Source organism: Jaculus jaculus, chromosome 22, assembly GCF_020740685.1.
Source record: "Jaculus jaculus isolate mJacJac1 chromosome 22, mJacJac1.mat.Y.cur, whole genome shotgun sequence".
Classification (NCBI taxonomy): Eukaryota; Metazoa; Chordata; class Mammalia; order Rodentia; family Dipodidae; genus Jaculus; species Jaculus jaculus.
In genome coordinates, this window is record NC_059123.1 from 5,155,731 (window position 1) to 5,227,266 (window position 71,536).

The 71,536-nt window shown below is 46.6% G+C and overlaps 1 protein-coding gene across 1 annotated transcript; it reads left to right on the top strand.

Annotated features, from left to right (window-relative positions):
* The first annotated feature begins 9,160 nt into the window (after positions 1–9,160).
* On the top strand, positions 9,161–46,933 carry Etnk1 (ethanolamine kinase 1). The gene is made up of 8 exons (XM_004664424.2): positions 9,161–9,348; positions 19,407–19,666; positions 23,906–24,046; positions 27,602–27,744; positions 36,141–36,224; positions 37,565–37,725; positions 45,878–45,951; positions 46,247–46,933. The coding sequence occupies exons 1-8, from the start codon at positions 9,193–9,195 to the stop codon at positions 46,317–46,319; spliced, it is 1,092 nt and encodes a 363-aa protein (XP_004664481.1). The 5' UTR covers positions 9,161–9,192; the 3' UTR covers positions 46,320–46,933.
* Positions 46,934–71,536: the final 24,603 nt, after the last annotated feature.

The following is a 71,536-nucleotide window of genomic DNA, read 5'->3' on the forward strand; positions in this document are numbered from 1 at the left end:
GGGGAGGAGTGCTTTGTTTCAAAAGCTGACATGAAGTGGCCAGTGAATTCATGACCTTCCAGAAAACTACCTGCATAAGACTTGCACAATATTGGGCTCGTCAGCATTTGTCATGGATAGTGAAAAAGGGAAAACAAAACAAAACAATACAACGCCAGACATTGTTGTAGTCAGTTCCACATTGCTGGGACGAACATCCAAACCAGACAGTTTATAGGAGGAAGGGTTTATTTCAGCTTACAGATCCAAGGGTGTGTTCCATTAGTGGCAGAAACAGCTGGCTCCCATTCATAAGCCGAGAGAGAGAGAGAGAGAGAGAGAGAGAGAGAGAGAGAGAGAGGGAGGGAGGGAGGGAGGGAGGGAGGGAGGGAGGGAGGGAGGGAGGGAGGGAGGGAGGGAGAGGGAGGGAGGGAGGGAGGGAGGGGGAGGGGGAGAGAGGGGGAATATGAGGCGAGACCACCAAGCAGCCAGCACCAGAAGCAAACACACAAGAGTAACAAGCAGTGGGGGTCCCAGGCAGAGCTCAGACACTCTGCACACCTTTGACCTGGAATCCAGATTCACCCCCAGTAACACCTTGGGGCTGTGCCTCAGGATCCACCCTCAGTGACACTGCTTCCAGCCAGGAGGCTGGAAATCCAAGTTCTTAATAAAACACCTGAGTCTTTTGGGGGACATAACATTCAAACTACCACAGACATATGCGGGGCTCCTTCCCGCTCAGGTAGTGCCGAGGGAAGGACCAGGCCTGCTGGTTCCTCCCTAGGGGTTGAGGAGGATGATGAGCGTCGGACGACTCAGAAACCTCTCCTGGCCACCGGAGAAAAACCACACTGCGTTGGGAGTCTTTTCAATGCAGAAACAACTCGCTTTATTACTCTGAGCAGTTGCCTATATCATGTTGTGGATGAAGGCGGGGATTTTAGGATGGGGGAAGAGGTAAGGGCCAATAGTAAACTGTAACTATTGAAATGGTAATTACAATTGCCACACGGAGGTAACAGGCCAGAAGCCATTAGCCATCTTGCTGAGTCATAGCTGGCCAGAGACAGGTCGCCAAACTTTAGCTAGGCTCAGGAAGTTCCACTAGGCCTCACGCCTGGGCCTTTCAGGGCCCAACAGACATCAAAATAGAAGACTGGTTATTTAGAAAGAAGGGGTTCACAATTGCTTAGGCAATAAAACTACAGATTAATCACTGGGACTCATGACATTACAAAGATTTTGCACTGCAAAGGACACAGTGAAAAAAGCAAAGAGGCAACCTACAGAATGGGAAAAAAATCTTCGCCAGCTATGTATCTGATAGAGGATTAATATCTAGGATACACAAAGAACTCAAAAAGTTAAATAATAAGGAATCAAACAAGCCAATCAAAAAATAGGCTATGGAGCTAAATAGAGCATTCTCAAAGGAAGAAATACGAATGGCATATAAGCATCTAAAAAAATGTTCTATGTCACTAGTCATCAGGAAATGCAGATTAAAACTACATTGAGATTCCATCTCACTCCTGTCAGATTGGCCACCATCATGAAAACAAATGATCATAAATGCTGGCGGGATGTGGAAAAAGAGGAACCCTTCTACACTGCTCGTGGGAATGCAATCTGGTCCAGCCATTGTGGAAAACAGTGTGGAGGTTCCTAAAACAGCTAAAGATTGATCTACCATATGACCCAGCTATAGCACTCCTAGGCATATATTCAAAGGACTCATCTCATTTCCTTAGAAGTACGTGCTCAATCATGTTTATTGCTGCTCAATTTATAATAGCTGGGAAATGGAACCAGCCTAGATGTCCCTCAACTGATGAGTGGATAATGAAAATGTGGCACATTTATACAATGGAGTTCTACTCAGTGGTAAAGAAAAATGAAGTTATGAAATTTGCAGAAAAATGGATGGATCTGGAAAGCATTATACTAAGTGAGGTAACCCAGGCCCAGAAAGCCAAGTGCCACATGTTCTCATATGTGGATCCTAGCTACAGATGATTGAGCTTCTGCGTGAGAATGAAAATACTTAGTAGCAGAGGCCAGTAAGTTTAAAAGGGGACATAAAGGGAAGAGAAAGGAAGGGAGGAGGGTACTTAATAGGTTGATATTGTATATATATAAGTACAATGATTGAGATGGGGAGGTAATATGACGGAGAATGGAATTTCAAAGGGGAAAGTGAGGGGGGTGGGGGAGGGAGGGAATTACCATGGGATATTTTTTTATAATCATGGAAAATGCTAATAGAAATTAAAAAAAAAGAAAGAAGGGGTTCAGTTGGAAGGGACAAAAGAAGGTAATGGGGGCTGAAGGTATGGCTTAGAGGTTAAGGCACTTACCTGCAAAGCCAAAGGACCCAAGTTCAATTTCCCAGGACCCACATAAGCCAGATGCACAAGGTGGCCACATGCGCTTGGAGTTCGAGTGGCTGCAGGCCGTAGCATACCCACTCTCTCTCTTTTCCTCTCTGCAATTTTCTCTCTGTTAAATAAATAGATAAATAAATAAAAATTTAAAAAGAAGATAATGGGAGGAGATTATGATCAGAATACATTATATACACGTATGAAAATTGTCAATAAAATGTTTAAAAGCGAATTAGGAGAGCTTCTCCCTGTGCCTATTTTATTTGATGAAAATTAGGGACAGCTCATTTCTCTTTGTTCAGTAAAACCAACAAGTCTTATTTAGAATATGCAAGGCACCACTTCCGTGTTATGGAGGCTATAAACCACTCCAAGAAGGGGACCTAGTGGAATGTTATAGTCTGGCTGTAGGACTGTGAAAAGAAGACAAGCGAGAACCTGTATCATCAGACATGCTGTGCAGCTCGACTTTTATTAGCTCTTAAAGTTGAGCACAGTAGTAGTTTCCTGGTCTTTCTTGATGGTTGCCAGCCAGCCAGTCCCCTTAGGCTATGTAAAGCTGTAGAGAGCAGAGCAGGTGCAGCCTTGCCTAGACCTGACATCTCTGCCATGTAAGGAGTCAGGACTTCCTGTCTGCTCTCCCCCTTCTCTGGGTTGGTGGGGGAGGGACAGAGCACGCTTGTCCTTGCGTGTTTGGTATTACAGATGCTTTGAATTCCTGAATGTTTCAGTTCACTCTACATATTATTAACCAGCTCTGATGTTAACACATAGGAGTACGTTTCAAACATGTTTTCTTTTAGATTTTCTTATATGAGTTAAAGTTAGTATGCAGGGCTGGAGAGATGGCTTAGTAGTAAAGGCACTTGCCTACAAAGCCAAGGAACCCAGGTTCAACTCCTCAGGACCCACATAAGCCAGATGCACAAGGGGGCACAATCATCTGGAGTGTGTTTGCAGTGGCTGGAGGCCTTAGCATGCCCATTCTCTCTTTCTACCTGTGTATTTCTATATCTCTCTATTTCAAATAAATAAATAAAAATGAAATAAAATATAGTTAGTATACAAAGTAGTAAATTCGATTATGAAATTTAAAATATATATGTTTATTTTTATATTTTTATTTGCAACTAGAGAGACAGACACACAGAGAGAGAGAGAGAGAGACAGACAGAGAGAATTGGCATGCCAGGGTGTCTAGCCACTGCCAACAAACTCCAGATGCATGCACTACTTTGTGCATCTGGCTTTACCTGAGTACTGGGGAATTGAACCCAGGTCATTAGGCTTTGTGGGCAAGTGACTTGCTTGCTGAGCTATCTCTCCAACCGCTGATTATGGAAGTTTTATACATATGTGTTGTTATACTTCGTTCTAATTCCTCTCCCTCAGAACCCTCCCGTGTGTCCTCTCCTGTCCGCCTCTGGCCATCCTGCAGGTGGTATCTCCTTGTGCTTTCATGTCATGAGAATTCATATTCTATTTCTTACCTGCTCTTTCCTCCCACCTTTAAGAGCTCTTCTTCTCCTTCCTCTCATGATCCTATTTTTAGTTTCATAACCTACACATACGTAACACACACACACGCACACACACACATACACACATTTTAAATCTGAAGTTCAGATATAAGAGAAAACATGAAGTGTTTGTCCTTCTGAGTCTGACTTATTTTGCTTAATATGATTATCTCAGGTTCCATCCATTTTCCTGTAAATGTCATGATTTCATTCTTCATTATGGTTGTTGCATAAAATTCCACTATGTCTATATACCACATTTTCTTCATCCATTCATTTGTTGATGGGCATCTAGGCTGGCTCCATTCCCTGGCTATTGTGAACAGTATAGCAATAAGCAAGTATTTGCAAGTATCTCTGTGGAAGGGCGACTTGGAGTCCTTTGAGTATGTTCCCAATTAATCACGTTTTCAGTAGGGTATGTGATCTGCCTTTACACATTTGCACATAATCTGATGTCACCCAATATTTTCTTGGGCAGATTCTTTATGTTGGTACTCTAGAAGCTTCATCTAACTCCACTATAATGAAACCTCTGTCAGTAGGTCCTGTGGGCCTCCAGTTGGCAATCCGTTCACTCCCTTGTGCAAGATGCTCATTATGTAACGTGTTATAAATAGTGCCTCTGGTCTTTTAGATGTGGCATGATTATTATGACTTAAATGCACAATGTGGGTGTTGCAGAATTTTTTTTTAGATGTTTTAAGAGATGCAAAAAAAAAAAAAGTGACAAGAGAGCTTGGATTGTAGCTCAGTAATAAAGTGTTCGCCTAGTATGCACCCTGAACTTGCTCCTCTCCTCCTCTCCCCCTGAAGAAAGGAAAGAAAAGGAGAAGGGAGATGTGCATTTTCCTCAGGAATATCCGTGTAAGCTCAATGCCAAATATGGCTGCGGTATACCCGTCTGAAGGATGGACGTAGAATGGGACCACTCCATATCCCGAGGATTCCACTGCCATGCTCAGTGCAGGAAAAGGACTGAAATGAGCAGATATTTCGCAATCATGCTACATCTTCATGACTATGTCATGGAGGCATCTTGTTAAAAGGCATTAGACAATTTTACTTGCACCCCCATGCTAAGATTAGACAAAGATAACTAATGATCTGGCCAGCAGCTAGGGAAATGGCCAGCTGGGAGAACTCTCCCAGCTGTACCCTTGGTGGTGGCCTCACAGGAGCCCTGGCAGAGGGCTATTCTTAGTGGAGACACTGGCAGAGCTTCAGAACTTAATCAGGTTGGCTTACTCACAGATTTCTCCAGGATCTTTTACATCATGGGCCTCTATTCTAGGTCCTGGAAGTATGGCAAGATAAAATGTGGCTCTTCCTTCCTGGGGCTAACTTTCTACTACAAGGATGAACACTGAAAGGTAAACACTGTGATTTCAAGATAATTTACAACATGCTAAGTGATGTTTACAGTTAAAACAAAAGCAAAACAAGTCAGGTTTGGTGTCTCACACCTGTAATTCCTGCCCCCCCCCATACTTGGGAGGGTGACTGCTACAAGTTCAAGGCCACCACAGTGTACTAGTGAGTTCCAGGTCATCCTGGGTTACATGATGTGATCCTGTTTCAAAAGTAAAACAAAACAAACCACAAACATATTTAAACTTTTTTTTTAAAACAGATTTTTAAAAAGTTATTTTTTATTTATTTTAAATTTATTTATTAGGGAGAGAGAAAAAAGCAAGAGAGAGAGAGAGAGAATGAATGGGCACGCCAGAGCCTCCAGCCACTTCAAACAAATTCCAGATGCATGCGCCACCTTGCGCCTCTGGCCTATGTGGGTCCTGGGGAATCAAACTTGGGTTCTTTGGCTTTGCAGGTAAGTGCCTTAACCACTGAGCTATCCCTCCAGCCCTTAATTGGCCTTTATTGAGTCTAACTTTCAGCTCCAGTGATGTATCACTTGCTAATCTTCATTTCATGGACTGTGCTTTTGATTAATTGCATCTAAAAAGCCATTGCAAATCCCAAAGATACTTATATTTTCTACCATCTTCTACAGCGTTTACCTTGTAGGAGTCATCTAGTGACATACTTACATATGTTACTATTTAACACTGCTATAGGATGTATATGAAACATATATTTTCTCTCCTCATCTCTGTAGCTAACTATCATCCATTACCGTGACAGGGATCAAACCCAGAGCCTCATATATACTAGGCAAGCAGTCTGTCATGACTGCTTTATAATCTTGAAGTTGTATACTGTCATGTGACTTTTAATTTCAATACTTTTGGCTGTTTGTGGTCTTCTTTTGTCTTTACATGTGAGCTTTATAGTTTGTTTCCTGAAATTCATACAATAACCTGTTGGGATTTTGGTTGGAATTAATTTGGATCTGTAGATGAAGTCAATAAGAACTGACTTTCTGTGCATTTCTGAAGTTTTGCCCTAAACTTTAGATTTTTTTTTTTTTTTGGTTTTGTTTTTTTGAAGTAGGGTTTTGCTCTAGCCCAGGCTGACCTGGAATTCACTATGTAGTCTCAGGCTGGCCTTGAACTCACGGTGATCCTCATACCTCTGCCTCCCAAGTGCTGGAGTTCATTTGTAGTGGCTGAAGGCCCTGGTGTGCCCATTCTCTCTCTCTCTGCCTCTTCTTTTCCCCCCTCTCTCAAATAAATAAAAAAGAAAGAAAGAGCTTACTATAATTTATAAAAAAATTACAAGAAATATTGTTTGAAATGTCAAAGTACTGGTAATCATGTTTATTTTAGGCCAAGTTGAAAGGAATGCAGTGTAATCTGGTGTTTCTTGTAGTATATGACTTTTAAGTTTCCATTTATGCAGGGGACTGAGTGAGCCCAGGCATCACTTACATAGCTGTGATTGTAAAAGACATGCTGAGTATGGAAAGCATTGAGTCAACTTTCTAAATGTGTTGCAAACCTCAGTTTCCCCCTCTTTCTAAGTTTGGGACAGTTTTATTTATTAAGCGTGTGGTTTATGATTTACAAAGGTAAGTAGACTCATTCCCAACAATCAGAATATAAATGTGTGCTAATGGAAATAGTTCAGTACCAAGCATGTGGTCGTGGCATCCTCAGTGCTCGCTCCAGAAAACTAGGCTGTGGGTGAAATCCGGGGCCATTTTCTCTATCATAAATGTAGCAAGTCCAGATAAATTTTCCATAGACTGGGGGGTAAGGAGATGACTTGGTGGATACAGCACCTGCTGTGCATGCATGAGGATCTGGGTTCGGATCCCCAGCAGGGCAACGACCTGTAATCCCTGTGCTACACAGGCAGAGGGATAGGGGATTCCCCAGACACCCTGACACACTGGCCAGCCAGACTAGCCAAACAGAGGGGACCCTGGGGTCAAGTGAGAGACCTTGCCTTTGTAAATAAAGTGAAGTCATCAAGGAAGACACCTGACTTCATTATGTTAACACACATGCATACACACACCAGACACACATAGACAGGTAAAAAGAAATAATGCATCGCCTGCACGTGACCCAGTTTTCAACATTCCCTTAGCAGGGAAGGAAGAGCTGTCCTAAGACTGTGTCTCTGAAAGTTTCAAGGTAGCCTTTGTGAGTCTCCAGAGCTACCCTGATACAATCATCCAGTCACTGCATTGCTGAGCCTTTATAATGGCTTTTCTTTCCTATCCTTTAATCCCAACTTCTTCCAGGCTTTGAGTAACTCTCAGCCTGGGCAAATCAGTGTAGTTAGCGCGTCGTGGTGGCGCACGCCTTTAATCCCAGCATTTGGGAGGCAGAGGTAGGACTGCCATGAGTTCGAGACCACCCTGAGACTACATAGTGAATTCCAGGTCAGCTTGGGCTAGAGTGAGCCCCTACCTCGAAAAATAAATAAAGTCAGTGTAGTTGTCTTATCGAACTAATGAACTGACACCAGGCCAGGGTCTTGGTAAGTAGTCCTGGCTGGCCCTTGGGGAGTCGTAGCAAACCTCCTGCCTCAGCCTCCCGAGCGTTGGGTTTACAGGTCTGCACCATCACACCCGGTTTGCCCAACGATTTCAAAGTGTTCCGAATACTGTGACCTCCATTTGCTTCCAAAGGGAGTGCAGTTGCCAATTCAACTATGTGTGTTCTCTCTCCCTTGTACACAGCAGGTCCGGGAACAAGACGCTCAAATTAATCCACTTTAGCTAGACTCAGGCCAAGTTCACGGCCAGATCCAAGGGTTATTTCAGGACATATTCTTTGCTTCCTCTTCAAACCTCAGAGTCCTGTGACCCTGCTGACCGGGTCAGCCGAAGCCATGTTTGCCCAGTAAAGACCGCCACGGGGCTCGGTAGAGCTCCACTGGGCTGTGACAGGGTCCAGCACGGCTTCGGCAGCCTCCGGAGGCGCTCGACTGGCCTGTATGAGGGCTCGGCAGAGCTCGGCACGGTTTCGGCATAGTTCGGTAGAGCTCGACTGCGGTTGGACGAGGGCTCGGCAGAGCTCGGCACGGCTTCGGCAGAATTCGGTAGCGCTCGACTGGGCTGTATGAGGGCTCGGCAGAGCTCGGCACGGCTTCGGCAGAATTCGGTAGCGCTCGACTGGGGTTGGACGAGGGCTCGGCAGAGCTCGGCACGGCTTCGGCAGAATTCGGTAGAGCTCGACTGGGGTTGGACGAGGGCTCGGCAGAGCTCGGCACGGCTTCGGCAGAATTCGGTAGAGCTCGACTGGGGTTGGACGAGGGCTCGGCAGAGCTCGGCACGGCTTCGGCAGAATTCGGTAGAGCTCGACTGGGGTTGGACGAGGGCTCGGCAGAGCTCGGCACGGCTTCGGCGGAGTTCGGTAGAGCTCGACCGCGGCCTGTATGAGAGCTCGTGAGGGCTCGGGCTCCTTCGGGTGGTCCCACAGTGGCCCGCAGCGCTCATGGATGGCCCTGTGGCCTCGGGAGCCGGCGAGAGCAGCGCGGCCCGCCCACGGTGCGGTGGCGGTGGCGGCGGCGGTGGTGGTGGTGGGGGGATAAGCACCCCGGCGCGCGCGTGACGCCCGTCCTCCCGCCCCGCCTCCGCGAGGCCCCGCCCCCTCCCCGGCGTGACGCCAGCGTCAGGCCAGTCCCGGCATGCTCTGCGGCCGTCGGCGGTCGAGCGCAGAGAGGATTGTCGTCGGCCGCCCCCGGTCCCCGTCCGCGTCCCCTGCGGCTTGTCGCTGCGCTCGGCGACCGTGCCGTCCGCCCGTCCGTCCGTCCGTCCGTTCACCCCCGAGCCCTCGTGGTCGACGGGCGTCCCCGGCACGGAAGGCTCCAGCAGCCTGTCGGCGCCCGCCGCGCTCGTGGTCGCCGTCGCCGTCGCCGTCGCCGTGGTGGTGTCCGCCGTCGCCTGGGCCATGGCTCACTACATCCACGTCCCGCCCGGCTCGCCCGACGTGCCCAAGCTGGACGTGACGGTGCAGGACCACGAGGAGCAGCGGTGCCGAGACGGGGCCCTGAGTCTCCTGCAGCACCTGCGGCCGCACTGGGACCCCCAGGAGGTTACCCTGCAGGTACAGCGACTCCCCCACGCCATCCCTGTCCACCCCACCCCATCGCATCCCCACCCAGCCCATCCCATGCCACCCCATCCCTTCTCTTCTCCACCTCATCCCGTTGCCATCCCATGCCACCCCATGCCACCCCCATCCACCTGCCACCTCCCGGCACCTACCGGCTTTCTGCCGCCCCCTGCCCGGTGGCTTTCGAGGACTGCCCTCCTCCACCTTCCCGAAGACACATTTTGATTATTTTTCCTCTTTCTAGTTGCACCCGCGGCTCCCGGGGACACATTGCTGTGGTCAGTGGCCTGGGTTCGTTTCGAGATGCTTCCAGAACCTCACTCCGGTCCCCTGGCTAGCTTGGGGTCTTTGCTCTTGTCATCTCCTCCTCCTCCTCCTCCTCTGCCCTGGGCGGTTCACTCTCTTGGATGCCCCTTAAATCTTTACTTTCCATCTATCTTCCCCAACCCTCCGCATCCTTGACCTGAGATGCAGTGGACCACATGCACCACACTTCCAAAAGTAAGGAAGGGGTGGCCCCAGGGTGTGTTGAGGCGTCTGTTGGCTAACTTGGCTTTACTTAATGTGTCCTCTGAAGTTTTGTTTTGATTTTTAAAGTTGCATGGGCAGTGACCTGATGGTACTTCTGTGAGCCCCACTGTATTCAGACACACACACACACACACATACACACACAGCCAAAAAAACACTAGGGGGAGAATAATCTCTTAAGAATGTAGAATTTTTTTTTTTAAATAACTTTGGAAGTTGTCATTTCCTCTACCTGTTGACTTGGAATGATTTGGCTTTGGTTTTTGAATATTTAGCTTAGAAATTACATACAAAGAGAGACTTCCTTTTCTCCTTTTTCCTTGGAAGCATGAAAAGCCAAGCAAGTACTTTTAAAGGCTGGGATATATTAGGGTTTGCCCTTAGATTATGCGCAGAAATGTCAGAACGTTTATTTGAATTATTCACATCCTCTGCCTTGCTTTGATGACTCCTAGTAAATTGTGGACTTTATTCAGCAAGGTTTATTGGCTTAATTCTTCCGCTAAGTTGTTTGCATATTATGACGAAAACATGAGCAGAAACTGTGTTCCTAGGACAGTTACTGACACTGGGCTGTAGCTGAGTTTTAGTTTCAGTTCTCACTAGAATAGTTATGAGCACATTGAAGGGACCCATGTGTTTGGGGAAGAAAAAAAAGCAAACGTGTTAGACAAAAGATTTTGCAATTTTGAGGCATTTATTGGCCGGGTATATAGGGGATGGTGGAATCTAAATGATTTCCATGGGTAATTAAAAATGATTATGCTTCCCTCAAGGAAGTTCTTTCCAAGTGGAAGTGTGTGTATTTATTTTGGCAGTGTTGGTGGTGAACAGAGGCTATTGTGGATCCTGGGCAAGTGTTTCACCCGCAGCCCTCACACTTGCTTGTCGTTTATTATGTGATATATTAACTCACTTGTAGCTTATTTGGGGCTGTAAAACTTAATAAACTCGTTTATTTTCTGTCAGATGGTTGTTCACTGGAGGCTGTGGTTTCCTGGTGAGCCCAGTGCTGGCTGCCCAGGTTACTTGTATCCCGTGACTTTAAACTTGAAGCCTTGGAGATTGGAATTTCCTTTGATGTTTTGTCCGTAGAATAGCAATAATAGTTATGGGTGGAGTGCTGTGCCAGAATGATGGGTATATAGTTTTAATCATCAGTTGCCTCAGCAGCCATATTAGGTAGGTGCCATCTCTTTTAGCTAAAGCTCAGAGTGAGATAAAGCCAGGTATAGGCGAGAGGACATAAAACTATTTTTTTGATTGTTGGAAAGGAAATAATTGTGATTGCATCATAGTTTGTAGTGATTTTTTTCATAGTGCAGGGTCTTTCTCCTTTCTTCTTCCTCCCTTTCACCCCTTTCCCTCTTCTCTGTCTCTCCTTCCGTCCCTCCTTCTTGTGACAAGAGGAGTGGCTGGTTGCTCTGCTGGCAGTCCTCCCTCAGACCCCTCAGTGGTGGCCCTGTGACGTGCTACCGCTCCTGACGTGTAGCAACTTCTCGCTGTGACCTTTGGGCTTCATAATCGCTCATATGCTTGTTTGTGAGTAATGGTAAACACCGTCTCTTCCTTGGCCCTGAGGTTGATATCAGAAATGCATTCCCTCCTTGTGCAAACTAAACATTTGGTCCAGAAGTTGAGACCACACTGTAAGTTGAATTGATGCTCATTTTCCTCTTGGCTCAGTAGACTGGACTTGACCCATGTGAGGTTGATAAGCCCACCTGATCGGACTTGACCCACGTGAGGTCCAGCCCACAAGCCCAGTAGATTGGACTGGACACTTGGTAGGTCTACAAGGTCAATAGATCCTTACACATGGTAGCTCCACAAGCTCTCCAGCATCTTTCTAATCCTGCTTCAGAACTTTTCCTTTCAATACTTTGTTTCAGACAGTGAGAGGCAGGTAGAGAGATAATGGGTGTGTCAGGGTCTGTAGCCACTGCAAGCAGACTCCAGATACTTGTGCCACCTGTGTATCTGGCTTTACATTGGCACTGGATAATTGAACCTTGGTTCTTAGGCATTGCAGGCAAGAGCCTTAGCTCCTAAGCCATGTTTCTAGTTTTTTATTTTTATTTTTTTTAAGGTAGGGTCTCACTCTGGTCCAGACTGACCTGGAATTAACTCTGTCATCTCTGCGTGGCCTCGAACTCACGGCAGTCCTCCTACCTCTGCCTCCCGAGTGCTGGGATTAAAGGCGTGCGCCACCAGACGTGGCTGAAGGGGAATATTTTTTCGACACTACTTTTCCTTCCGCTGTGAAGATGAGTGAGATAGTTCATGTTCCATAAGGAGACCTGTGTCATGTGGTCAGTGGATTTCAGTGTCATCTCGGGACGGGGGCTGTCAGTGTACTTCCGTCCTGGGTGTGTGTGTGCGCGTGCGTTTCAGGCTGGTCTGGGGCTGGAGCCCAGAGCCTAGTCAAGCTGTCTACCCTGAATTCAGCCCGCTTCCCTCACTTGGGGTTTTACAGAAGCAGCTCTTCTTTGGCCAGATGTGTTGGTGACTACAGCACTTAGGAAGAGGAAGGGCCTGGGATTTGAAGGACATACTTCACTACAGAATGAGGTCAGGGCAGCCTGGGTCTTAGGAAAGAGGCCTTGTCACTTCCACACACATTCTCCCTGCCGTCCTGGGTGACATAGACACGTCACTTCCATGCATGTCCTCCCTACTCTCCTAAATGACATAGACAGGTCACTTCCACACGCATTCTCCCACCTGTGCATAGACAAGCATCCCAGAGTTGCCATTTACAGAGCACATAGCAGTGACACTGTGTGCCTTGGTAGTACTTGCATATGGCTTTTCAAGATGGGGGCTCTCTTGCTCAGGCTGACTTGGAATTCACTATGTAGTGTGGCCTCAAACCCACAGTGATCCTCCTACCTCTGCTTCCTGACTGCTGTGATTAAGCACGTGCGCCACCACACTGGGGGCGCATTGTTATTTTCCTCAATAAATTTGCTGTGTAGATTCTTCCTCAGCTTAGGATCAGAGTACGTAATTGACGAAGCCTGGTCAGGGTCGTAAGACCACTGTTGATAGCTAACCTCACGGAAGGAGCTGGCGCCTCACCTGCTGTGTGGATAGTGGCATCAAGAGCACAGGGTTTGAACCCAGTGCTGACTTGATTCCATATTTAGAAGCTTGCTATCTTGGCCAAGTTTCTTTTTTATGAACCAAGTTCTTACTCTGTGGCACAAGCTGGACTGGGCATTGCAAGCAATCCTCCTGCCTCAGCTCCTAAATGCCAAGATGACAGGTATGAGGTACAACGTGTTTTCTGGTCAGCTTCTCTGAGTTTTACTGCAGCTGTTCGGTAGTTCCAGTCAATGGCTCCTGTCCCTTGGGGTGGCCAGTCGTGGAGCCAGCACAGGCACCTGAAGGCTTCTGTGGCTGACACAGCACATTGGGCACCTGAGTCAAAACGCAAGCTCTTTGACACTTACGATAATAGGAACATAAGATGCATTTTGGCAATGACTTCCAGTTTTGTCACATACGAAAATTACACAAGAACATTTAAAAACAAGGTGCACTTCTATAATAAAAGTGTGTTTGTTTGTTTTTTCCCTTCTCTAGTGCTGTGTAGTAGAAGGGCTGTGCTGTGAGGACCGAGTCCACCCTGTGTGCTAGACAGGGGCTGTGCTGTGTGCTAGGCAGCAGTAGCAACGACAGCCTAAGACCAGCAAGCACCAAAAGTGAAGGTTGACTACCTAACTTGGAAAGCAGTTGAAAAAGTACATGCCATCCCAGAAATTGTCAATAGCATATTTATGTGTTATTCCTCCATCTCTCATCTCTTGTCACCCTCCTCACTGGAAATAAGAAAACTGAGGTGGAGAATTGAGCTGACAGGTAGGTTCAAGGGCTCGGACGTGGCTCGGGTCTAGTGCTTGCCTCCCATGTATTCAGAAGGAACTGTAGGTTCCTACAATTCACTGATGTACATTTTTATACTAGAAATGCTTTTCGGTGGATTCCTTTGTGTTGTTAACCGTAGCACAAAGTAGGCCTAAGAAAGTGAGGGAAGAAGGCTTCAGAGAGATGGGAGAACTGATCTAGGTGTGTGTGTTATTGGGGCTTTGAACCTGTCACCTTGTGCATGCCAGGCAAGCACCGTGCTATTGAGTCCATCCCTCCCCAAGCCCCGTTAAGGAAGGGTGCCGTTCAATGAAACGGGCTTGCTTTGGGCAAGGAAAACCTTGACAAGCTGTGAAAGATGTTGACCCCTTAGCAGTGGGGCAGAGTAGTGTGAACAGGAAAAGAAGTGGCGTGGTTTCTGGGAGGCTGTGCTCAGATAAGGAGGTTTGTGCCTCGTTACAGAGTTGGTATTTATTTATTGATGACATGCAGTGGAAAGCCAATGAATGTTTTTAAGCAGGTGGTAAAAGAGAAGTGTCAGGTTTCTCTAAGCATAGCTTGAAAGAAAACCTAATTTATATTTTTCAAGTTAAATATCAGGTAGAAGTGTGACGATGGGTGATGTCCCCAGCATCCCACAGTTGGTACACACCCACCAAATAAAATACCAATCACCAGACTCGGAAGTTATTCACTTGAGAGCCTCATCGTGTCCCAAATACCGTGTGTGCATGAGCACGTGCGTGTTCCTCCTTCCTCTTTTCAGAGGCACTGCCATCCTTCTCCATACCTTCTCTCGCTTCCACTCGCTTCTGGAGGTGCGCACACTGATCCCAAAGCCGGACTGTGAGGCACTCGTTGCTGTTGGGACTGGCTGGCCTTGTGGCGCTGCATCTTAGCCCCCAGGACACTGGGAGCTGTTCCCAGCTAAGTGCTGTTGGGAAGTTGCTGCGGGCCATGGGCTCTGTAGGAGAGATGCAAACTGGGGAATAAGTGACTCCCCAGGACATAGATTGGGAAACCTGTGGTCAGCACACGTTAGTAGGATGCCCAGTCTGTACTGTGGGCTGAGATTGCTGCAGCGGATGAGTCAGGAGTGAGGCTTGGCTCGGCAGAAAGCTGGCAGAGTGTTGAGGTTTTATTTGTGAAGCTTGTTTTAGATTTATACATGTGAATACTATGTTTGTTGGCAGTAGGTTTCTTTTTGAATATTTGATTTTAAAAGTGCTGCTGTCGGGCATGGTGGCGCACGCCTTTAATCCCAGCACTGGGAGGCAGGGGTAGGAGGATCGCCGTGACTTCAAGGCCACCCTGAAACTCCATAGTGAATTCCAGGTCAGCCTGGGCTAGAGTGAGACCCTACCTTGAAACTCCCCTCCCCCCCCAAAAAATGCTGAATATGGTGGCATGCCAGCTACTCAGAAGGTTGAGGCAGGAGGATTGCTTGAGTTCAGGAGTCCAAGACCACCTTGGCCAGCATAATGAGACCACCTCTGTTTGAGAACAATTCATGAAAGGTAAACTGTAACCCTAAACCTTGACAACGAAATTCTGGGAATTCAGTTCAGACACTCAACTTCGGTTCTGGGTTCTGGTCTTAAGTTCTCCCGCCCTCTGGTGGTAGCCGCAGTAGCAGTGGCTGCCAGTCCAGCCTCGGGGGAGAAGAACCACAGTGAAGGAAGTTCATGAGCGTAACGGCTGTGCTGGACTGGGTCCAGAAGATGGTGTTCCTCAACAGTCCTTCCCATCCTCCAGCTCTTACAGTTCTTTCTGCCCGCCTGCATTGCTCACCAAGCCTTGGAGGGTGATGGATAGAGATGTCCCTTTCAGGGCTGAGCACTCAGGAGTCACCCACTCTCAGCACTGCAGCTGGGTGTATGTCTCAGCAGTCCCTCTGCCCAGCTTAAAGCTGCCTGACTGAGGCTGAGAGCAGAGCCCATGTGTGGCTGTCAGGTGTGAATAGAGGACAGTGTGGTACCATGTCCATTTAGCAGAGCAACCTTAGTAGCTTCTCCCTGGTGCCCGTGACCTCCTCACCCATGGGCTGCCCACCAGGGTTACAGTGCCAGGCATGAGTCTCCCAAACACGTGCCGCTGTTGCAGTGCCTTGCTCTCTGTGTAGCTGGAAGGGTCCACTGCTGGTTAAGACTGGGATGACCTTTCTCCTTCAGCTGCATAGCACCTTTTGGCACTAGCCATCAGGGAGGAAGCTTCCAGCTCAGTTCCAGCTTGGTTATCCTATTTAGAAACATTCTGATCTACAAAATCAATGATTGCTCCATTTTGTTTTACTTTTACGCAGTCTTCCTCTGTAGCCCAGGCTGGCCTGAGACTCATCGCAGCCCTCTGCCCCCGCCTTGGCTTCAGGCGCAGGCCAGCACGGCCTGTAAAGGCCACGTTGCTGGAGGGCAGCTCTGTCCTCCTGTTGCTCTCACTGGCTTTGGTGCCAGCGGAGTCTTCCGCATCAGCTGACCGACGGGGAGGTGTCTGTTGCAGGGCAGTTTCTCTTTGTGATGTTTCTGAGGTTAGCAGGCCCAGGTGGGATGGGATCAGCTGTCAGCATGCATTCTGACAGGGCACTGCTTGTTTATTTTCCTGCCCTTTCTGTATTTTGTCCCTTTCTGTGGGCATGGTGACCGGAATTGCAGAGGTGGCTCTCTCAGAAAGAGCCTTATCCATTGCCCCTATGTCAGCCACCCAGAGGTCAAGGAATTAGCATTTTTCTGTCCCTTCTTCTTTCCCCCAGGCAATGTTTTAGCCACCTTATGAATCTGGAATTGTGCTGCCACCATACAATGGTTTAGTCATTGCACCAGGTTTCAAACTGAGCCTGTTACTCTGTGACTTTGGGTAAATAGGATCACTTAATCATAATGTTTTCTTTTCTTACGAATTGATAATGTCCAGGGTTGACATTCAAGCCACAGACCATTGAAATATTTAGGATTATTTTTTCTCCTTAAGAACAGACTTTTACCCTTTTGACAGAGAGATTGTTACTGTTGAGAAACCATGTGATGAAGTATTTTTGTTTAATCACATATATATATGTGTACAGCTGTCCTTTGGTATCTAGGGGGATTGGTTCCACAACATCTTGAAGATGTCCAAATCCTCAGAAACTAAGTCCTGTATATAAAATGCCAAGGTAATTGTACACTGCCGGTCTATGCACATCCACCTGTACACGTAAATTTATCTAGAGTATTAATTTAGTATTGTGAAAATGCATTTAAATATTATACTCAATTGTATCGGGAATAAGGACCTAAAATGTCTAGTATGTTTAGTTCAGATGTGGTTTTCTTTTCCTCAAATGTTTTTTAAATTTATTTTCTTTGGGGGGAGAGAGAGAGAGAGAGGAAGGGAGGGAGGGGGAGGGAGGGAGGGCGGGAAGGCGGGAAGGAGGGAGGGAATATGACTATGAGAATGCACATGGGCACACTAGGGCCTCTTGACACTACAAACTCCAGAGGCATGCACTGCTCTGTATCTGGCTTTACATGGGCATTGAGGAATCAAACCCCAGTCTTTAGGCTTTGCAGGCAAGTGTCTTAACCACTGAGCCATCTCTCCAGCGCCAGCTCTCATGTTTTGACACATGTTCTGAAAGGCAGTGTCTTGTGCAGTCTCTTGTGTGTGTGAGATTCGCACGTGCTTGTGCCCATGTGGTACCCCATCCACTTGTCTCTGGCCGGAGGCATTCACCTCTGGTGAAAGTGAGGTGTCTGGCTCTTGCTCCATTGATCTTCTACCTGTTCTTGTTTTGAGCTGGAATCTCTATATCCCCATGTATTCACCAGTTCTGTGATTCTCAGGTCTGCTCCCCTGTGGGACTGTTACAGACACGTGTGGCCACACTGAGCTCTTTGTATGGATTTGGTGCATTGGATTGTGTCATGTGTCAGCCTTTGTCTGGTCCTCGTGTGGCAGGAGGTGCTCTCAGCTGCTCAGCACCGGCAGCCCTGCGGGGGGTCTTTGCCCTCGTGCTCCGCACGGGGACTTGGCTGTGAGCCTGATGCGCGTCTTCACCAGAGACAGAGGCCTCAGCGTCTGCCGAGCTTGTCACTCTACGTAGCAGCGTCTTCCCATCTTAGACTCACAATGTGTTCTCCTTTGTCCTGCTTAAGTACAGATGTCACATGTCACCTGCCAAATGCACCTGTGGGGAGGTGAGTGGTCCTTCTGCAGAAGTCCAGGAGCATGTGCCGACCATGGGGGCCGATGGCACCGTCAGGCTCTCCCTGCGCCATCTCTGCTGCGGGAAGCATTGCTTCCCACAGTGCGCTCAGCTGCTCACAGGGACTCCGGCGCTGACGCACCCTGGACTGAAGGCTCATGGGGGCAGATGTCCCTGGCTTGACGTTTTCTAATTCCCATCGTTTGTATTTCTTCCTTCTCTGATTGTTTAGATGAATTTGTGACTTAAAAAAAGTTAAAAGTTGGTGGTTTGAGATTGTCTGCCAGACACCTTCACAATAGGGTGTATTTGAGTCTTTGGGCTGGAGAGATGGCTTAGTAGTTACAGGCACTTGCTTGCAAAGACTGCTGGTCCAGGTTCCGCTCCCCACACGCACTTGGTGCCACACACACAGTGGTGCAGCGTCTGGAGTCCTGGGCAGCTGCAAGACGCCCTGTCCTGCTCATACTCGCTCTCTTCGCTCTCGAGTTAATAAGCAATTGTTAAATGTTGCAGAATTTAACAGAATATATGATTAACCATTTTTACTTGGATGTGTGAGTATTGTTGTGTAGCGCATATCCAACTGTAATTAAGAAAGTACTCTAGGTTTTTAAACTTTCAGTGTTGATAATCAAGCCTGTAGTCAGTTGTGGTAGTGTTTCGTGTAGCTTTGGAAAGAAGGCATTTCTACTGCTGGATATGCGGATCTGTCTGTCCACGAAGCCCCGGGGTCGCTGCTTTCTTTGGTCAGTGGAGTGACGGCACGGTGCTTGCCCCTGTGGAGTGAATTTGGAGTATGCCTGACTCAGCTTCCTCGGTGCTGGAGTTCCAGGCATGAACCACCATACCCAGCTTTATTCTTTTTGCTTTTTTTTTCTTCCTGTTCTGTGAAGTAGGGTCTTGCTCTAGCCCAGGCTGGCCTTGAATTCACAACAATCTTCCTCCCTTGGCCTCTTGTGCTGGGATTAAAGGCATGTGCCACCACGCCCGGCCTATACTTCTTTTAATTAAAGTTTTCAAAAACTTGTAACCACTTCGTCTTTTCTTTCTCCTTTGTCATCCTGATATCTATATCTATATATGCATATAGACTTATTTATTTATCATGTATGTCTTCATGAGTCCACTTGACATTTTCTCATCTCCCTAATATATCCCCCCCCCCCCCACTGTCTAACTCCTTCCGTCTTGTGCTAGGCATCAAATTGGCAGGCCATGCCAAGGAAGCACTCTACCACTGTGCTGTTCTAAGGCCTGTCAATGGTCTTTGATGTTAAGAGCAGGGTGTCCTGTTTCTTTTCTTCTTTCTGGGTTTTGGAGATGGAGCCCGGGGTCTTACACATGGTAAGCATGTACTCTGCCCCAAATCTGTCCCTGCCATCCTGTGTTGAATTTCAGTTTTTATCTCCTATCCCGTTCCTCAAAAAAGTACGATGATGTTTCCCCCAATTCTGTGTCTTGGCAGCTCTTCACAGATGGGATCACAAATAAGCTCATCGCGTGCCATGTGGGCGAGAGCATGGAGGACGTGGTCCTGGTGAGGATCTACGGCAACAAGACGGAGCTGCTGGTGGACCGCGACGAGGAGGTGAAGAGCTTCCGCGTGCTGCAGGCGCACGGCTGCGCCCCGCAGCTCTACTGCACCTTCAACAACGGGCTGTGCTACGAGTTCATCCAGGGCGAGGCCCTGGACCCGCAGCACGTCTGCCAGCCTGCCATCTTCAGGTGCGCTTGCCCGGGGAGCGTGGGCGCACTCGGGCGGGGCTGCGGGCTGCCTGGCCTTTCCTGAGGCGGCGGTGCTTTCAGTTGAAACGCCCTTTAGCTAGAGCTCTGCTTTTCCCAAAGGAAAATAGGTTCTTGACTTTGTTATTCTTACTGTTGGCTCCATGGGAAAGAAAAGACTGCAAGTGCTTTGGAGTGATCAGTTGTTCTAGAGGGTCAAGTCCTCCTCTTAAAGCTTTTGGTGGTTATGTTTGTTACCTATTTTTTCTTGAGACAGACTCTTATCGCCCAGGCTGGCCTTGAAATGGCTATGTAGTCAAGGTGGGCTTTGAACTCCTCAGCTTCTGGCATTTTACCCTCTGAGTGCTGGGTGCCTGGCCCCCTTAATTTTTTTTTTTTTTTTAATAAGGTGTGTTTGCATGCAACCGTGCTCACTGGAGGCCAGAGGACAGCTTTGGGTGTCTGATCTTGCTTGAGCTGAGGCATAGATCTTCTGTGTGTGGTGCTGAGAGTCCAGACTGCGGGGGACTCCTGACTAAGTGTCTCAGCGCTGCAGTGTGTTTGTGATTAGAAATGCATTTGTTACTTTGTGTCCAGCTGTATGTGGGTACTGGAGGATTTTATTTTCTCCATATTTTCAAAAATAATGTTTGTTGTTTATTATTTCAGTATTATTTTCTATGAAGGATGTCATTTGTGGTTGATGGTTTTTCTAAAGTTGTTGTGCACTTGATTAAAAAATATTATTTATTTATTTGAGATCTGGCGGGGGGAGAAGGAGGGAGGCAGGTAGAGATAGAGAATGAGTGCGCCGGGGCCTCTAGCCACTGCAGACAAACTCCAAATGCATGTGCCACATTGTACATCTGGCTTGTGTGGGTCCTGGGGAATTAGTGCTGGGCTCCTAGGCATCACAGGCAAGCACCCTAACTACTCAACTATCTCTCCAGCCCAGTCCTCCGCTTCTAACACTTGTCTCTGGAATTTGAGAACTCTTAGGAAATTGGGATTGACTTGAAAGCAGCAGACTGAGTTCTCAGTGAGCTCTGGTTTTGACATTGGATTCATATCTTTTCAGTGTTTACTGCTAGAAGTTAAAAGAGTATTTAGTGAATCTGGTGTCAGCCACTAGGATGATGGCCTTCCTTTAGTGTGAGTTAGACTGTGCTGCACCTGATGAGAGAAAATGAGAAAGGTAGAGCACGGACTGTTGACCCTGTGGGCCTCCTGAAAGGACCTCGGGCCACCATGTGAGAACTGCCCTGGTGAGCACTGTGGAAATGGAGTGGAGCACTCTCCTTGACCTGTCGCTGAAATTCTGTCAAATAATACATTAAAGCATTTTGGCATAGAAATCTATGTAGACTAGATTTTAGCTCTTACCTGTTTCTCTCTCTGTGTGTGTCCCTTCTCACCAGCCCACATGAACATAGTTTTACCTACTAGATACACATGAGAGTATTTAAAACTTCACTTTGCCTTTTATATAAAGAAACATTTAAACAGACTGGAGAGATAGCTCAGTGGTTATAGGTTGCTTGCTTGCAAAGCCTGATGGCCCCAGTACCCACATAAAGCCAGATGCACCAAGCGGTATATGCATCTGGAGTTCATTTGCAGTGGCAGCAGACTCTGGCATGCTGATGCTCATTTCTGTTTGCCTTTTTCTCTCTGTCTCTTAAATAAGTAAATGAAATATTTAAACAGTAACAATAATGCACTTAATAGGGCAGACAATTTGTTTAAACAAGTTATTAAGTGTTAACTCTTAAGCTTTGATATTTACTTCTGAAAGTATTAATTGTCCTACAATTAATGGTGGTTAATAGCTTAGTTTCTATTACAATGGAAATGGAAAATGTTTTTTAAGGGCTGGCACCTGCCTGCAAAGCCTAAGGACCCAGGTTTGAGTCTCCAATACCCATGTAAGCCAGATATACAAGGTGGTACAGGCATCTGGAGTTTGCAGTTGCTAGAGGCACACTCATTCTTTCTTACCTGCCCCTCTCAAATAAATACTAAAAAAGAAAATGTTTTAAGATTTTATATTTTTATATACCCTAGAATTCCATTTATAATTTTAGAAATTTATTTGTAAGAGTAAGTATATTCAATATGTCAGTCATTTGAAAAAAATTGTGATTTCATAGCTATGGTTACTTTATTGTAATTGATGTGAAATAGGAAGTTAATTTGCAAAATCTTGGGTTTACAAATAGAACTGAAGTTTCTGTTGCCACTGAACATAAAAGTTTTGATAAATTTTCCTGGCATTCATGACATCACATCTGAAGGTGACTCAGAACCGTGGAGTGGGCACCTAAGAACCAGAGGAAATGAATGACTGCAGGTACAGCAGCCCAAGCAGCAGAACCCCGCCCCCGCCGTTGTGCAGGGTCCTGGGCCTGCTCTGTGGTGGAACGGGCTTGCCTTTTGATCTGTCAGTTCTAGTTTGCCAACTTCTTCCACAAAAAGCAACTTTCTTTCAGGAGCAGCCATTTGTGTTTAATGGCTATAAGCACCCGTTGGAGTGGTGGCCATACGATTTTGCTTATTTTTGAAGTACTTATCATAGGGTTGACTTTTTAGCCATTCTGTCAGAGTAAGTGAACTTCTCCTAAGATAGCATTTTGTGATTTGCAAAACCAGCTCCTACTAAGTTTAAATGGCCGGGTGCCGATCAGTTTGCTGTGCGCATGACGCCCACGTTCGATCCAGCACGCCGTCAGAGCAGGGTAGGCAGTGCTCCCCCGAACTCCCCGCACCCGCGAGCTTGCAGGCAGGAGGGCCAGACAAGGAACAGGAGGCGTGTACAGGCGCCTGTGTGCCTGTGTGCCTGTGTAACTACCTCCCCTTCTGTTGTGAGAGTGCCACCGCCTGACTTTTCTTGAGCTTGGTTACCTGGTGTTTCCTAGTTATTTTGGGCATAACGTTGTTTGCATGGATGAGGGACTGCACAGACACAGAGGTGGTCTTCGCATTGGCATGACTGTATGCGCTCATGGAGGGCCAGCCAGTCATTCTGTAGCTCAGGTCAGTACATCTCGAGAGGCATGACCTGGAGGATCGCACGTGGAGAGGTGCAGGCTTCGGTTTGGTAACATGTCAGTCAGGTTGAAGGCGACACCAGTACTGTTGACCAGGGTTGACGAGTGACAGACTCACCTGGCCGAGGCGTAACTGAGAGTACTGGTCAGTGTGGCAAGTGCTGGGTCACACCGTGTCATCAGTACCCGGCTTCTTTCCTGTAGTCACTGCTTCCCGTGAGCTTTCCGTTGGATGAGCTGCTTCAGGAGCACAGGCCTCTCAGCCCGCTCTGCTCCTGGGAGCTGCGGCGAAAGGCAGCAGCTTCAGCTGGTTAGGACCAGGGCTCCCTGGCGTAGCTTGGGTCATAGGCGCTGAACAGTAACTGTGGCCTGAAACAAGGAATGCTCTGGACATGATCAGGTCATGTGTGTGCTCTTAAATTTAGTAGCACAAGTGGGATATAGTTAGGGTTGAGATCCGCTTTGTATGCACCACATGAAAGAAACAGGAGACTCACACTCTTGTTCAGGTGTGAGGTAGAGGAAACAAGACCCTTCATGGCAGGAGGCTTGAGGTGGAACCTGTCTGTAGAGTGCTTGCCTAGCGTGCATGCACGGGCCTGGGTTGGTTACCAGTGCACAGGAGGCAGAGGCAGGAAGATCAGATGTTGAAGGTCATCTTTGACTACTTAGGGAGCTGGAAACCAGTCCAGGATGTATGAGAGACCCTGTCTTAAAACATGCGTGTGCGCACGCACATACGCGAAAAGAAATGATGATGTATGAATATCTAGTAAAAGTGCCCCTTCCCCAATACAGCGTGTGCCACCGAGAATTCATAGCTGAAGAGCCAGGATGTGACATTGGTGGCTCAAGTTCCTGAGTGGTTGTGCCAGGAGTAGGGGATTCTGGGTCACAAGTTCCTGAGAGAGTGTACCAGGGGCAGGGGATTCTGGGTAACGAGGCCTAATGGGAATCTTGCTAAAGATAGTCCAGTGTGAGGAACACAGTCATGGGAGTGATTAGATTCTTAGGATGGTATATTTTTGCTAAACCAACTTAAAATCCAGAAGTAAAAGTAGACTTTACGAGGGAATGCACAGAAATGCATGGGAGATGGCTGAGGGCCTGGCAAAGTAAGGTCAAGTCTTTCCCAGTAAACTTAGAACTTCATGATGCTCCATTGTTTCTTCTTCTGCTGTTTTGTCTTAAACAGGCTCATAGCTCGTCAGCTTGCTAAAATCCATGCTATACATGCGCACAATGGCTGGATTCCCAGATCTAACCTGTGGCTAAAGATGGGAAAATACTTTTCTCTCATTCCCACAGGATTCGCTGATGAAGACATTAACAAAAGGTAAAATTACCTTTATATTTAGAACTTTCTTTGCTCTATCATTTTGTTTATGTTTGGATTGTAATTAACAAAAACAACTGATTTTTTTTTTTTTTGGCCTGCTTTTAGGTCCCACAACAGAAAAGATAAGCTTCCCCATGCCCTTGAGCCAAGAGAAAATAAGAAGTGGAGGGTGGAGACAAGAAACAGGTGTAGGATGTGTAGTTAGGAATAATTGAGACGTGGCTAGGAAGGGCACGGTGCTGCTGAGAGAGAGTCGGCCCTAGAGACCCTCGCGTTGTTTTCTTTCTGCTCACTGCTGTTTTGAAAACGCCTGTAGCTATACACTGGGACAGAATAGACGCTAAGGGTGTACAGAAGTTTGGCTCATCTAATTCACTATGACAAACTACAATAATGAGGCTGAAAATTCACTTCCTGGACTCTTAGCTTTCTTGTCAGGGCTACACAGGTGCTGCAGCGGAACAGCCACCATCGCATTGCCTCAGGTATTCGATGTAAAGCAGACATTTCCAGCACAGGAAGGACATGTTGGGTTCCCATGCCGTGTCTGTAGGAGACAGGCCGCCTGGATTTGGGCACCAGCAGTCCTTCTAGGTAGAGGGTGACTGTGTGTTTGTATGTGTCAGTGGCTTATGGAAACTTTGAATCCCACAAGCTAGAATAGGCAAACTTCTGGAACTATATCTAGTGTGCTGAATATCTAGGAAGTTAAATTCACAGAAATGCTGAAAGTACTGTGTCCAGGTGGTAAGTCAGGAAATGCAGGTACACTCCTAGTTAAGTTAACTACGGAACTGTCCACCTGCTTCAAAGTTGTGAGGGCAGTGAGCGGGCCTCTGTGGTGAGACCGGCGGTAAGTCACGGCTTCTTGTCCTGCATTCTTCCCTGCTGCCTGCCGTGTTTACGGGGATTTGATAGAAAATGAAATGATCCATAGTAAGCCCCTACCACTAGCTCCTCAGGGACACTGATGCAGGATATGGGGGTTCAGGAGAAGGCCCCCAAATATATGAACCCCAAGTTTGGTTTCTGTCAGTTTTCACAAAGACTTGATAAACATGAACTCAAGAAGGACAAGTTAGAATTATTAAGTTTGTTTAGGGAGAAATCACAAATTGTGGGTTTTATTTAGAGGAGATTGGGATCTAGGAAGAAGGCTAGAGTGGAGTCATAAACACGTGGGGTGTTGGAAACATGCTGTCATGTGGAAAACACTGCATAGTTCATCACTTAAGAAAAAAATGAGGTTTTAGGGCAAGACTGGCGTAGAGCCACATGCATATGGAGGACAGGATTTCGGAGCTTGTGTAGGGAGATTTGGAAGGAACACCCGTAGCATCCACCCTGAGACTTCCATGGAAGAAAGTGAAAAGAGCAAATGGTGATGACTTAAGGAAGAAGAGCAGAGAAAAAATGTCAAAGTAGAGACCTAGAAATCCAGATGCGGGCTGGAGAGATGGCTTAGCAGTTAAGGCATCTGCTGCAAAGCCAAAGGACCTTCTCCAGGTCCCACGTAAGCCAGATGCACAAAGGGGCGCATGTATCTGGAGTTCTTTTGCAGTGGCTGGAGGCCCTGGTGCACCCATTCTCTCTCTCTCAGTCTCTTTTCCCCTCTCAAATAAATAAAAATAAAATATTAATAAAGAAGAAATCCAGATGAGAGATCTGAAGGAGGGAAGAGAGTTATACCCAGAGTTATCCTGGGTTTGGAGACACTGGTACAGACCTAGAGGTAATGAAAGCCTGGAGTGTGAGGGGACTATGCATGGGTTACATTCATAGACCATGGGAAACGTATACATGTCATTACGGTGGGAAGTTACGTCAGGCTATGAAACGGGCAGGCAGAGAATAGCTCAGACCATAAACTATATTATGCCTGCCCCAGCCAGCTGGGTGAGGGGAGCCCCTCGTGTGTGTCCCAGCAGAGATGCGAGGGGACCCAGAGAGTGACAGGAAGAAGGCTGCAGCCTTTATAGCTGACTGAAATGCGTTCTTTCTCCTCAGATTTGGCTGTGCAAGGGGAGGACCCACATGTTTGGTAGATTTGAAGGGTCCACCCTGGGGCCAGCCCGCCTGGGCCATTTATTGAGGTAGCACACTAGACTGTGGCATGGGGTGCTGTAGACCAGTCTCAATTAGACATGAGCTCCGTTTCTGCCAAGAGTTCCGTTCTTGTGCCAGGGCGAGGAGGTACCTCCTGGTTTTCTCTGGGCCTCCATTTCTAACTGAAGCTGCCTAAAAGAAGCTAGTTTTCTCCTGCCCTCCTCCAGCGCCACCAGCTGACCACATATGTGCTCACTCGCTCTTTGCCTTCTTGCCTCAGCAGCCGTGGAGTGCTCTCAGTCTGTCCGTACTGTCGTCTTACCCCTTGCGGGTTTCCTCTGTCCGCGCGGAGTCGCGCTTAGTATTTGCCCTACTGATCTGCCTGTTCAGACGGCGTCTGCCCGTGTCTTTCTCACGACTGCGTGCTCTCTCACGCCTCATGTCCTCTTCTGAGGTGGTGTGCAGCAAGGTCGGTCTAGTATTGTGAAGGGTTGTGAGTGTGGCAGTTGTCATGCACACACAGGGCTGCGTTTGTCCTGGTACATTCTGACCTCCGTTTTCCTCCTGTTGATCTAGCACAGTACGCCTCTGGCTTTCCAACTCTCAGTAACATAGATCTAAAGCATGCTCTACAGAGCCAGGAACCATAACAAGAGTCAAAACCGTCTTTGAACAATGGTGACATTTGTTTTGACACTTATGTGGCCAGGCACAGTTGAAAGCACATTACCTAGACTAGCTTAGTTAATCCTCATAAACTCCCTGAAGGGCTAATTGATGTCTCTCTTTTACGTTCTTTGTTCTGAGGAAGGATCTCACTGTTCTCCCAGGCTGGTCTTGAACCTTTGGTCCTCCTGTGTCAGCTTCCTGAGTGCTGTGTTTACAGGACTGCTCCACTACAGCAGGCTAAAAAGTAACTCATTAGTTCCACGTTACAGGTGACATAAGTAGGTCATTTCGCCCAAGGTTACATACCAGACACGTTAGCGGGCAGAGCTGGCATATGATTTTAGCCTGGTGCTCCAGACCAGTAAAATATTCTACTGCCTCTCAGCTCTGCATTATCTTAAAGAATTAACGAAGTCTTTTAAAAAGCTGGGCATGTGCCTTCGTGGTAGAGCACTTGGGGCCATGTACCAGAGGGGAAAAGTGAGAAAGGAAAAGAAAATCTTGCTTCGCCATCACCGTCAGCCACCGGCGAGCTCGCTGTCTGTGAGCGCTGCACAGCCGGTGGTGTTTCTGCTGTGGCGTCAGAGCTCCCCTAGCGCTGGTGGTGGGACTAGAGTTGCCGTTTCCCACCCGCGCTCTCAACCGCTCCTCGCCTTCTCTTGATGATGCGTAAGTTAACACAAGGGCTTTCCTCATCTCAATTTTTGGGATGCATTGGTTTATTGCTTAAATTTGGAGTAGGTATAACTACAAGGAAATGATTTAGAGTTGATTTTACTGCAAAGCTGATGTTGAAATAATGTCATGAAGACCCTGGTTTCCCTGCTTCACCCCCAGGTTCCTGAGCGAGGTCCCGGGCCCCCGGGTGCTGCGGGAAGAGATGAGGTGGATGAAGGCGGCGCTGTCCAGCCTGGGCTCGCCTGTGGTGCTGTGCCACAACGACCTGCTGTGCAAGAACATCATCTACAACCAGAAGCACGGTAGGCCTCAGCCTCACGGAGGGCGCTGCTTTACTCCCCATGCGCTCTGATCTGTGCACTCACCAAGATAAGTGTGACTGAGACGGGAGGGCTGAAACTCTGCAGACGTTCTCCTCAGGCTGTGCTGTGGTGTCATGATAACTGATAATTGGGAATGGACACTATATCTGGGGTTAAATTGAGTTTTTAGGAACTGGGTTGATAGAAACAGCTTGTGGCTCTTGTTGGACTTTTAAGCATAGAATGAAAAGCTGAGTTTGTATATGTCATCAAGCCTTTCTGGTTGAGCACAATATGAAAGTACATGCTTGTAATGGGAATTTGGGGAACTCAACACATTGACATTGCACTGCTTTATTTCAGTGTAAGTTTTCTCAAAGTTGTGAAAGTTAACAGTATTAAAAATAAATGTGTCTCCAGATTCCTCATTACCTGTTTATTATGTTAAATTGTTAGATATTGGGATGTTAGGGAGAAACACAGAGTTAGATGATTATTGTTTGGTTCAAATTTATATCTAACAAAGTAATATTTTTAAAAGCCTTCTTAAATAGTTTTATAATTTTTTGAGGTAGAAGTTGATACTTTCTGGTATAATTTTTGTGACTGTTTATATCTTACTGTACAAATTCTCTGTTCCTTTCTAAGCATGACTTGGTTGTATTATATCAATAGGCAAAGTGGCTTGAGGTTTGGTTACATTCAGATAGGAAGTTGGCATTTATCAATAGAAGGTTAAAGGATTGGCATTTGAAAAGTATGCTTGAAACTGTGAAGCTGTTGCTTCTCAAGGGAAGCCTGCTTTTGAAGAGTCACTGTAGCTGGAAGACCAGATTTTGGATTAAAAATGTGCCTTTGCAAATACACTACAGGCACGTCTCTGTCATAACATGGTCACACTTACACTAAATGTCCCAGCTGTGACCCTACGGTGTTGTGACTAGCATGTCCTAATTACTAATGCACTAGCTGTGACCCTTGTTGAGTTGTGCACTGGGCGGTTCTAACACAGGCTTGCTGACCATTAACTTGAACTCAGAGTCCTGCTAAAGGATCACTGTCAAGGACAGTGGACTTAAGTCACAAATACCATGTCAGAGTATCTTTTATATTTGATATTATAATGTGGATTAGAGAGAGATTTGACAAAGTGCTGAGCCAATGTCTTTATTTTGAACCTTGTTGAGATTTTTTTTATATGTCAACATTTCTTTAAATATTTTAAATCTTAGGTATACTCTAAAACATTGTCTTTGACAGTTTCCTTCAATTAATTATTATCCATTATTAAATATGATTATTATATGTGCTCTGAATTTTAGTAACCAAATCTCAATGCCATTTGTTTTACAGAAGCATCAGCCATGCCTAAAGCAAGGTGTTAGCTTTTAGGTTCAGCACAGACCTGATAGATAACACGTTTGATGTGACGGAATCCAGTGAGGGGCTTCATCTGACATTTGAAGTGGACACTCAGCTTTATTTTTAACTGCAAATTAAAGGGAGTTTCTTACTTCCTTTGAAATATAATTTTGATTTGTCATTTTTATTTTGTTTCTTTTGCACATTCATTTCATAGAATAAATTTATTCATAAAACCAAAAACAAGGGACCAAAAAAATCACATTACTTTCTCATAGCTGTTTCCACTTTTTATTTAAACAATTAAATCATCGATCAGCTGCATGAAAAGTGCCTGCATATTAAAATTAAACATTTAGGCTTTAATTTGGCCGTAGAGGTCAAGGTTGTCCACCCTTTTGCCTATTGCTCAGAGAAGAATACCCAAATCATACTTTCTCCCCCATTCACAAAAGAACATCTACAACCCCTCAAATTTAACTATTGTGCTGTATACCAAATGTATACGCAAGGTGTCTCTGTGTGTATACGTATTTAGTGTTGCTCCTTTCTCTGTACAGGTGCATTGTGCTGTTTGTTTTTCCTGTAGTTGTGTGTATGTGTGTTGTCCCCTTACTGATTGCTAGTTTTTAGTGTCTTATTAGGAAAGCTAATATAGACCTTGTGGAATCCCTTTGAAATATAGTGATTGTGGTATAATTGACTGATAAGCAAGCATTAAGAAAATAGGGATATACTTTTCAGATAAAAATTTAAAACTCAAGAACATCTGGAGAGAAGAGTAGGGAACCTATTCTTTGCCATTAGGTTTCCTATTGGGACCTGATAGCTTTGGGGTGGCATAACCCCCTGACCTGTTCAGTCTTTCATTTTAAGTAGAAGACGCCATGACTCATATTTCAAAAGTTGAATAAGCTCAGTGCACCAAAGACTTCATATTTGGGGCTGCAGTGTTGCATTTGCCCTGGTTGGTGTGACCTCAGAGGACAGTGTGGTCCACAGTGCTGCCGCTGCGGGGGCGGAAGCCAGATTGACTTCTTTGGAGTTGAGGTAATTGTCACATAGAATAGCGAATTGAGGTTTTTTATTTTATTTATTTTTCCCAAGGTAGGGTCTTACTGTAGCTCAGACTGGCCTGGAATTCACTATGTAGTTACAGGGTGCCCTCGAACTCATGGCGATCCTACCTCTGCGTCCCGAGTGCTGGGATGAAAGGCGTGCGCCACCACGCCTGACGATGAACTGAGTTTTGTGTTCTAGTCTCCGACATGTCTGATTCGTTGTCCTGCCTTAAGTCAGTCTTGTGACCTAACTCTGGGCCTCACTATTTTGTATTCATCTTATGAGAAACAAAGTAAAAATAATGGGACTGACCTTGACATTGTCATGCTTAGTATTTGTTGCATGTTTCATGTTTTTAATCTCTCAGAAGTGCGAGTTTGTGGCAAACTTCATAAACTAGAACAGGATCATTCTGAAGTCTGCATTTTAAAAAGCATAGTAACTATTGAACATGCCATAGTCTGGTTGTTGTGTTTATAGCACACATCTTATACAGTGACTTATTGTCAAAAAGTGAAAGGTGGTGACTGTGCTCTGGACACTGATGTGCAGACGTGGCGGCCCGGCTGCGTCTGAGCGCACTGGCCTTGCACACACTGCGCGATGTCTCTCTCTCGTCATGCAGCTGTTACAGGGACTCAGGCACCACAGCAAGCACAGGCCTTCACCAGTCCCTCCGATGTTCTTTGACAGGTATTCAGAGCGAGCTGTGTTCACCAATGACCTCCACTGGGCAGCTTGTGTATCCTCAGCTGGAGCTCAGGATCGCTGTGGTCTTAAGTGTGCTGAGCTGTGTGTGCTGGTGTGCACGTGTGATCCCAGAGCTCCTTGGGGAGACTAAGGTAGACGGTTTTCAGGAACCCAGGAGTTCAAGGCCAGTCTACAGTGAAAACCTTTCTCATTTTTTAACAAAATGATAAAAGTTTTAAACATACCATTCAGTGAATTTTGACATGTTTGTACCCTTGTAACACAAACACTCAGAGATACTGACTTTTATCACAGAAAGTTCCTTATCTTCTCATGATGAGTAATCTTAACCTCAAGTTGATTTCTGCTGAAGTAAAAATGTCCTAAACCAGGCCATCACACACAAATTATAACTGGGCATCGTGGCTCAAATTGTAATCCCAGCACTAAGGCAGGAGAATTGCCGTAAGTTTGAGTCCAGCCAGGGATGTGTAGCTAGACCCTGTACTCTGTCAGAAAGCAGCAAAGAGTAACTCCAAAGTCTGAACTCTAAAGGAAGAGGAAGGTTAAAGCGGCAGCGGGCCAGACCTCTCAGCAGCTAGGTGCGGACGAAGGCTGCGGGTGGAGAAGGTCGTAGCCGCAGTGAGGAGCGGAGGGCAGGACTCCCAGGAAGAACTCTGCACCCATCCTTCTCTGTGCGGGGTGGACGGCTTCTGCACCCGCCACTGTGAGGGCGGTGCTTTCTGCCTCACACACACACACACACACACACACACTCACTCCCTCCCTCCCTCCCTCCCTCCCTCCCTCCCTCCCTCTCTCTCTCTCTCTCTCTCTCTCTCTCTCTCTCTCTCTCGTGTGTGTAACCTAGCAGAGCATCCCTGATTTCATTTTTCATGTTTATGTCTAGCCTTAAGAGAATAAAGAAATCCAGACAATATGTCATGTGATAATTAGGTAACACTCCTGTGGTTTTAAAGTATTTTTCAACAACAAAAAGACTATTGTTGTGTACTGAGATTTGAACAGCTCATCTCAGTGTGGACTCTTGTCTACATTGATGAAGGCATGCAAGAAATGCAGTAAAAAAAATAGGACTTTTGAAAATTAGAATCCATTAATCCTGGGCTTTACTCAGTGTCTGTCACTGAAGTAATCATTCAAAGACAGGCAACAATCTGCTAGTCCTTGGGCTGGTCCTTTACTTTTTAGAAGTCAAGGATAGCTTAAGAGTCTGGAAAATAAGAGAATTCCTCCCTTGGAAAATAAATATACACAAAAATGTATAAAATTTTTGGGAGTATTCTCATCCTCATTCTACCCTTGAAACTTCAATTAAAAATTCATGTCTTAAAATTCTTTTTTTCAAAAGCATATGTTAAAGAATTAAAGTTAATTTTGTTAGTAGTGATTTGAACATCATGTAATAGGAAATTTTAGAAATCAAACATTAAATATACAGGCTTAAAAAGTAAAACATGATTTCTATGGATAGGAAAACATTTTCCAGCCCTGTAATTTGATTTTTCTGGTGCCCTCAATAACATAATTGGCCTCTGTGATTTAACTTTGTTGCAGAATCTTAAATTTAAGGTTGAGTTCCACTTTTTAAAAATTTGAAAAAGAGTAGTTAATGCAGTTTTTTTTTAATTTCTTTCCTTTAACGTTTTGTGTCTTGTACAATGTGAGTTTGCCCAATTCTCTTCATCTGCTACAGATTAGGTTTGCCATTGCTGCTGCCATGTGGCGGCGCACCCGTGCTTCTTAAACGCACTGACTGGAGGTTTGTCGCGTCACTTGTTCACATGCGTGGAGCCTGGTAACAGCCTCGTCTGCATCTTGTTAGCTTCATTTTCTTATGTTTAAATTTCATTATTTAAAATGCAACGTAGCGTTTAAAAATAAAGGCTAGTCATAATGCTAATACAAAAAGTCATAGCTAAATTTTCATACTAAAACAGATTTTAACTTTTGTTAAGATGCTCTGTGTTTAATTAAATTTTGCTTATAAGCGGGGCCTATTTTTACCTGCTGTTTAAGTTATTTGTCAAATCCTAAGTGTGATCTTGAAAATTGAAATGGAAGCTTTTGCTTATGTGGCAGAAGTAAACTTCAGGACTGGGCTGTGTGTTTTCTGGCATGTAGCAGTTGACAGGAGCTCTACAAGCACTCGGGTTTAAGGCTTACGGTGGTCAACAGCGGCTGGGACAAAATGACCTGTTCCCACCGTTTGCTTGGCTTGGTTGTGATCTTGATAAAACTCGGATCCTGTTTTCTGAAGGTGCATGGGCAGGTATCTTTTCAATCACTATGTTGAGCCTTACTAACAGTTTCTAGAGAGAATTCCTTTGAAAAATGACGTTTTTCTTTTAAGAAAAAGCAACTTTAAAAAATTAGAAAAATTAAAGGGAAAGTCATGTGTCTTTCACCTGTATGAAAGCCAGCTTAAACCTTGTTTTGGCTTATTTCTATTTATTTTTTTCCCCCATATACACATTTCCCCCCTATAGGCATACCTTTTTAAAATAAGATTTAAAAAATTTGCAGCTAGTTTTGAAAATGAGTGTTTTTTGTGGCTTTATTTGATTTGATTTTTATTATGATGGTCATTTTGAGTCTCTTATTCCTGTGATTCCTAGAAAAGAAATGACAGAACTTCCCATTCTGCTCTTCAGGAAACTAGTGTTTCCATTAACTGTAAGTTTTGGGGATAGTTTTCTAGGAATAAGATGTATGATGCTTGGGGCTGAATTTCAGTGGTCATTTATTCTCACATACACTTCAGAATTGTAACATTTGTTATATAGAATACATATTACATATGTTATGTATTCACCCAGCTTTGAAAACTTGGATATACTTAATTCCTTCTCACTTACTGCAACACATATCTCCCCCATGCTTAGGGTCAACGCGGAAGACTCTCTGTGCCAGACAAGTGCTCAACCACTGTGCCTGGCTGCAAGCCCTCACTATTTTTATACTTCCTAGAATCGTATTAATACAAACCTGTAAAAATAGTCATCTATATCTATTTATGAGAGACAGATGGGGGGGAGGGAGGGAGGGAGGAAGGGAGTGAGGGAGGGAGGGAGGGAGGCCTGCCGGCCAGATAGAGACAGAGACAGAGACAGAGACAAGAAGAGCATGGGTGTACTAGGGCCTCCAGCCACTGCATGCTCCACTTTTTGCATCTGGCTTTCTGTGGTTATTGGGGAATTGGACCTGGGCCATCACGCTTTGCAAGCAAGCACCACTAGCCACTGAGCCACCTCTCCAGCCCTTAAAAATATTTTATATACTTATATAAAACCCTCCATCGCCTTGAGTTTTTTGGTGTGTGTGTGTTAAATTTCTATTTTTTTTAATGTGTGAATGTGATCAATATACTTAGTAGATTAACTACAAATCTCTATTAAGACATTATAGGGGCTTGGAGAGATGGCTCAGTGGGTAAAGGCACTTGGTTTCAAAGCCGGAAGGCCCCGGTTCAATCCTCCAACCACTCATGCAAAGCCACCAAAAGTGGTGCAAGCATCTGGCATTTGTTTGCAGCAGAAGAGACCTAGAATGCCTAAGCATAGGCATGCGTGCGTGAGTGCGCACATACACAAATTGGGGGGGAAATCCAAAACATTGTAGTCCAGCGTGGTTTTTTTTTAGGAAATGCCAGTGTGTATAGATGGGTGCTTTGTTGCCTTAGGTTCTTGGTTTACAAGAGAGGATAACTGTGTAGTGGTAGACATTTTCTTAGTCTGAGCAGCTGAGAAAGTCTTCTTACAGCATCTCTGCTCGTGTGTCCATTTCAGCTCCAAGGCTTGTAGTCTTGGTGTCAATACTGACTCATGTGAACGTAATTGTTTTCAAATATCTATCCTTGGTGTAGACACTGACTCACACTGGTAGGGTTTTTTTTTTTTCAAACATTTCTCTTAATTTTTGCTTCTATTGTCTATATACAGCTGGATGATTTCCATTTAATCCCTTCATAATAAGTACTCGAGAAAGCAAAAGCTCTAAGTAGGAATATTTATTATACTTGCAAATGGAGAACATGATTATCTTTGGGAAGTCACAACAGTATGTAATATATGTGGCAAAATTGAGAATGGGAATCTTTATTTAGCTCATGTAAAATTTACTCAAATTTGTGAACACTAGAAAGAAACTAAGCGCTGGGGAGATGTATTAGTTTGTACACTGCATGAGAACCTGAGTTTGATCCCCAGGCCCCGTGTGGCATGCTGGCACATCCTTGTCTGTCTTTTGCCCCGGCACTGGGGAGGTGAGACAGGAGGCGTCCTGGGGCTCGCTGAGCAGCTAGTCTAGCACAGCGTACTAGGGACGCCCAGGCCAACGAGCGGTTCTTGCTCCACGGCCGGCGGACGACGGCTTTTCTGAAGGTGATACCTCACGTCGTCCTTTCCCTCTGTGTGCTCACACATGCATAGACACATATTTAAAAATCTGCTCAAATGAAACTGGTTTTGCTTGTATAAAAATGAAATTACTAAGGCTGGGAGGATGGGTCAGAATTAAAGGCCCTAGTCTAGGTTCAATTCCTAAGCTACCCAAGTAAGCTGGATACCAAAATTGATGCAAATATTTGGCTTTTGTGTGCAGCAGCAAGAGACCCTGGTGCACCCACACTGCACACACACAAATAAATGAATAAAATCAAAATTAAATTAAAATGCTTTAGTGCCTCTAAGATATGGAAAACTCAGTTATCCAGTATTCCAGATAAATACAAGATGGTGGTGAAAGCTGGCTTGTAAAGCATTGATGACAACACTGGTCAGCAGGTGTTAGTGGTACAGGCGTATGTTGTACTGCAAGAGGAACAGAGCTCAGCTCCATAATGGAGGTAACCTTGCTGGCTGAGTGCTAGAGCATCACAGATTAAGTTTTTGCTAAGATGGCATAGGTTAGTAACAATATGCAGTGATAGTTTTTCTAATTACACTTGAATCTTTAAGTTGCTAATGCCCCCATGTGGTGAAAATATATCTTGCTTTTCTTAGAATATGGACAATGATTGTATTTTCATTTTCTTTTAATAACGTGGACGTTGTGTTCATGAACAGCTGTTGATGTAGAGGGAATTTGGATTTTGTAGAGCTCATTGCCATAAAATGCACAGCCGTCTCTGCACGGTCTCGAAGTGCCTGTAACCAAGCACGTCACTGAGACACGGTCTGGGAGCCATGTGATGCAAATAGCATGGGGCGTCTCGTGTCGTGTGTGATTCCTTACTGTCTTGGTCTTTGTGTCTCACATAGGTGATGTACAGTTCATTGATTATGAGTATTCCGGATACAACTACCTGGCATACGATATTGGAAATCATTTCAATGAATTTGCAGGTAAAGTCCAGGGCCTGGCCTTTGAGTGGCGCTTTGAGGGTACGTTCTTTTTTAAAGCACGCCCGCTGGGAGTGGGGCAGCAGCAGTCTCTGTTTTGTCTCCTGCTTCTGTGTCAGGAACGGGAAAACCATGATTCTGCCTCCTGACTGCGAGGGCATGGGGCACGTCGAGGGCATGGCGCGGCGTCACCAGTGCCTGTGCTGCCCGCTGCTCGCCAGTGCGCGCACAGGGAGGTCGCTTGCTGCGGGCGGCACAGACTGCCGCACGACACGCAGACGGCTCCACTTCCAGCCTGCGCAGGCCTTTGAGGGCTGGGTTGCAGCTCCGTGGTAGAGGGGCAAGTGCAAGGTCCTGGGTTCCCTCCACCAACAAACCAGAGCTAAACATAATGTGACTCGGGAAGTGCTTTGTAAGAAAAAGCTCAAAAGACTCCCCTCTTCCCTTAAAGTAGGGTCTCACTCTAGCCCAGTCTCACCTGGAATTCACTATGTGTCTCAGGGTGTTCTCGAACTCAATGCAATCCTCCTGCCTCTGTCTCCTGAGCGCTGGCACTAAAGGCATATGCCACTACACTTGGCTGTCTTTTTTCTTCTCTTCTCTTCTTTAAGCAAAGAATGAAAAAGACTAGATATAAAAAAACGGGACTGAAGAGATAGAACAGCCATTAAGGGTGCGCGCTTGCTTGCAAAGGCTGCCATCCTGAGGTCAGTTTCCCAGAACCTCCTTAAAGCCAGGTCACAACGTGGCGCACGTGCCTGGAGTCCATTTAAGGGGCCGGAGGCTCTCGTTCGCCCCTACTCACTTTCTCTGCCTGCCTCTTTTTCCATCTCTACCCACCTGTTCTTTTTCTCTCTCAAATAAATTAAATGTTTAAAAAAAGAAATACAAAATAGTGGATGATATAGAGTAAATACTGTTTTCTAAAACTTGGTAATAGTTAAGTATGTGTGTAAGGTTTCAGTAATAAAAATATTTCTTATTACCAGCTGTGGGCAGAATCTTTCGCAGCCACAGTTTGAGGTAGTGCTGCAGTTACTAGTGCGACCAGAAGTATCTTGGGGGGCTTAGATGCAGCTAAGGGTACCCGCAAAGCTGGACGCACGCAGTGGTGCCTGTTTCAGTTACAGCCTCACCCTGACGGAGAAACGGAAGCCGAGATAACTGACGCGGCCGGGGCGTGGGCGTGGGCGTGCCCTAGGGGTTAAGCCGAGGCTTGAAACGACAGGCGCAGTACTCCAGTGATAATCCGCTGGTGCAGGCCGGAAGGGACGAATTGGTGATGGGAGCTGTTAGGGTGTGTGCAAAGCGTTTTCACCTTGCGTCTGTGCTCCCTCCTCCAGGTGTGAGCGATGTAGACTACCGTCTCTACCCAGACAGGGCGCTGCAGTGGCAGTGGCTGCGCGCCTACCTTGAAGCCTACAAGGAGTGCAAGGGCCTCGGCCCCGGGGTCGCTGACAGGGAAGTAGAGACACTCTTCATTCAAGTGAATCAGTTTGCATTGGTGAGTTTAACTGCCGTCCGCTAATGAAAGATTGTCAGTTTTCATCATCGTGTAAAACAGTCTCCTGTTTTCAGTGCTATAAATTCTCATTCTGAATAATGAAGCCAGTCCTTAAACCTCACTCTCAACACATTGATTTTGAGGACAGATTTTTTAACTTTCTCACTTCTGTTCTCTCCAGCTCTTAGACCAGCGCGTGATATGGTGGATAAAGTGTTTTTTTTTTTTTTTTTTTGTGGATGGGTTAATGTGTAGAGAAGGTTTTTTATTTATTTATTTATTTTATTTTATTTTTAAAATTTTTATTAGCATTTTCCATGATTTAAAAAAAATACCCCATGGTAATTCCCTCCCCCCCCCACACTTTCCCCTTTGAAATTCAATTCTCCATCATATTACCTCTCCATCTCAATCATTGTACTTACATATACACAATATCAACCTATTCAGTACCCTCCTCCCTTCTTTTCTCTTCCCTGTATGTCTCCTTTTTAACTTACTGGCCTCTGCTACTAAGTATTTTCCTTAGAGAAGGTTTTAAAATGACTATTCTCTTTGTGACATAAAAAACATAATCAAGAGCTGGAGAGTTGGCTCGGCAGTTAAGGCGTTTGCTTGTAAAGCCTACCAACCCCGGTTCATTTCCTTAGTACCCGTGTAAAGCCACATAGAGGCTGACAGTGGCGCATGCACCTGGAGTTGGTTTGCAGTGGCTGGAGGCCCTAGTGCACCCGTTCTCTTCCTCTGTCTTCCTCTTTCTGTTTCTCTATCTCTCTCTGCTTGCAAGCAAATAAAATACTTAAAAAACCCAAAATTTGATGAAAATTTCCACGCTATGCTTAATCTCAATAGTATCTTGATAAAATATTGTTCTGGGAATAATCAGTGTGTTAGCATAGCCTGTGGCTGGGATGTTATGATGCTATTAAATACCATGTCAAAGTTAACTGTAGCCACTGCTTTATAATTATTGACATAATGGTGTGAAGCTGACACGGAGAAAATTTGTTCTACGGCATTATGAATATGTTGTAGTGGTGGGCCACGCGTGCGTTCCTCCGTGTGCTTTAGAGTAGACACACTTCCCACAGGCACCCAGCCTGTGATCCCAGCTCTCGAGGGCAGAGGGTCAAGAAGCACAAGGCCAGCCTGCACCACATGAGACTGTCTCACAAAACCAACACAAGACAGACTACACCAGTACAGACCAAACACCCTTCCTGGGTCATCCATCAGCTAGATGCTTTCATTTGGCATATGTGTGCTTTCGTATTTTAAGGCAACATCTCGCTGTGTAGCCTAGGCTGGTCTTGATCCCTAGTTCTTCCTCCCTCAATTACCTCCTGGTGGGACCAAGCCTGACTAACAAATGCAGTTGTAAAATGTCATTCATTTAGTACAGGATCTGATAAGAACATAAAACAGAAACTGGTGAAGGCATAAAACTTCAAAATAATTTTAATACTATTCCTCCTTTAGTGTGTTTGCTGAATTTTCATATCATTTTAAATCATGTATAGTAAATTTATTATATTGTGAGATTCTGATATGAACTTCCAGTTCTGTATTTGGTCTAATTCCTCTTTTGCCAAAATACTATTGACCCTGTTTGTCAGATGTGGTGGTTTGGATCAGGTGTGCCCCATAAACTCATGCTCTTGGAATGCTGGTGGCAGTTTGGGTGGTGGAGTCTCGCTTCAGAAGGTGTTGCTGGTGGTGGACCTCGGGGTCCACTAACCTCACTTTGTCTGTGTTTGTTTGCGTACTCTCCTGCTCCACTTTTCCACCTGGGGTGGCAGAAGTGAATCCCACCCTCTGCTCATGCCATGTTTCCCCCGCCACCATGATGCTTCCCCAAGACTATAAGTCAAAGCAATAACTTCCCTTTCATCAGCTGCTTTATTCCAGCAGTGAGGGGGTAACTAGAACAACAAACTTGTGAAAACAAGACAAACAACATTGTCTTTGAGCTGCCTTGCAAGGTGGAAACTCCAGGCAGAGAATCATTTAGCCAGAGAGGTGTTTTTTGAGAAAGCACATCTGTTTATTTTCAAGGTTATAAATGAAAAGTTCAAGTAGCAGGAGCTTAAAGAAAGTACTTGGGCTTGCCCTATCTAAAGAGAAGACAGAGAGGAATTGGAAAAGAATTTTGCCTGCACTGCATGCAGAGGTAGCAGAGAAAACTACAGCCAACATGTTAGTTTTTTAAGAAAAGAACAGCACAGCAGAGAATGTATGAAGACAGCATGTTTGAGATGAATAAAATGTCTGTTGTTGGGAATTAGCACTGTGCCAGCTACATAAGTGTGGAATGGGTTAAAATTTCAACTTGGAATCCCAGCACCTATTGAATTATTGGCTCTTTTTGAGAAATGTTATATTGATACATAAGGACCTTCCCCCCCCTTTTTGTTAAGTTCCTACATGAATGGATTTTTAAAACTTATTATTTAAAAAACTTTATTAGGGTTGAAGAGATGACTTAGCGGTTAAGCGCTTGCCTATGAAGCCTAAGGACCCTGGTTCGAGGCTCGGTTCCCCAGGACCCACGTTAGCCAGATGCACAAGGGGGCGCACGTGTCTGGAGTTCGTTCGCAGTGGCTGGAAGCCCTGGCGCACCCATTCTCTCTCTTTCTCTCTGTCACACTCAAATAAATAAATAAAAAATGAACAAAAAATTAAAAAAACTTTATTAAAAATGTGCATAGTCTCCTCCCACCCTTCCTCTGCTGCCCTGTTTGCACTCTCTTGCTACTCACTCTCTCCAGCTCTTCCTCTCTGTCCTTTTGTTCTTATTTTCTTTGTCCTCCTCCATCCTTCACGAGAGCGCGTTGATAGACTAATGCTATACAGGTCTTGTGTAGGTGGTGACAGCCTCTGTGAGATCAGGAATGCAACAGCCACCCTGGGAGAAAGCATTCCAAAGCGCCTCCCTTCTGTGGCACCTGCATTCTTTGTGCCACCTTTTCCCAGTGGTCCTGAGCCTTGATGGGTGTGGTGGAGATCATTTAGTGCTGACCCTTCTACTGTCACCTCTTTTGTCCACTTTAAGTTTTGAGTCACCGTAGTGGCCACCATCATCTGAAAAGAGAGGCTTCTCAATACACGAGATACTTCTGAGGTAGGAAGAAGCCCACTTTTGAAACCCTGACAGTCGTGAGCATTCTGTTGAACATTTGCTGCATGCCAGGTCGGGTTCTAGTTCTGCCTGTGCTTTTCAGGTGAGGAGACAAAGGTATGGAGAAGGGAATTCAGCTGCTCAGAGCTGCATCCAAGACCATCTTTGTAAAAACCATTATGTTGTGTGTGTGCGATGTTAGTTATTAGCAGTTAACGTGTCGCTTATTATTTAGTATATCCTCTTAGTGATATTTTTAGAAATAGAAAAAAGCAAAGAAAATAAATACCTTTACGTTGAAAGTTTTTATTGTTGTTTATAAACAAGGAGTCTAGTTTTATTTTCTCAGTGTACTTGCAAAACACCTAATACCAACATTAACAAGCAGGAGATGGGAGGGAGCCAGCCACTCTGCTTGGTCCAAGAAATGGAGGATCTAAGAGGAAGGAAAGCTGTCAGCTGACCAACTAAGGGACAAGGCCCTGAAGTGGGCCAGAGGGCCGGAGAGGGCTCCTGCTGGCATCCGCAGGGAGGGTTGTAAAGGGGCCAGGGTGTCTGTGAGGGCATCATCTGAGGGGCCCACAGTGCCATGTGGAGGCATGAGACCTGCATAACCCATGGCATATCAGAGTTAGCACGAGACCTGCGTAACCCATGGCGTATCAGAGTTAGCACGAGACCTGCATAACCCATGGCGTATCAGAGTTAGCACGAGACCTGCGTAACCCATGGCGTATTAGAGTTAGCACGAGACCTGCGTAACCCATGGCGTATCAGAGTTAGCACGAGACCTGCGTAACCCATGGCGTATCAGAGTTAGCACGAGACCTGCGTAACCCATGGCGTATCAGAGTTAGCACGAGACCTGCGTAACCCATGGCGTATCAGAGTTAGCACGAGACCTGCGTAACCCATGGCGTATCAGAGTTAGCACGAGACCTGCGTAACCCATGGCGTATCAGAGTTAGCACGAGACCTGCGTAACCCATGGCGTATCAGAGTTAGCACGAGACCTGCGTAACCCATGGCGTATCAGAGTTAGCACGAGACCTGCGTAACCCATGGCGTATCAGAGTTAGCACGAGACCTGCGTAACCCATGGCGTATCAGAGTTAGCACGAGACCTGCGTAACCCATGGCGTATCAGAGTTAGCACGAGACCTGCGTAACCCATGGCGTATCAGAGTTAGCACGAGACCTGCATAACCCATGGCGTATCAGAGTTAGCAGGAGACCTGCATAACCCATGGCGTATCAGAGTTAGCACGAGACCTGCATAACCCATGGCGTATCAGAGTTAGCACGAGACCTGCATAACCCATGGCGTATCAGAGTTAGCACGAGACCTGCGTAACCCATGGCGTATCAGAGTTAGCACGAGACCTGCATAACCCATGGCGTATCAGAGTTAGGGCCCTTGTGACGCTTGTGGGTGGGGAGGCTCAGGGCAAGGTATTCTGGGATGTAGTTGGTGTGAGGCCATCTCCCAGAGCCTGGAGGCCCAGCATGGGGTTGTCCTGAGCCACAAGGCCACATGTGAGACAGTCCTGCGTGGGACGTGACACCTGGTGGGAAGCGCGCACATTGTGAATTTCTTGTCTGGGATTTCCGGTCCCTGGTGATCTTGCGTGTTCGAGGCCCAGGCCCGAGTCACGGGTGGTGATGCATGGCTGAGCCTGTCCCACGTGGGGCAGCTTCAAGAAGTGGCTGCAGAGGTGGAAGGAGCCAGGGGATGGTGTGCCCATGAGAGCCCAGAGCCCATGCCGATGCCACAGGGTCGGAGGCAGAATGTGCACAGGGGCACCCGGCAGCCTGGCGGGTGGGTTCTTGGCTGCCGGGTTGTTGGGATGGCAAGCAGTGGTGCTAACCCGAGCAGCCCCGGCAGGCCTGACCTCAGTTGGGGCGGCGGAGGTGCTACTGCCCAGGATGCCTTGCCTGCGCGTCCACAGCGCCAGATCACGCAGAACGAACCCGTGCCCGCCTTGCTGTGCTGTCAGGCCCCCAGCCTCAGCGCCCGCACAGCCAGGGCCTTGTCAGAGGGCCTTGGAGACACTGATGGCATTGTGGAGAAACAGCGTCTTGTCCCTGTTGGGCTCAGGCTCCTCATGGTGACGCCCTCCATCCAGCTTTAGTTGGGAGGAGATGCCGCGCTCGCCGACATTGGCCTCTCAGTGAGTTTGCTCATGTTAGTAATCTGAATGGCACAGCCTGCATCTTCCTCACTTGAGTGCAACAAAGTCCCCGCCTTGGTGCTGGCCGCTGACTGTCCTTTGTCATGTGGGTGACCACTGGCCTGCCTGGAGAGTCTCCCCCTGCCCCGTAGTAGTGGCTCATTGCTCTTCTCCACACCTAGGCCTCCTGGCTTGGTTTGGAATTCCTCAGCCAAGCTGAAAACGCTCCCCCTTTTTGTCTTCAACTTGAAAATGAAATCCTATATAGGAGCTGAGTGAGCCGTGCCATTGCAGGTTGAAAGTAGTACTGAAGGTGAAGATGGCCAGCGCGCTCAGGTTAGGAAGGGAGTCAGTGCTGGAGCAAGGAGTTGACTGTACACACACCATGCCCCGCTGCTTTTTAAATACAAAAGAAACTGTTGAACAATCTGTCCTTTACAGACCTTTACTGCTTTTTGTAAAACAAAACAGTTTATTTGCAAGGAGAGCCAGACAGAGAATGAGAGAATGTGAATGCATGTGAATGAGAATGAAAATGAGTACGGGCGCGCACGCCAGGGCCTCTTGCCACTGCCAACTCCCAAGTGCCACTTTATGCATCTGGCTTTTTCTGGGTACTGGGGAATCAAACCCAGGCCTTCGGCTATGCAGCCTAGCATTTTTACTGCTGAATCATTTCTTCAGCCTCTGTTTTTGCTGTACTGAGTTTAGTTGAAGTAAAAACTTTAATACTTTTTCCCCCTAGAGTATCTCTTGTGAAGTAGTGTATCAGAATTTAAGTATGTTTTCGGTTGGGGAGATGTCTTAGAGGCTGAGAGACATTGCCCCTTGGGCTGGAGGCCCTTTCAGGTCAGAGACCACCAAGTTGGACTCCCCAGAGCCCTCGTAAAAGCTGGGTGTGAAATGTGAGTCCCCAGAAACATGACTGGCGAATGCTGGGGGCTCAGTGATAGAAAGCGACTAACCCCATGTTAAGGAAATACACACGTGTGATAACCGCACACCCCAGTGCGTGCTCACGCACACACATGCAGGAGTGTGCAAATGTACGCACACTGCACAGCCTCTGTACACCTGCATGTGCAAACAAAACAAAAAATGGCAAGCTGTATGGTGATGCACACCTTTAATCCCAGCTTTTGGGAGGCTGAGGTAGGAGGAGTGCTGTGAGTTTAAGGCCTGCTTGGGCTACAGAGTGAATTCCAGGCCAGTCTAGGCTAGAGTGAGACACTGCCACAAAACAGAACAAAAGTGGATTGCAAAGCATGCACACACTTATTTGTTTGTTTATTTATTTTACAATTGTTGACCACAGTTCTTTCTTCTTGAAGGCCCAGGACTCATTTCTCAGCGGCACATGTCCTCATGATGATGTGGTTTGCTCTGCATAATGGAGCAAGTGGAATTGTCCATGTTTGTCACTTCTGCACTTTGCACGATTTAATCTGATTATAATTTCTGAGGTTTACGCTTGCATTTTTGCTTTTCTCTCCTCCCCTCCCCTCCCCTCCCACTTCCTCTCCCCCCTCCCCTCCCCTCCCCTCCCCTCCCCTCCCCCCCCTCCTGCCCTGCCCCACCCTTGCCCAACACACTGACCTTTAGCAAAAGTGAGAGCGAGGGAAGGGGAGCGAGAGGGAAAGGGAACTGATGTGCCAGGCCTCAGCCTCTGCAGTCAGACTTCAGGCGTGTGTGCCCCTTGTGCACACGTGCGACCTTGCACGCTTGTGTCACTTTGTGCGTCTGGCTTACTTGGGACCTGGAGAGTCGAACATGAGTCCTTAGGCTTTGCAGGCAAGCGCCTTAACCACTAAGCCATCTCTCCAGCCCCCATTTTTGCTTATATATTCATGTCAAGAAGCAAAGGCTTCTGGACCTGGTGTTGCTGGCATGTAATTCCTGTACTCAGTAGTTGAGGCCAGGTTAGACTCCATAGTGATATCCTGTCTTGCAAACCCCCTCCCCAGAAAACAAACAAACAAACAAACACGAAAACCAAATCAGGAACTGGGCTCAACTTCCAAGGAATTCTGGTGCTGTAACCTCTTCCAGCATGGACAGGAGCAGTTGCTGGGACACTAGAAGGCATTGGGACTGAGAGGTGTAGCTCGCTGAAGGCTGTGGCTCAACACGTCCCCTGCCCGTCGCTGATGAAGATCATAGATTTTGCAGTTACGTGTACATATCTATATCCCGTGCCCGTCGCTGATGAAGATCATAGATTTTGCAGTTACGTGTACATATCTTTATCCCGTGCCCGTCGCTGATGAAGATCATAGATTTTGCAGTTACGTGTACATATCTTTATCCCCTGCCCGTCGCTGATGAAGATCATAGATTTTGCAGTTACGTGTACATATCTATATCCCCTGCCCGTCACTGATGAAGATCATAGATTTTGCAGTTACGTGTACATATCTTTATCCCCTGCCCGTCGCTGATGAAGATCATAGATTTTGCAGTTACGTGTACATATCTATATCCCGTGCCCGTCGCTGATGAAGATCATAGATTTTGCAGTTACGTGTACATATCTATATCCCGTGCCCGTCGCTGATGAAGATCATAGATTTTGCAGTTACGTGTACATATCTTTATCCCCTGCCCGTCGCTGATGAAGATAATAGATTTTGCAGTTACGTGTACATATCTATATCCCGTGCCCGTCGCTGATGAAGATCATAGATTTTGCAGTTACGTGTACATATCTTTATCCCGTGCCCGTCGCTGATGAAGATAATAGATTTTGCAGTTACGTGTACATATCTATATCTGCATGTATATATGCATATATACACACACATACATACACACTTAATAGAAAACATTCTCCTAATTCTTGCTATTTTTTTCCTCTCCTTTTAAGGCTTCTCATTTCTTTTGGGGACTCTGGGCTTTGATTCAAGCCAAATACTCCACTATTGAGTTTGATTTCCTTGGGTAAGTTTATCTTCACGGTACATATTATGTTTACCTCTACTTTTGTTTGAATTAGCATTTAAAACTCTCAGGGAATATTGCAGTTATTGCTTTCAGTCAGATTTTATGAAAGCTGTGTATATTTAATAATTGGCCTGTAAAGAAATCTGCTATAAACTGTTAAGTGCTCTCCATAGTAGGTGGTGCAGTAAGTTAAACATACGTCCTTTGGGAATCCTAACACACTGCTTGGACAGGGGAAGTGGATGAAGGGTGTGGGTGTGGATTCATCCTGCTGCTGTTTTCTTCTCCCCAGGTATGCCATTGTCCGTTTCAAGCAGTACTTTAAGATGAAGCCCGAGGTCACTGCGCTAAAAATGCCCGAGTAAAGCTCGACGTCCCGACTCTCAAGTGGCCTAGGAATGCTTGCAGATGGTTTTCCTTGAGAAATTCCAAAAAGTCAATATCTGTTCAAACTCTTTAATTTGTTTATCTTGCTTTACAAATTATGCCTCTAAATAACCAATCTATTTTTAAATTGAATGATGTCAAGAAATACATGTACTACTGTCGGTGTGGCGGATTTGAAGTCCAAGTCCGCAGAAGGTGTAGAGACGTCAGCTTCAGCCTCTGATCATTGAGTCTGTTACGTGTGGATTATTTATTGCAGATTTGACAGGACTCCGACTGCTCTCGTCTGCCTCATGTTTGTTGAGTGTGTGCAAGGAGAATGTTGTAGAGAATTATTTTAGGTTTTGTTAATAAGGTTAATTTAGAAAAACATTCTAGTTGTTCAGTGTTAAACCTGATTCACTGTAAGTAAAATGCATCATTTACTCTTGGAATGTCAGTTACTGACTCCTGTGGGTAGCTTATGATATTCCCATAAAATATGCCGGGGAGGGAGAAAGGCATCATTCCCTGTCTGCTGCTGGTTCAGTTTTTGAATTGGTTATTGGAAATAATTTCTTTGTGGGGAAATAAAAGTTAGGATTGAATTGTCTTTTTATGTAGCCTGGCAATATAAGTGTATTTACTATATAATCCTGGAAGAAATACCAAGACTTGTTAACCAAATCTGTAAGAAGTAATGTTTCCAAATGCTGAGTATGATCATTTAAGGTACTAGTTCAGGTTTTTAGGATTTTACCTTATCAAATTGTTTCTAACCAAAAATCTTATTTTACTTGAGATGCTCTCTGCTGTTTATTAAGTAATAGCCAGTAGTGTTGATATGTGAAATACATATGCAGGTTCGCCACACTTGGAAGTAAGAACCTTTGTTTCGCATACTCATTCCCTCCAGTTTAGAGTCACGGCAGGTGACCATATGCAACCTTGCAGCAGGTGGAGAGTCGCAAAGAGACACTTAGTACAGCGGCCTGTGCCCTGGGCACCTGACAAGGAAGAGAGAGTGGGTTCAGCAGAAACAATAGTGGCAGGAGGCTTCTGTTTGGATCTGTTTCATTTCTGCCAGTCCAGCTCTCCGTGTGTCTAGGGGTCAGAGGGAGGCAGTGCGCACCTGGAAGACACAGCTGCCCGCTTCTCATTCAGAGAATAGTCTGTCGGCTTTTGCGCTGTGGTCACGTAAATGCTCATGTCCCCAGCTGGCCCCATGGGTCTTTGCACGGAAATGCCCTACTGCAGGCCTGGCCTCTGAGCACTGGTGTGGAGCAAGACTGTTCCTGCACACGGCTTACGTTCTCAGACCAGTGCTTTAAGTGCTGGGACCGCTCAAGTTGTTTAAAGCTAATAAAATGAATAGAAACACTTAAAGGCCATTTTAAATGATAAATTCTAGTTACATAAATAGACTCTTAAAATATGTTTGTATCTTTAACAGTGTTAGACCAACATTTGGTTTCTACCTCCCCAATGTTATAAATGTTCTCTTTTGTTTCTATAAACCATATTACTGTTAAGATCAGTAAAATGTCTAGTTGATTAACTGGATGGAACCAATTAAGTAATAGCTTTTTATAATGTTAAAGTGAACTTACAACAGTTCTTTTTGGTAGACTTTTCATGTGTAGTTGGAACATGATCATAGAGTGATGGAATCCCAGAGTGTGTGCAGCAGTCTGCACGGAGAGAAGACCGCCCCCTAGCGCAGGAGCTCCTGTTCTTGTGACTGCCGGGCATGCCGAGAGGGAAGGTCGCCTTCCGCCCTGGCGGCTGGCGCCATGTCACCACCTTAGCCCAGAAGTGTTCAGTGGATCTTGGGAACAAGTTAAGCTATGTAGACTATTGCTCCTTTTTTTTTGGCGGGGGGCTGGATTTTGGGTATTGAGATGTTTCTACTTCCCAAATAGACTTCTAGGAGCATGGTGCGACCCAGCAGTAGGCCTGAATTGTTTCCCATTGTGCTGTTACTTAAGGCTGATCTCCTAGTGTTGAAAGCCAGCCTTCTGAAGTGTGCCCTGTGGCTTGCTGAAAGAGCATTGCCTTTTTCTGTTAAGCTAAGGAACTTGAATGCCTTACCTGATATCTCGGCCGGCAATCGCTCCTTGTGTAAATACGCCCGTGCTGTGAGCCGTGGGCCATTGCTGTCGACCGTTGTTCCTCTGTAGACTATCGTGGCCTGGATGCTTTAACAAGCAGAAGTTCCCATTTCTGCCCCTCTCCCCCTCCCACCGGTCCAGTCCAACCCGTGAATTTGGTCTGATTCTCCCTCCCGGCCCCTGTTACCACCTGGTTCTAGAAATCAGAGACGTAGCAAGGCAGAGGCGGCTCAAGCCTCGTCCACTCGGCCTGCCTGCAGTGCACAGACGGTGTGCCCACGGAAGCACTGGTGAATTAGGTGAGTTGTAGTTGCGTCTGAGACGGTGCGTCCTGCGTTCTCTTCCGTACCGTCTTTGTCAGGAAATGTCCTCCTGGCTTCTCAACGCGCGGCTGCCGGAGGGGACAGGACCTGGCAGGGCGGGCGCTCGGCGTCACTTATGCACTCAGCCTTCGGTGCCTAACGAGACTGCTCCGCCGTGCTAAACCCTGGCTGTTACTTTTGTGAGTTAGGTCACTGCAAGCAGTGGATTTACGGAGCTCTGTTCTTCACGTCACAATTTGAAGCTAAAGGAACTAAAAATCACTCCAGTGAGGAGCTGAACTGTTCCCCCTTGACAACTGATTGTGAGTCTAAGTCCATCCGTACAAGATGACAGGAATGGCATCGTTTTGTTTCGCTCAGGTGACTTCTCTAAATCTAAAGTTGTTCATTATAGGATTGTAAAAGACACAGGCAATGTTTTAAATGATGATTTCCATTGTTTTTGCTAAAAATATTGATCAATGTATTCTTAAAGCTTCTTCACTTAAAAAGTCTCCCGAACCCTCTATATTAAAGTGAAAACCCTCCACGTATAATATTGTCAGGCAGTTGTTCTTTGTCTTATCACAGAGAAGCCTTCTGTACATTGTCTTAAGTTCCAAGTTAATAATTAAACACACTCAGATTGGTTTTCTAAGTTGCTTTTAGTCATTTTATACCACATTCCAAAGTAAGGCCGACTTGAGCTTTTTGTCTGGGTCAGTCCCTCAGCTGGTAGGCAGTCGGTGCGCTCTCCCGGGAGAGCCTGCGCACTGGCGCCCTGCCCTGCACAGGCGGAAAGCGAGCCGCTGTGTGGTGCCGCGGCCTCGGCTTGCCTCGGGGCTGGTTTACTCGGGCCCGTGTCCTCCGGTCCGTCAGATCTCACCACGTCCCTTACTGTGAAGGTTAGTTACGTATTAAGGCTCTCTGTCTGGCTTCTGCTTGTGAGAAGCGTGACGAGGCTGCGCTGGCCCTCCTCCCCGCAGGCGCCCGCCACGTGACCGCGCTGCGTCTCCGCTTCGCCTCGCTGTCTTCGAGCAGAAGCAGGTCTGTGCTTTCAAGTGAAACGTCTCCATTTCTGCAACTCAAGTCTGTGTTTCTTTATAAGAAAATTACTTTGAATACTTGAAAATGGAAACCAATAAAATACATTGCAGAGTGAGTTAGATTTTGTTGAACAGTTTTCACACTGAGAATTTTCATTTCTGGATCACAGTTTGCTCTAGGAAGGAAATCTGAACTGTTTGAACTAGAAGCAAGTAGTGATGGTTCAAAGCACTTTACGCTCTCCTTTCTTGGGGCATCCAGACCTCACGTATTCCAGTAGGCTCAGTGGCTTCTTCCCGAAGTTCTCTCCTCTGTGTGCCCCTGCTGCCCTGACCCGACCCCTGGCAGTGTGAAGCGGCAGGGCTCAGTGGCTCTCTGTGCTCGTGTGTGTCCTTAGGGCTTTTCTACGTGTGAAAAACTTGCTCTGTAAAATAGTCTTTAATCTCTTTTTTTTTTTTTGGTTATTGTACCCACTAGTGGTATTTTCAAACCTTAATAAATGTTAAGGAAGTACTAGATATTTATAAAATTTGAAAACATTATGTATTTCAATTAGTGAAAAGTTATTTTAAAAGTACCTGATTGGAACAACAGGCTTTCTATTAGATAAATTTCCAGGCTTCTGAGAAGGAGCTTGCAGAGCTAGGTTGAAGCCCAGTGGATCCGCATAGACACGCCCCTGTGCGCGGAGGCAACCTGGGGCACAGCCGAGAGGCCGGGCCTTGGCTCCGGCGGGGGCGCTGGCCGTACGTTCCACGTTCTGTATTTATCTGTACTAAAGTAACTGTAAACTAACAATCAGCAAAGAGACTTTTTGTCTGTTGTGTACAGCTCGGTCGACTCTCCTGTATTTCGAAGGAAGGACTAAGACTTGTCACTGCATCAGCCGTGTGTTGAGCGGGGACGCTGTGGCATGAAGCCCAGAGCCGTGTTTCTCGGATGGGACTTGGGCGGTGGAGGCTGCTTGGCATGGTCCTGCCCTCCCCGCTTCGTGACCGCCCGTCGGATGTACTCGCTCGGACGCGTCTCAGAAAGTGTCTGAGTGCTGAGTATTTGTGAATCTTTCTGCTAGTGGAGATACTTCCTGTTTTGTTTGTTTTTTTGTTATATATTTTCATGTTTGAAATTTAATTTTTACTACTGTTAATTTAAGTAAAATTTATTCTGTGGGTAAAGTGGCATCACCAGTGAAAATTAAAAATGGTCTCATTCATGTCACAGCTTAGTAAAAGTTCATTTTTGTTAAGTGTTCATGAACTTTTAACAAAACTGTATTTCTGTTAAGTATAAGTGATGTTTAGGCTTTGTTTCTGTTTAATACGGCTTTTTACCATTGATTAAATGAAGGAATGTATCTTTTTGAAGAGATTTATATTCTGTAAATAGACATTGGCTGTAACAATAAAGCTGGTTCAGACTACAGTGTGTTCATAACTTTCGTTGCTTGTTTTTTGTGGATGTTTTCTTCTTAAACTTTTTACTGAGCACCTCCATACTACATACTATAATCGTGCTCTCACCACCTTCCTGTAACCCCCTCCAGTATCCCACCTTCAGAGATCCCCTTCTTCTTGGGAGTTTTCTTCCTCTTTCAGAATTATTTAGAAGCCTAAGAAGTGAAAGGGTTGGGCATGTAGATCTCCGTGGGAGGACATTTGCCGTGCAAGTGGAAGGGCCTGAGTTTGACTCTCTGCGTTAATACTCCTCCCTCCAAACAAGGTTAAAAAGACAGCATGTGTTTTTTAGGTAGGTATGTTTGCTATGATGGCCTAAATTTTTCCTTGTGGTTTGGTAGTGTGCTGTAAAGGCGGATACCGTCTGGAAGTGTGAGCTGAGGTGGATTGAGAGGCCACATAGCACAAGAGCAGATTTGGCTGAGTTACTCTTATACTGTAGTTTTAGTGGTCACTGCGTTCTCTTTTTTTAATATTTTTGTTTGTTTATTTATTTGAGAGAGAGCAAAGAGAGAGAGAGAGAGGCAGACAGAGGGAGAATGGATGTGCAAGACAGAAGAGACAGACACAGAATGGGCATGCCAGGGCCTGTAGCCACTGCAAAACGAACTCCAGACGTGTGCCCCTTATGCATCTGGGTTACGTGGGTCCTGGGGAATCAAACCTGGGTCCTTTGGCTTCGCAGGCAAAATGCCTTACTGCTAAGCCATCTATCTATCTCTCCAGCCCCTGGACTTGTTCTTCTTTGCCTTAGCCCTCTGGCTCCTTTTACAAAGACAGTTACTCAGAAACCAAGACTTGAGAAAAAGGTCTGAGCATTGCCCCTGGAATGTCACTAATTTAGTGGTGGCAAAGCAAGGAAATATATTCACAGAAACATGTACATGCTATGTTACTTTCATTGGTATGTGTGTGGTATGTATGCATCCATGTTCATAGGCATGTTCGGTACACGTGTGCTAGTGGGTATGGAGGCCAAAGATTGATGTCATCAATCACCTCATGTAAATTATTAACAGAGAAAGAGGGGGAGAGAGAGAGAATGGGCGTCAGGTCCTCCAGCCACTGAAGATGAACTCCAGATGCATGTGCCCCCTCGTGCATCTGGCTAATGTAACGTGGGTCCTGGGGAATCAAACCTGGGTCCTTTGGCTTTGCAGGCAAGTGCCACCCCTCCAAGTCCCTTCGTTGAGTCTTTGTGCCTCCTTTTATCCTTACTGTAGTTCCATGGTGTGCGTGCATGCGTGACTGTGTGCATGTGTGTGTGTTGAATACCACAGACTCAGGAGCCCTTTTCTGTATGTCTCATAAGTAAGTGTCTTACCTGAAATACTTGGGACCTGATCCCCCCAGATTTTGGGTACATTTGCTTATCTGAGTTGAAGTATTTTTGGGATGGGAATTGTTAGAGTTACCTTATTGCTGGGACAAAACACGTGACCCAAAGCAGATGACGGGAGGAAGGGGTTGATTTTGACTTGTAGCAGGGAAGGGTGCAATGAGCAGGAAGCTGGCTCAGCTGGGAGGAATTGTGAACTGTTACCGGGACCTGGCCCAAGGAACACACCTTCCCTCTAGCGAGGCTCCATCTTCCAGAAGCCACCAGCTGGGGACCAAGTACTCAAAATGCTTGAGGCTGTGGACCACGTCTCATTCGAACATCACAGGAACCATGAGGAGCGTGGAATTCATTTGTTCCATACATAGCTTACGCACGCGTCTGAAGGTTGCGCTCTGTTTTCAGATAGCTTTGCTCATGTCTCGTGGTGTGTCCTGCTAGGGTTCACAAAGTTGGACTTAGTGCTGTTTGAGGTTGGGATAGTGAGTTTTAGCACTCAGCACTTGGGTGAAGTATTGGCCCAGCACTCCCTACCCCCCCCCCCCATTTCCATTTTAGTTAGTAAATATTGGAGGTTACTTTGAAATTATCCTTTCTTTTACGTCCCTCCTCTCCCTCTCTTCCTTCTTTCTTTGGTTTGGTTTGCTCTGACTTTAATTCACTTCCTTAACCCCAGTTGAGGATCACATGATTTTGCTAATTGCAGTTGAGTTTTCAGAAGTGACCGGAATTCAGTGTTTTTGTAACCATAGTGTGTCCTAACAACTTTTGTGTTAGTTTTCAAACATATGTCCGTAACACCGAAACAAGCAGCAGCTGATTCTCTGTCGAGGACCTGCAGCTGAAGCCTGCTTTCCTCACAGTGGCGTGTAGAAATCAGAGCACTTGGTAAGAGGAGCCGTCGGTGGGCTGGAGAGATGACTTAGTGGTCAAGGCGCTTGTCTCTGAAGCCTAAGGACCCAGGTTCGATCCCCCAGGACCCACGTAAGGCAGCTGCACATGGTGGCGCATGTGCCTGGAGTTCGTTTGCAGTGGCTGGATGACCCCTGGCCAACCCATACTCTCTCTTTCAAAATGGATAAATAAAAATTTTAATTAAAAAGAGTAGCCATGGGTAAGAACTTGGAGGTTGCCTTGGAGAAGTTAGCCGTGGTGCCATCCCCTCAAAGATAATACCAGAAAAGGCATCTGCCTGGAACTTCTTGGAAGTGGCAGGTCGTCAAAATCAACACAGGATCATGAATCAACCACCCTAGTTTCTACTAGAATTTCTCTCGTTGGTTTTCTCAAGTATTTGTACTGTGAATTTCAATAGCTGAAGATTTAGGCATTTTTATAAAAACACTATATTTAGCAATTAGTTGGTGAAGAGTTGCCATTTTAATCTCATCACATTTAAGAAGCTAATTCAAACTGCTCTTTTTCTCCCCCCCCCCAGTTTTGTAACACTTGGAAAGAATTTAGAATGTTATTGTGCTGCTTGCATATTTTTTTTTTTTTTCACATTGAAACAGAAGGCTGTGTAGGTGCCTTGAAAAAGGCTGTCTTGGTGACATCCTTAGCAAGAACCTAAAGCGATCTTACTAAAAAAGATGTGTGAGTTCCAGCTTTGAAATGTTCTAACAGAAAACTGAAGGCGAAAACGGGAACTCCTTGACCACACTTGCCAGTGGTCAGAAGAGCCCAGTTCTCTTCCCATGGTTCTCGGTGCTCTCCGGACAGCACTTGCTTGGGCATCTTTGCGATGGCGGAATGTGCAACGGTCTTGTGTTTATGTTCTGGCCTTCGCTTTCCTTGTCGACGCCGTCTCCCAAGTCTGCCATCCCTTGCCCCTGACGCAACTCTCCCTGAACGGCCTGGCCAGCTTGGAACTCGCTGTGCAGCCCAGATCGGCCTTGGAAGCCTAGCAGTTTTCTTGCCTCAGATTCCCAGTTGCTGGGATTATAGGTACAAGCCACCATGCTTGACTTACTTAAAAAGCTCTTATGATGGAAGTTGCGTATTTCATATATATAATTACTTTTCTTGTTACTGGCAACTTCCATAGTTACAGACAATAAACCATGATAATTCCTTCCCCGCTCACTTTCCCCTTCACAGCCCCACTCTCCATCATATCCCCTGCCCCTCTCAATCCTTCTCTTTTATTTTGATGTCATCATCTTTCCTCCTGTTGTACTGGTCTTGTGTGGGTAGTGCCAAGCACTGCGAGGTCATGGGTATTCAGGCCATTTTGTGTCTGGAAGACTGCATTATATGGAGTCCTTCCCTTTCTTTGGCTCTTACATTCTTCCCGCCACCTCTTCTGCAATGTATGTATATTATTTTTTATTTTTTTTTATTCAGGAGTATGAGAGACAGACAGATAGAATGGGCATGCCAGGGCCCCCAGCCCCTGCAAATGAACTCACTTTGTGCATCTGGCTTACGTGGGTACTCAGGAATTGAACCTGGATCCTTTTGCTTTGCAGGTAAGCACTTTAGCTTCTAAGCCATCTCTCCAGCCCTCATTTCTTTTTTTTTTAAATATATTTTTATTTATTTATTTGAGAGACAGAGGCAGACTGAGCATGGGAGTGCCAGAACCTTCCACCAGTATACTCTAGACACATGCAACGCTCTGCATCTAGATTTATGTAGGTACTGGGTGACCAAACCCTGGCCATCAGGCCTTCTAAAGCAAGTGCCCTTGACCGCTGAGCCATCTCTCCAGCCCAAAACTTCATATTTCTTTTGGAGATTATCCTACATTTTATGTTCATCTATAAGCCATGGTTTTCTTTACCCTAGCAAAGTTCCTGCTTGAACTTACTTGTCTACCTGTCATCTATGGCAGCTCTAGAAACGCTGCTCAACAACACCCCCCCTCCCCCACCGCGCCCCATAGAGAACTGGCTTGGTGTACAATGTGGTGAGCAGACGGATGTAGTTTTAGGTCCTTCAGGGTCGGCCATGCCTCCCTCTTACCTCAGGGCTTTCCATGTCCGATGGCACGATGACAGCCTTTCTGCCGCCCAGTGCTCCAAGCCTCGGGTCTTGTCCTGGCCGACTTGCTTGGGTCAGCCTCAGGATCCCCTCCCCCCCAATTAACCCCTGTGCTGCCTCAGCGAGGGCTGTACTCCCGACTCTTGGCACTGGTTTCCCCGAATCTCCCAGCAGTGGACCAAGTGAGCATTCACTTTAGACAGTTTAGAATGGACTTTACCCTTACTGTGGGCAGGAGTCGAGTGGACTCTACCCTTACCGTGGACAGGAGTCGAGTGGGCTCTACCCTTACCGTGGACAGGAGTCGAGTGGGCTCTACCCTTACCGTGGACAGGAGTCGAGTGGCCTCTACCCTTACCGTGGACAGGAGTCGAGTGGCCTCTACCCTTACTGTGGACAGGAGTCGAGTGGCCTCTACTCTTACTGTGGACAGGAGTCGAGTGGCCTCTACCCTTACTGTGGACAGGAGTCGAGTGGGCTCTACTCTTACCGTGGGCAGGAGTCGAGTGGCCTCTACTCTTACTGTGGACAGGAGTCGAGTGGGCTCTACCCTTACTGTGGACAGGAGTCGAGTGGGCTCTACTCTTACCGTGGGCAGGAGTCGAGTGGGCTCTACCCTTACCGTGGACAGGAGTCGAGTGGCCTCTACCCTTACTGTGGACAGGAGTCGAGTGGGCTCTACCCTTACCGTGGACAGGAGTCGAGTGGCCTCTACTCTTACCGTGGACAGGAGTCGAGTGGGCTCTACCCTTACTGTGGACAGGAGTCAAGTGGCCTCTACCCTTACTGTGGACAGGAGTCGAGTGGGCTCTACTCTTACCGTGGGCAGGAGTCGAGTGGCCTCTACTCTTACTGTGGACAGGAGTCGAGTGGGCTCTACCCTTACTGTGGACAGGAGTCGAGTGGGCTCTACCCTTACTGTGGGCAGGAGTCGAGTGGCCTCTACTCTTACTGTGGACAGGAGTCGAGTGGGCTCTACCCTTACTGTGGACAGGAGTCGAGTGGGCTCTACTCTTACCGTGGGCAGGAGTCGAGTGGCCTCTACTCTTACTGTGGACAGGAGTCGAGTGGCCTCTACCCTTACTGTGGACAGGAGTCGAGTGGGCTCTACCCTTACTGTGGACAGGAGTCGAGTGGGCTCTACTCTTACCGTGGACAGGAGTCGAGTGGCCTCTACCCTTACCGTGGGCAGGAGTCGAGTGGCCTCTACTCTTACTGTGGACAGGAGTCGAGTGGCCTCTACCCTTACTGTGGACAGGAGTTGAGTGGGCTCTACTCTTACTGTGGACAGGAGTCGAGTGGGCTCTACTCTTCCTGGGCCCCCTGGTTTGATGGTACAGACAGACCCCTGCATAAGCCATCTGAACAATAACATATCCACCCTGCTTTGACCCTGGTGGGCTTCTGCAGGCATTGGTCTGCGGTGTTGGAAATGAGCAGAGTGAGAACCCTAAGTGTCTTGCTGAACACCCTGAAGGTGAGTAGTGAAATGGGAGCCGACGATCACTGCCAGAGGGTCTGCAGGAGAGGGTGCAAACTTGCTACCCAGTGGGGTTTCTAGAAGCCGAGAGAAGATGGTGTCTCTGTCCCACGTGAGTGATGGCAGAAACTAGAGAGAAGAGACCAGAGTGGCATGCTGAAATGGGATACGTCGTTCACAGCAGAAGACCTCTAAAGTCAGCTCTCACAGGGGCGCCCTGGGGACCGCATTCTCCAAGGCCGTTGGCAATGAGCTGATGAAATGGCCATCGACTCTCGGTGCTCTTGTCCTCTGCGCAGACAGGGGCAGAATTCTGTCACAGAGGAAATAACGTCACAGAGACAGTTTCCTTGTTAGCCATGGGGATGACTTCTGAAGTGTAGAGGTCAGATGGTGGTGCCTGGGTGCCAGTGAATAGGGGGGTCAAAGTTACTAAAACAGCCAGTAAGGGGTGGGAGCGATGGCTTTTCAGTTAAGATGCTTGCAAAGCAGAAGGACCCAGGTTCGATTCCCTAGGACCCACAATAGCCAGATGTACAAGGTGGCACGTGTGTCTGGAGTTCGTTTGCAGTGGCTGGAGGCCCTGGTGTGCCCATCCTATCCCCTTCCTCTGTCTCAAATAAACAAGTAAATAAAAAACAACAGGGCTGGAGAGATGGCTTAGCGGTTAAGCACTTGCCTGTGAAGCCTAAGGACCCCGGTTCAAGGCTCGGTTCCCCAGGTCCCACGTTAGCCAGATGCACAAGGGGCACACATGTCTGGAGTTCATTTGCAGAGGCTGGAAGCCCTGGCGCGCCCATTCTCTCTCTCTCCCTCTATCTGTCTTTCTCTCTGTGTCTGTTGCTCTCAAATAAATAAATTAATTAATAAAAAAAAAAAAACAGCCTCTCAGCCCAGGCAGTCTGATCAGTGGAAGGTGATGGAGATCATCATTAGGCATGGGGAAGTGAACTCCTGCCACGGTTCCAGCCTTTGGAGTCTCTTCCTGGCAATTCCCAAAGTCCCTCTGTGGTGCTGTGACCAAGGTGCACGTCCCAAGGCTGGGCCAGGACTCCAACGTCCTCTCCTTTTCATAACTCCCCCTTGAGATATCTCTGACTCTACCCTGCTGAGGAGAGACCCCGAGGAGGAATGCTTACAGGGCTGTCCTACCCGGAGCTCTGTGGCTCATAGATGTTCATAGACCAGCATGACAACCCCAAGCCCCAAACCCCTGTAGCATTTGCCCTGGTTGTAAACACGTCCACGGTAGTCGACTTCCAAGCTACTGGTTGGATGTCACTGAACTCAGAACAGGACGCCTGCTCCCTGTTGTCCTCATGAAACACGTAGTCCCAGTAAAGCCACAGGTCGCTCAAGGCCAGCTTGAATGACAGTGACGTGCTGACTTTGCAGTGACCCTTACTCATACTGGACACAGGATGAAGAGTGGCCTCAAAACTCCCAGGGGTCTGTCCATCCTGGGCTTTGAACCACATTGGCCCATGAGTCAGTTGTCTGCCCTCTACACATGTTGGCTGTGGTACTGCCCATCTTGTATGGCACCGAGGGCGGCACGTGAGTGGCAGCCCCGTCTGTGGGGAGGGAGGTGGTGGGCAGGGTCAGCAGCTCAAACTTAATGCCTGTTTGGGCGGATCTGTGGTCTCGGGAGCAACAGCCCTGAAAACGGCTTTCATACGGCCTCTTCTCAGTCACAGGCTTTGCTGCACAAGGAATGTTTGTGTTCCTTTTATTTTTAAATATATTTCTATTTTTGTTTATTTATTTGACAGAGAGAAAGGTGTGTGTGTGGGTAGGGGTGGGGGGAGAGAATGGGCGCGCCAGGGCTTCCAGCCACTGCAAACGAACTCCAGATGCATGCGCCCCCTTGTGCATCTGGCTTACGTGGGTCCTTTGGCTTTGCAGGCAAATGCCTTAACCTCTAAGCCATCTCTCGAGCCCGCATTTGTGTTCTTAACAGTATCCCAGCTTCTCTTTGTAAGAACTCTTCCTGGTCATCTTTCCAAGAAGACTTCCTTCTGCTATGACTTATCTGAAAGCACCCGACTCTTGTGTAATGACTGTCCCTCTCCTGTACCCGCCCCCCTCTGGCAGAGATTTTCTTTTTTCTTTTTTCTCATTAAACCACATCAACTAAAGCACCGCATTCCTTCCTCAAAACAACAGGTATTACGTAGCACCCGCATCTCTCTCTCTCTCTCTTTTTTTTTCTCCAACTTCAGAGGTAGAAGTGCTCTTTGTCCCAGACTGGAGCCTTCCCATTTTTGTCCCGGTCTCTTCCTTCTCACTGCCAAGCTGCCCGTCCTGGGCTCCAGTTTTCGTGGCCTCCTGCACCCTCAGCTTGAGTCCTAGACATTTAAATTGGGGTTTCAGCAGTCCCAGCTTTCACTGCGAGGGTCCCAGCCTTGCACCCCAGCTGTGTGTGCTAATCCTGGCTTACAGTTAGTTCTTCCACACATGAAGCGATACAGCTCCGCATCTCGTGCTCGCCTGTGGGACACAAGGTCTCCCCTCCTCCCTACCCCTTCCTGCCTTCGCTATGTGTTAGGAGAGGTCTTCCTCATTCACACCTCTACTGAAAAACGCAACAAAATAATAGGCATGTCCTTGATTCCCCACTCTTTCCTTGCGATCTAGATTTTCTGACAAAGATGGCTTGAGACTCTCCCTTAGAGCCAACTGTCTTTTCCGCCTTTAGTCTTTTGGCTTAAATTACATTGAGCATTGTCCGAGGAGCCCAGGTCCCTAAGAGAGGAAGAGAGCAAAAATATAGGGGTGTGTCCTGCAGTCCACTCTTTCCCCTTCCTTCTAGCGTTTGGTATGGCTGTGTCCCGGGCGTCTTTTCTTGACCTTCGCCTTCCCCTAGCCCTCCTCCGGGCCTCTTGATGTGGGGCCATCACCACCACTGAGATCTCATTTATTGCCACAACTATGCACAAAGTAAATAATTAACCCAACGTCCCCCAGAATAGACTGCAGCCTCCCCAGGCATATCTCCACTTCTAGGTGGCCTTTCCCTTTTCATAGCTAAGAGGGTCCAGCATCTCTGAAGAGAAAGAAACAAAGAGGAGAAAACACCCCTTTCCCTTCCTCTTCCCTTTCTCAACAGCGTTGCCGAACTTTCAGGAAAATGACTGGCCTTGGCATTTTCCATTCTCCTCCAGCATCCTCCTTCCTCTCTTGTGGTTTTAGTGGATGGTTTGGGTCCAAACTGGAGGATTCCCAAAGCAAATGCATGATGTTCATCCCAGTGGCACCAGAGAGGCTTGTTTGTTGAGGAATTCATTGTCTCTGCAAGTGAACAAATGGAGATTTCCGATACACGTAGAAGCTGACCGGTCAGTCCCCAGGCCCTGGGATCAGAGCTCCACTGCGCAGGTGCACGCCATGGCATGATGCCCCTTGTGCCCCTTGGGCTCGTCTCTTCTGCGCCCACGAGGAAGTCTTTAGAGCCCACCACATCCCTGCGGTAAGGAGGGGTCAGGGTAGAGCCGTGCGGAGAACACAGGTTATGTGAATGTCCTGACCCGCGGCCCTGGCAGAGCTGCCCTTTCCCTCCCCCTCCCTCTCCAGACAATTTCCACTCACCGACATTGACCTCAAGTACGTATTGATCTGAGAACTTGACACCAAGGTGTGAAGGATCCATTGGCTTAACCTTCTGTAGAACTCGGCAAGTCTTTCTGTTACGATTCTGTGTTCTTTTAAATTCGGGGCAGCTTCCTGGACTCTCCCCGATGGCTCAGGGACCTGGCTCCCATCTCCCTCCTTTCTTAAAAACAGAACATTTATTTTTTCTTCTTTATTTTTTATAAAGGCTGTATCTGTTCACTTCAGAGGAAAAAAATAACCTAGAGAAAACAAGTTGCCCCCCAAACATACATATATATATATACATTTATATTCCAATTTGTGTTATTTATGTATTTATGTATGTTATTTATGTATACACACATGCAAGATGGAAATGAATGCACACATAACATTAAGCAGCCATACTTGTTTCATATCTACAATTTTCTTTTTAAAAGAATAACCTTCAATTTTCTCAGCCCCTCAGTTATTTTAAAGTTTAATAAAAAGCTAGCCCAATAGAAGTTGGTTCCAGAGTTGCAGCACCCAGCTGTCCACAGTTATAACTGTGAGCCCTGTAAGGTGTATGACACTGATATGGTTCCTTCTCTCCTATGGCTGAATGCTCAAGGAGGTAGTGGCATTAGAAACTAAACTGAGATGCTAGAGAGATGGCTTAGCGGTTAAGGCATTTGCCTGCAAAGCCAAAGGACCCAGGTTCGATTCCTTAGGACCCATGTTAGTCAGATACACAAGGTGGTGCATGCAGGTGGAGTACGTTTGCAGTGGCTGGAGACCCTGGCATGCCCATTCTCTCTCTCTGTCTGCCTCTTTCTCTCTCAAATAAATAAACGAATTAAAAAAAATTAAACTGAGTCAAGCTGAGATAAAATTGGGAAAGAGAATCACAGGCACAAAGTCATTAAGGTTTGTATGTGATGAACAAGGAAATGGTTCATGATATCCCCAAATCCTAAAAATTAAGAGCTTACCCTGAACACACAAAATAGGAAATGTGGGACTTTTGGTAAAGCTCAGCAAATATTGAGACTTGTGACAAGTCAACAGAGAGTGTGAAACTATTGGGGGAGTCAGTAAAGTGTACGTAACAAATAAGAAACCTCCAGAACGGAGCTTAGGTCTGGCCTTTAACTCACTTAGGCCTGCCTGCTGTGAGTAGGCCTGGCCTTTAACTCATTTGCACCTGTTGTGAATCTGTAAATGCACAAATGCCTATCAGGGGCGATCCCCTCAAAGGCCACGAGGTGGCGGTGTAATCTCACAAGTCTGCCTTTGCCCATTTTCATTTTGGTTGCTTCCTTTCTGTTTTGGTCTTTTGATTTTGGCTGCCTTTTTTTTTTTTTCTCTCCCTGATTTATGTATCTTGCTTTCAGATGCCCCTTTTCTCATTTCTCATTTAGCTCCTTAGCTGTCTATTAAAACAAATGCAATTTTTTCATAATTCACCGAGTGGCATTTCATTTTGTTAGGAAATTTGGTAAAATTTCTGACAGAAAAATTGAAACATATACGAAAGCACAGAGACCAGAACTGGGAATCTGTTTCTATCCATCAAAGCTTCATTGACTTCAAAGTCATCAAGTCATGGTCACTCTTTTTTTTTTTTTTTTTTTCAAGGTATGGTCTCTAGCTCAGGCTGACCTGGAATTCACTATGGAGTCTCAGGGTGGCCTCAAACTCATGGTGATCCTCCTACCTCTGCCTCCAGACTGCTGGGATTAAAGGTGTGCACCACCATGCCCTGCCCTGGTCACTCTTTTTTAAAATTTTTTTTTAAAGAATGAGAAGAAACAACATTTTAAAAAAAAATTTGAGAGCGACAGACAGAGAAAGAAGGAGGGGGGGGGGAGAATGGGTGCGCCAGGGTCTCCAGCCACTGCAGACAAACTCCAGACACATGCCCCCCACCTTGGGCATCTGGCTAATGTGGGTCCTGGGGAATCCTGCCTCGAACCGGGGTCCTTAGGCTTCACAGGCAAGCGCTTAATCGCTAAGCCATCTCTCCAGCCCCTGGTCACTCTTATCTTGCCTTTATCTCACCCACTTTCTCACTTCCCAGATTACTTGGAGGAAAGTTCCACTTTTGTCACAAGTTGTCCTTCTGTAACCCACGTGTGTCATTCATGAGACCTTTCCAACAAAACCACCGTGCCAGTGCGGCTCCTAAAATACTAACAATTCCTTAATATTACAGAATTGTTAGCATTCAAATATCCAGTGGGTCTTTCGTGAAAATTAAAAGCAAGTATAATCTGCTCCTTGGAGCCAGTGTCTAAGCCCACATATTGTGATAGGTTGATTATTATTACTGAGACAGGGGCTTGCTATGCAGCCCAGAGGGCCTTGAACTTCAAGGTGATTCTGCATAAACTGGGATTACAGGTGTGTACTGCTGTGTCTGGCTGCCTTATTATTCTACGGTTTCCGTCCCCCCTCCACTCTCTCTCCTTGTAATTTATTGCTTGTGGGAACGAAGTTATTTTTTTTGTGTGTGTGGTTTCTCCACAGTCTAGATTTAAAAAAAAAAAATTTTTGTGTGTCATTTTTTAATTTTATTTATTTGAGAGCGACAGACATAGAGAGAAAGACAGATAGAGGGAGAGAGAGAGAATGGGCGCGCCAGGGCTTCCAGCCACTGCAAACAAACTCCAGACGCGTGCGCCCCCTTGTGCATCTGGCTAACGTGGGACCTGGGGAACCGAGCCTCGAACCAGGGTCCTTAGGCTTCACAGGCAAGCGCTTAACCGCTAAGCCATCTCTCCAGCCCTGGCCATTTTCTAAAAGAGAGTTTAAGATGAGACCAATCACTTGCTGCCTTTGTTCCTCTCGTCGTAGGCTTCTGAACCCTGCAGGACAGAGTCCCCTAGCTTCACAGCCCTGGCACCAGCATCCATTCTGAAGAGCTTGACCAGTGTGGATAAGAACATACTGCTTCCTAACACACTTTATTTCCCTTGTTTGCCATGTTTTCTCTGACTTTAAGGTCATATATTATGCCCACCAAATTTTCACTTTTTAAAAAATATATCTTTTTTAATTTATTTGGGAGACAGGCATACCAGAGCCTCTAGCCACTGCAAATGAACTCCAGACACATGCACCACCTTATACATCTGGCTTACATAGGTCCTGGGGAATCAAACTGAGGTCCTTTGGCTTTGCAGGCAAGTGCCTTATCCGCTTAGCCATCTCCCCAGCCTGCCCTTGCACTTTAAAAAAAATGTCTATATCCATATAATATGTTACTCTCACTTTTGGTTAAGAAGCTTCCCTTTTCAGATGGCAATGACCTTGGAAATGACTCAAAAGGCAGCATAATGTTGAGAAGAAGGGACAGAGGAGTGCTCAGTACTGGAACATCTCTATCACACCTTCCAAGGCTGCAGAAGAGGTGGTGTGGTGGAAAGAATGTAAGAGCCAAGGGAAGGGTAGGACTCCTTACAACGTGCTCCTCCAGACACAAAATGGCCTGGATATCCATGACCTCACAGTGCCTGACACTACCTACACAAGACCATCATAATAGGAGGAAAAGATGATGACATCAAAATAGAAGAGAGATGGGATTCTATAGAGATAGATTTGAGTGAGGGAATGGGAGTGGAGGGAGGGGATGATCATAGTTTTATTGTGTATACTTATGGAAGCTGTCAAAAAGTTTAAAAACAACAACAAAAACCCTCTAAATGCTTTGAATGCATGTCACTCTGATCACTAAGGACAGTTCAGCAGTCTTGTATTCCGGGTCTCTGACTCCATTTGCTCACTTATCTAAGGTAGAAATTTTGTTATTTTCTTAGGCATAACACCACTCTATAATTTATTAAATCTGATTAATCTTAAATTCCTTTGAGTTGACTTTATCAATTGTATAACATGTTTATGAAGGTTGTGTGTGTGTGTGTGTGTGTGTGTGTGTCCTGGAGAGATGGCTTAGCGGTTAAGGTGTTTGCCTGCAAAGCCCAAGGACCCAGGTTCAACTCTCCAGGACCTACGTAAGCCAGATGCACAAGGGGGCACATGAATTTGGAGTTTGTTTGCAGTGGCTGGAGGCCCTGGCACACCCATTCTCTCTCTGTCTTTCTACCTACCTATTTCTGTATATTTCTCTCTCTCCAATAAATAAGTAAAAATAATTGAAAAAAAAAAAACAACTTGTGCCCCTGGGCTGGATGGATATATGACTTGCAAAGCCGGACGGCCCGAGTTCGGTTCCCCGGTACCCACGTGAACCTGGATGCACCACGTGGCTCCTGCATCTGGAGCGCACATGCCGTGGCAGGAGGCGCTGGCATGGCCTTTGTCTGTCTCTCTCTGTCTCTTCTCTTCCCTGTGCCTGCTTGCAGATATGTCAAAAGAAAGAAACAGGCACAGTGTCCTGGCAGCTATCACAGAACGCTGAACAGCTCAGGGCCAGCATGGGCGATACAACAAGACGCTGTCTCAGAAAACAGCCACCCCCCAGGAAAGCGCTGCCTTTGTGGAACTTGCGACCTAGTGAGAGCCAATCAAAGATCAGGATAAATAGTGCTACGGTGTGTGAAGATTCACTGTCTCCTATAGGCTCATGGGTTGAATTTTTTTTTCCCCCAGTTGGTGGTGCTATTTCAGGAGTTGGCTTAGTGGTTAAGGCATTTGCCTGTGAAGCCAAAGGACCCAGGCTCGATTCCCCAGGACCCGCGTAAGCCAGATGCACAAGGTGGCGCGTGCGTCTGGAGTTCGTTTACAGTGGCTGAAAGCCCTGGTGTGCCCATTCTCTCTCTGCCTCTCTCTCTCTCAAATGAATAAAATAAAATAAAAAATAACATTTAGACTTCTGGGCATTGCAGTTAAGTCTTAATTCACTGTCTTCTCTCTCCCATTACTGTCCTCCGCTCCTTACCAAAATTGCTGACATTTTGGGGTTCCACACCCTCTTCTGAATTTTAACTTTTGATTTTTTTCATGCCCCCTTTTAAAATATTTTATTTGTTTGCAAGTAGAACAAGACAGAGAGAGAATGAATGAACATGGGCATGCCAGGGCCTCCAGCAGCCACAAACAAACTCCAGATGCATGTGCCACTTTGTACATCTTGCATTATGTGGGCACTGAGGAATTAAATCGAGGTTGTTGGGCTTTGTAGGCCAGTGCCTTCACTGCTGAGCCATCTCTCCAGCCCCTTTCATGCCCCTTTATTAACACCATGCTGCAATACATTGCCTGCCCATCTGTCTTGAACCCTCTAGATGTTTGCTACTCAAGATGTTCCTCCTCTGGTGCTTGCTCTGCTCTCTCAGTCATTAGCCATTGCCGCCCCTGTGCTGGGCCAACACTCAGCTCTCAGCTCAGTAATGGCTATTTAAAAAAAAAAAGGACTGGAGAGATGGCTTAGCGGTTCAGCGCTTGCCTGTGAAGCCTAAGGACCCCGGTTCAAGGCTCGATTCCCCAGGACCCATATTAGCCAGATGCACAAGGGGGCGCACGCATCTGGAGTTCATTAGCAGTGGCTGGAGGCCCTGGAGCTCCCATTCTCTCTCTCTATCTCCCTCTTTCTCTCTCTGTCTGCCACTCTCAAATAAATAAATTAAAAATTTTTAAAAATTTTTTAAAATCGTTTTATTTATTACATACAGAGGGACAGAGGGAGAGAGAATGGGCATGCTAGGGCCTCTAGCTACTGCAAACGAATCCCAGATGCATGTGCCACAATGGGACCTGGAGAATTGAACCTGGGTCCTTGGGCTTCTCAGGCAAGTGCCTTAACCACTAAGCCATCTCTCCGGCCCTCGGTAAAAATGGCTTTTAACAACTTCTTGGAATTGAAGTCCTGAGTAGGGGTGGGCGGCAAGTTCTGTCTGATGCAGCCACGCAACGTGCCATCCACTGCCTGTAGGACCCATTTCAGGGCTTCCACAGTGGCGTGACAAAGAAGACGGTTTGCTGGTGGTCTTGTCTAGGACTGGGTGTTCTCAGGTTCTTGGCGTGCTCGGCATCTTGTTGGAGAAGCACACCGATGGCAAAACAGTCAGAAGTTTTACTCAAGAGCAAAGCTGGCGTGCTCGCTGCAGGCTGCAGGAGCGGAGCCCACTTCTTGAGTGGCAGGAGAACGCGGGGCTCTGCCTGTGGAGGGTCCCGGGGGGCGGGGAGGGGCTGATAGTCCAGGCTCATAGCTTTCCGCTTTGATTGACAGGCTTGGCTTATGGAAGCCTTTATTTACTGAGCATATCTTTTGCCATGACGTGTCTGATTGATTTTAATCATGTGCGTGAGAGCGTGATTAAGCCTACACAGGCATAAGATGCGCCAAGGCGGAGCAACTCACTCCAGTGTCTGAAGCAGTGGGGTGCATGTGTGGTTCAAGCAGGTGGAGTCGCAGGATGTTAGGCGCATTGTCAGGAAAGGGGTGTGTGTACGCGTACGTGTGTGTGTGTGTGTGTGTGTGTGTGTGTAGCCCAAGCCGAGCACAGTCTGAAGCAGTTGCCATGTGCTTTCCTCACCCCTGTCAGCGAGCACAGCCCAGGCTTGGGAACCAGCGCATGACTTAGTCTTGCTGCTCCCCAGCTTTGGGCATGTTAGATTTCTCAGTCACCTCAGGTTTCAGTGGACATCGGTAACTGAACACATGTCTCAGACCTGGAAAGGCTGGTGGCACTGGAGCACATAAATGGCTCTCCATAGTGCATGGTGACCATCACAGCTGGGGTGGAGGTCAGGCACACCTTGCTGGTAGAAATCACCCAACTGAGAGCAGCTTATGGGGAAAAAGAGGGTTAATTTGGCTTTCAGACTCATGGGGAAGCCCCGGGATGACAGGGGAAATGATAGCATGAGCAGAGGGTGGACATCAACCCCTGGTCAACATAAGGTGGACAACAGCAACAGGAGAGTGTGCCAAACACTGGCAAGGGGACACTGGCTATAACACCCATAAGCCTGCCCCCAACAATACACCGCCTCTAGGATGCTTTAATTTCCAATTGCCATCAGCTGGGAACCTAGCATTCAGAACACCTAAGTTTATGGGGAACACCTGAATCTAATCATTGCATTCTGCCTCTGGCCCCCATAAATTGATAACCATTCATGATGTAAAATGCAATGCATTCAGCACTTTGAGTTCCCATAGTTTTTATCAATTCCAATGATGTTCATACATCCCCATAGTCCCAGGTCTTTTACCTGAGCCACAATACCAAAAATCCCCCCCTCCAAAAAAAAAAAAAAACCATAATGGCACAGAATAAACATTCACATTGCAAATGTGGGCATAACAAAGAAATATCCAGCCAGTATGAGATTTAAACAGGGAAAACATCAAACTCTGTAGCTCCAAGTCCAACAACTCTAGCCAGTGACAGATCTCCAACTCTGATAATTCTAACCAGCAACAAGTCTCTGGTATTCCAATTCTACCCCTCCAGTTAGGCTCCTCACAGTCCTGGAAAACTTCATCAGGGCAGCAGCTCTCCTTGGCAGCCATCTCGTGGTCCCAGCATCTCCACTGGGTCTCCACTGCAACCCACAGTTCATCCTCATGGCTCCATCGGGTCCCCATGCAGGCATCCAGAAAACCTGGTTCACACTGCCTGTGACCATTTCCAGAGAACATAAGACCATGTTGCAAACTCAATGACCCTTTCCTTACTGCATTTCTTATATTCCACAATACCAGGTAGGGTGCCAATTTGTTAATTCAGAGGGGAAAAAAGCAGACTTTGAAGAATGGGATATTCCTTGAGCACTCAGGCTCCTTCAAAAGAGTCTCTTCCTGTTGCCCCAGTGCAGGTCAGTTGGCCCAATCTCAAAGGTTGTAATCTCTCAATTGCAGCCCAACAGGCAACAGTTCACCCAGAGATTTCTTTCTGTGCCATATCCCTCTGCTCACACATGTTCATTTCTACACAAAGCAACCCAGCACAATTTATCAGGATGTGGGCATAACAGCAAGCTTCTCACACAAACTGCTTCTAGCCCAGTTCAGGCAGAGCTCTTTCTCACCCTTATAAGCCAAACCTCACAGTCCATAGTTCTTGCTGAATTCAGATCTTTCAACTCTGACCAGAATAGTCCATCGAGGTGTATTTACAGCACTGCAAGGCATCTCTTAGGTCAAGGGTTCAAGTCCTTCCACATTCCTCTTGAAAATCAGTTTCAAAGGCCAAAGCCACAGAGTCAGGTATTAAGCAACAATGCCACTCCTCGGTACCACTTTACTGTTGCAGTCAGGTTCACATTGCTGGTAGAAATCACCCAACCAAGAGCAGCTTGTGGGAAAAAGAGGTTTATTTTGGCTTATAGGCTTGAGGGGGAAGCTCCATGATGGCAGGGGGAAATGATGGCATGAGAAGAAGGTGGACATCACCCCCTGGCCAACATCAGGTGGACAATAGCAACAAGAGAGTGTGCCAGGCACTGGCAAGGGGAAACTGGCTATAACTCCCGTAAGCCTGCCCCCCAACAATACACTCCCTCCAGGAGGCGTTAATTCCCAAATCTCCATCAGCTGGGAACCTAGCATTCAGAACCCCTAAGTTTATGGGGGATACCTGAATCAAACCACCACAACTAGTGTTAACCAAACGCTGATAAGATGCATAGCATTTGTGTGACCCATAGTCTTATGATCTCAATCAATGATTCTATGATGAGCTGGTGCCCCCTCCACTCCAAAATAAAGGGAAGCTGGTTCACCCCTGGCTTGGAGAATTTGAAGGGAACAAGCCCGTGAGTGTAAGGGACTTGGAGGGCCTCAGTAAGGTCCATTCTGTTTTACATCTTCTCTGGGTCTCAACTGTGCCTGGCAGTGGGAAGCTGGCACGGCGGTGCTTTGTTTCACGCACCATCAGATCTGTTATATGTTTCTTTTGGATGCAGAAGATCTGAGAGGCCCAGTAAGTTTTCCAGCTGCCATTTCAGACGCAAGAAGGAACAGACTCATAGGGTGTGTCTCTTAAGAAGGGATGAAGAAGAAATGTCAAGGACTTGGAAGGTTCTGGAACATTCTGTGTAAATACAGAGAATAAAAGGCCTCCAAGGCCCCGAGGGAGCCCTACAGGCTGTAAGTAGACAAAGGAGGAAGCCATATGAGCAGGAGGTCCCTTTGGTGGGCACACAGTGTGTGTGCACAGGGGGTGTTTGGGAGGAAAATGCTCACTACAGAGTCCCGGTGTTTTTCCCTGTTTAGAAAAGCACCACAGACAAGCTATGACTGGGCTGGAGAGATGGCTCAGCAGTTAAGGCGCTTGCCTACAAAGCCTAAAGACCTGGGTTCAAGTCCCCAGAACCTACATAAAGCCAGATGTACCAGGTGACACATGAATCTGGAGTTCATTTGCAGTGGCTAGAACCTTGGCACACTTGTTCTCTAGTTCTCTATCTGCCTCTCTCTCAAATAAATAATTTTAAAAATATTTTTATTGCGGGGGGAATCAGAGAGAGAATGGGTGTGCCAGGGCTTCTAACTACTGCAAATGACCTCCAGGTGCATGTTGCATGTTCCACCTTGTGCATCTGGCTTACGTGGGTTCTGGGGAGTCGAACCTGAGTCCTTAGGCTTCTCAGGCAAGTGCGTTAACCATTAAGACATCTCTCCAGCCCAAGTAAAGTGTTTTTGACAAGGTGTGATTGACTTACTCTGGATTTAGGTCTCACACCGTGGCCACTGCTGATGCTCCCACAATGCTTTTACAAAGCTGAGATTCGGGCTGGGAAGTAGTTGGGTCAGTCACGAGCTTGTCTCCCAAGAACAAGGACCTGAGTTCAATTTCCAAGACCTACGCAAAGTCCTGGACATGGCTGAGTGCACCTGTCCTCCTGGTGCTGGGAAGACAGAGATGGGGGAGCAAGGGAGCTCCTGGCCTAGGCACTGAGCTCCAGGCTGATGACAAACCCTGGCTCAAAAAGAGGTAGGTGACTGTAGCAGACAGATTCAGGTTCGCTGAGATGAACTTCCAGACCAGGCACAGTTATGGAGGAAGGGATTTATTGAAGCTTACAGGTCCAGGGGATGTTCCATAATGGCAGAAGAAGCTGGCCTGCCTTCACAGGACCAAGCAGAGAGAGAGAGAAGCACAAGCCTAAAAGTCAAAAGCCACAGCACACTTCAGGAACTCCAGCTAGGCATACTTTGCATATCTTTAGATTGAAACCTGAAACCCATCACCACACCTTAAGATCCACCCAGTAACACTGCTTCCAGCCAGGTGGCTGCAGATGCAAACTACAAACAATAAAGAACTGAATATATTGGGGGCCATCTATTCAAACCTCCACAGTGACATATTTGAAGAATGGCCCCAAGCTTACCCTCTGGCCTCCACGTGTACACACACGCCCTGGAACACTCACACGTGCGTGCACACACATACAGAAATAAACTGAGATGAGGAATTCTGCTTTACCACACTGAGGAGGGCTGATGCATTAAAACCATCAATCAAAAACCTCTGGTGGCTGGAGAGACGGCTTTGTGGGTCAAGTGCTTGCTCCACAACTCTTGAATACCTGAATTTGGATCCCTAGGCCCTTTGTAAAAGCTGTGGTAGGCTTCTGCAATCTCAGCGTGCCTAACGGTGAGACAGGCAGCAGAGACCAGAGAATTTTCTGGAAGCTCGCAATTGGAGCGGTGAATAATAATGAGACACCCCACAGAAGTCCAGCACTGACCAGAAATTAAGTTGTCCTCTGATCTTCACACGTGCTCTGTGGCAGATGTGTGTACACACACACACACACACACACACACACACACACACACACATACACTAAATACATGAATAAATTAAAAGCAAAAATAAAACCCTCTGGTTCTCATGACTTAAGAGAATTTCTATGCATGTTCAAACCATCCCATGGAAACAGTTCAACTCCATGGGTGGAGTAGGGCGGGCATGTTTCACTGGTGGCTGGCAAGCCACCAGGTT

Coding starts and splice junctions, on each gene's coding strand:
- Etnk1 (XM_004664424.2), top strand. CDS start 9,193: ATGGCTCACTACATCCACGTCCCGCCCGGCTCGCCCGACGTGCCCAAG. Junction 9,349..19,406: donor CCCAGGAGGTTACCCTGCAG/GTACAGCGACTC, acceptor GTGTCTTGGCAG/CTCTTCACAGATGGGATCAC. Junction 37,726..45,877: donor AAGTGAATCAGTTTGCATTG/GTGAGTTTAACT, acceptor TCTCCTTTTAAG/GCTTCTCATTTCTTTTGGGG.